The sequence below is a fragment of the Pinus tabuliformis genome, chromosome 9 (assembly GCF_031772625.1).
Source record: "Pinus tabuliformis cultivar Carrire ecotype Pingquan chromosome 9, CPIR1, whole genome shotgun sequence".
NCBI classification, from domain to species: Eukaryota; Viridiplantae; Streptophyta; class Pinopsida; order Pinales; family Pinaceae; genus Pinus; species Pinus tabuliformis.
Window position 1 is genome coordinate 262299281 of NC_142307.1, and position 72089 is coordinate 262371369.

General features: G+C 40.7%; 1 protein-coding gene across 1 annotated transcript; it reads right to left on the reverse strand.

The window, feature by feature from the left end:
• Positions 1–32268: 32268 nt before the first annotated feature.
• On the reverse strand, positions 32269–33936 carry LOC149148197 (putative phospholipid hydroperoxide glutathione peroxidase). Its single transcript, XM_089446053.1, has 6 exons — positions 33749–33936; positions 33559–33635; positions 33281–33342; positions 33048–33166; positions 32739–32906; positions 32269–32566 (listed from the first exon to the last, which is right to left on the reverse strand). Exons 1-6 carry the CDS (start codon positions 33800–33802, stop codon positions 32534–32536), a joined length of 513 nt encoding a protein of 170 aa, XP_089302179.1. The 5' UTR covers positions 33803–33936; the 3' UTR covers positions 32269–32533.
• Between the last annotated feature and the right edge of the window lie 38153 nt (positions 33937–72089).

Consider the following 72089-nt stretch of genomic DNA (forward strand, 5'->3'; position numbering starts at 1 on the left):
CTAGGGAACATTTATAACACTCCTTGTTGTTTTCCTCTTGCCTTCCAATCTGATGTGCTTGCTAACATCTTGGATGCTTGGTAGGCTTCCCAACAATCCATGTGGAATCCTCCAAGCAACTCTTAAGGCCTCCTCAAGTTACCCATCAATCTAATCCAAGCACTGGTCAAACTCTTTGACCCAACACACATCAAAATTTCGCTCCAAGACTGCTGCCAAATCACTGTGGAAACTATCAATGGTTTAGGGAATCTAACCATGAGACCTACCCCTCCTCTTTGAATTCCATAGGCTGCCCTATAAAAAATCCAAACACTAGTCAAACCTAACCCAACATAAGACAAGTTCCACTCCAATTCATTGTTGTTCTTCATTGTTCCAGGTTAGGGAAATTTGCATGTTGCAATCACCCTAAAAGAACCACACAAATTACTAGAATAAATTGAGGCTCCCCTTCATAAAACTCCCATGCCTATTTTACACTATCCTGGGTTCAAACCAACCCTCTATAGGCTGATGCTGCTACCTGTCTGAGGAAACAAGGCCTGCAACCTATTTCCTTCCAAAAAACATCCTCTCGACGTGTTGTCCTAGCCACAAATAGACCTGCAACCCTCTCCATAGAAGTCTCCAAGGCCACGATTTTCTTGTTGTAGGTAAACCACACCTTAAACCACCCTAATTTCCTTATGAATTGGCCAAGATCTTCTCCCCTTAGCCTTGGCCCTCTGGCCCACCTACTCGGCCCTCATAACAGCAGTGCGTTATTTTTAGAGATCTTGTGTTGCTTAGATGGATGATTATAAGTCCTCACAATCACCATCTATATATAATAATAAGAGGGGCTTCATAACATCACTTCTAGGGGCTTTCCAACTTTCATATCCTTAGGTTGACCTTAAACATAAGTCACAACCCTAACATATGACTTCAAAAATTCATAACTCCTCAACGATAATTGAGAATCTGATTATTCTCATCGCGTTAGAATTGTCTAGCTGAGAGCTATTGTCCTCATCCATCATAATGCAGGAGCATTCAGCTCAAAAATTCCATTACATTTTAGATAACTTAGGGGGTCTTGTGTTTTCAAGGAAGTTGGATTCCTATGTATGTAATTATTAATGTTCTGAGATTAGAATAGGAATTAATTAGATATTGTGAGGATATTTGTAAATGCTCTCAAATGTAGGAGAACATGAATGATGATGAGTGATGACAAGAGAGTTGGAAATCAATTATAAGTCCTAGACTAGAAAGTGGTGTCATGATTCATGGATAGAGACAGGATTCTTAGGGATAACTGGAGATAAAAGTGGACTTAGAGGATATTCAAGATTTAGTTCAATGGATTAAAGATCTGAACCAAAATTGGTTAAACATAACCTTTTGTATAAATGTAAGCCTAAAAGGCATAGTAGGGAGGTAGAGAGTCAATCAGTTAGTTAGAGTGAGATTAGATAGGTTTGATTGTAAGCCTACGAGCAGGAGAGAAAGGCCACTGATATTGAAAATCAGGCCAAGGAAGAAATTCTCGTGTAAATGTTTGTTTATTAATACAGATAACTCTATTATGAGTTTGTATGATGTGTATTGTGTATTTGAATTATAGATTGTGTGTGTGACTAGAGTAATTCTGCGTAACTTAGGTTGCAGGTGTGCAGAATCAGAGAAGGAGTAATAGAGAGGAGTGTTATGGATTTACACATAGACAGTACAGGAGGAAGCCTTTAATGTTACAACAAAGGTGAAGAAGGCATAAAGGCATGAGGAGAGATCGAGATTAGAACAAGTGAAGATCGTAAGGTGAAGGAAAATACACAGGCAGAAAGCCGAATGAGCGATTACATAGTAAGAGCCAAAAGAACGTATCAACGCACAAGAACCGTTATATCAGTCAGAAACGAATGAGAGAAAGGGAGATAGACGACTAAGATTAATTTGTGTAAATGAAGTCAAGAAGATGAATGGTGGAGATTAATAAATAACCCTTTGTTAAGCCGAGTTCTTTAAGTTTCGTATTGAGCACGTGGATGGTATTCACAAGGCGTAAGCATTTTCTTGCTCGCCCTAAAGGTGGTAAGCGGTATTTCAAAATTTCACGCAATTCCATTTAGCGGCCGACAGAGCACCCGGTGGAGAGAGAAAACCACTTTTCTCATGTTCCCTCATTCTGATATCGGTCGTGCAAATATTTGCGTGAGATTGCGCGATAACCATTGGATCAAGCAGGATAGATCAATGGTCGAGATTGTTCGGGCTTGTTGGTGAGCAGACAACGCGATAGTCATTGGATCAGATGAGACAGATCAATGGTAGGGATCATCCAAGACTAATTAGTGAGTGGGTGACGCGATAACCGTCGGATCAAGGAATGAGATCGACGACAGGGATTAAACAAGATAAAGAGAGCATCGATATATGTGCAAAGATTTGAAGAAAGGTGTAAAGGTAAAGATTTAAGTGTGTTTTATGAGTTATTTCTATTGTACGAGAATTATAATAGAAATAGGTGGAATTAATGTTTTATGGGTTAAATTTGGGTTTTAACCAAAGTTTGAAGACCATGCTATCGTTGACATGCGTGGGTAATAAAATTAACCGAAAGGTTGAGTTATAAGGGTTAAGAGAGAACCGAATATATTTCCGCTTAAAGACTTAGACTTTGATAAAGTGGGTTTTCATCAAATTTTGTATTTCCGCATAAAGTTTAATTAAGGAGCCTTAAACTTGATTAATTGAAGGTTTTAATAAGTATGGAATCTTTGGAATTCCTGGGACACACATAGTGTGACATGCAATTTTATTTCCAAACTGTGGGTATATGCGGCTTAGGCTGCATCATTATGGTGTTTGCAGCTTAGGCTGGCATCACATCACATGTTAAAATTTGTCATGGTTTTGGCCCAAACATCTATGGGTGTAAAACCCCAAGCTTGGGTTCTAAGCCCACAAACCTATTTGTGGTGCTTTGACCTCCAACACTCGAACACTAGGGCTTGGAGTACCTCCCAAGAAACATATATCAACGTAGACAAGAGCGGTGCCACTCAGTCAAAGATATTCTATTTATATCTTAGCCTCATCTTCATTGGTCTGTTCAATCTGGAAATAAATCGCGATCTGACTAATCAAATTACTTAACTTTTATGCATTACATTATCCATTATATCTGGGAAAATCAAAATTTACATCTAGCTTAAAAAATGGATTTTTAGATGCATTCCTATGATGCCTGTTAGACTAATGAGAAGAGGAAGAATAAGAACTTTCACTAGAAGTTTGTGAGGGTGGTTTAGGAGGCTCTCCTCCTTCTCCTCGATTTACCAAGGCATGATCATATAGCTCTTTCTTATCCAAATTTTCCATTGTCTTCTCATATTCTACAAATAGTATGTCCACTTTTTCTGCCATGTTGGAGAAGATCTTGTGATAATTTTGCTCTTCCTTCAACCTACCATCCTCATTTGCCATGTTTCATTTGCATGGTACATGCTCTACTTCAGTATCAAAGGATTTGAGTTTTCCTTCACCTATTTGGAGCTTGTTCTTGGTTAGCATTCACTCATGCAACTCGCATCAAGAAGACCCACTCTGAAAACAAACTTGATCCAAATCTTTTACTTCAGAGATGAATACATAATTGCATTTAAAAATCATGTAACCAAGTGAAGCATACATATAGAAAAAATAGAAATCAAATGCAAGCATGAGAACAAAGGCATACAAACAAGTTGATAATGAAGTTCACGCAGTGCGGGCTACATCTCTGGCCCCTACTCAATGTAGGGAGGCCTCTTTAATTAATTTGTAGCGAAATGAAATTACATGAAATTACAAATGAAATCTTATACCTCCACTTCCCAGGATGGCCTGGAAATGTAGACGGATGTTGAAGAAACAAATTGCACCATTGAGTTCCTAGCAAAAAATCATGAAGAATGACTATAAAGTCAACCCTGCTATGTGCTGGTGACCTCTGGGGTTCTAGGGAAACTTTTAGATTCTCTGTAGTATTCTTAACAGAATATTCCTGATTCCATAGAATATTGCTAGAATCTATCTTGAATTTCATGCCTGGACGGACCTCAGCGCACAGTACCAACCGCTAACAAAACATTGTTCTTTCTCTCTAGTTGGTTGACACGCGGCCTCCTCCCTTGACGCTTGATTTAAGGGTATTTATATAATATTGGGTAGGTGGACCAGCCAAAGCTTGTTGGGTGGCATAGTGGTGGGCACCTGGATTTGGCCTCGGGAGACTCGGGGTTGAACCCCACTTGGGCGTTGTGTGATTTGGTAAATAAATGTTTTTAGGGGAGTTTTACTGGTGTTGGTGGGCCTGTCAGGCGGGTTCAACGCCCATCGTCGATGTTCTCTCTCTCTCTCTCTCTCTCTCTCTCTCTCTCTCTCTCTCTCTCTATATATATATATATATATATATATATATATATTGTTTCATGACCAACTGTCAGGTCGAACAACAAGGTTGACCACCGACTGGCTGGCAAACCATTTTTTTAAAATTTTATTCAAATTAGTCGTAACGAGCCTTTTTCCTGCCATCAATTTTGGAGGTCACTAAACAAACTAAGTAGGCAGCAATTTGGTCTCCACTGGCAATTAGAATGGTGAAAAATGTCACCTCATTAAGGAAAATTGGTAGTTGTTGACTAGGAATCACATGGCACATTTTGATTCGTCTGTACTATCAACTCACAGGGGCTTCATTTAATTAACCTCTAACATATAAAATGCATTCTTGGCATACTAAAAAGTACCCTAATTTGTTTACATATTGGAAAATACCTCTAAAAATCACATAATTTAACCCCCTACTAATACGAACCCAATATACCTTCCTAATTTAAAAAACCACTACTTTCACTGAATATTGTAGGTATCCATTTTTTCATTAACATTTTTTATACCCCTTCATATTTTTTCATTAACTTTGAGCTCCATTTTTTATGTCTACCAAATATAAAAAATCTTTACCCCCTACTATATGCTTAATATATTATGTCATTTTTTCCTCAATAGATATCCCTGAACATGAATGCACATGGAATGATATTGCTCCCCCAGTGAAGCCCCTTTGTGTCGACTAAGCTACTATCTAGGTTGTTGACATCACCTTCCATGTGTCATCTTCTGATTGGCCCCCTGTTGTGATCTGGATTTAAACAGGAATGAAACAAATTATAGATATAACCATAAACACAGAGATGTAGCAGAAAGAATGCTTCATTTCATTAATGTAAAATACTGAAATATAGTTACAAACATAAATGAAAATAAACAATCTAGGGCAATGGTAGCTTATCTCTAAGAAGAGATGTGGCAGCTACATGCCTCTAAACTGTGTTACAATGAGGCTCGAAGGCCTATTTATTGTTGAGAAATAATGGAAAACCCTTAACATCCGAAAACCTAACCCTAGAAGATGAAACACCAAACTGTGGGCCCCGTTTGGGTAAATTAGTACATCAACTTCCCAGGGTCGTGACATTGGCATACGATCTCCATTTAACACATACAATAGCTCGTTAGAAAGATCTATCCAAGCACTACAACTTTGGGACGAGAAACATTGGCCCATGGAACCATGTTGCTCCCAGATTTCCCAAAAAACGTCATTTAGGGCCTCAAAATGACTTCGGAAGTTCAAAACCCGAAAAACTTCTAAAAATAATAAATTGTGCTACAATTACGGAAATTAAAAAACTAAAAGAGATAGTTGTGGGGTCCAAGTGGGATAGTTGGGTGGCCACCAACATCCACCTGGATCATTCCTCCCCATTTAGGAAGCAATGGTCCCCATTGCATTGAGTTCCTCCATCCGCTAAACTTGGTCCCTAGTGAGTTGTTCTGCAATCTCGAATATGTCCAGTAATGATGGGAAGCACGGTTGAGGGAAGTACACATTGAACACTTGGTGTAGGCGAAGGAATGAGGGAATGTTGTGCTCTAAAGCATTGTTTCCCACAACCTTGGTAACGGTGTAAGGACCATGTCAAAGTGGTCTGAGATTTTGATGGGTTCCGGTAAGGTGTTCTTTCTGTGAGGTGACCAGACTTTGTTGCCCACTTGAGACTTTTGTGGTACCCCTTTGGTGAGGAGAAGTTGTTCCTATTTGTTGTCATGACCATATCTCTTTGCTTCTCCTGCTGCGTGGAGGAACCCTTCGCAGGGGTCATGGATGTGGTGATGATCTTCCCCTTACTTTGGGAGTGAATCAGACAGAAAATAAATTTCCCAGTCTGTGAGATGAGCTTGCTGCCTTTCTTAGTAGCGATGAAAGAAGTAGCAGTAGGTGGGGCTACCTCCGGTATCGTGTATAATGAATTACCCAAAGAAATAATAACAGCGTGAGGCCTTGACTCATACACAACATGTTTCCTACACAAGTATGTCTCGCCTAATAATACATCAAAGACATCCAAAGGTGTAACATCACACAATACCTCATCTGTGAAGGGTTTGATGTTGTAGGGAAGGTGCCATTGATGGCGAACTCGAAGATCTCGTCCTTGGTTAAGCCACTCGATACTGTACAGCTGCGGGTGTGGTGTAGTCAGTAGGCCCAACCGCTTAACGACCTCTGCTGAAATGAGGTTTTTTTGGCTACCACTGTCGACAATGAATTGCAGCGGCGAACCCTTGACCCACATATGTGAGTGGAAAAGATGCTCCCCCTCCTCTGGATCTTCAGGCTCATTCTTCTGGATCTTGGCAGTGGCAACAGTGGCTGGGCTCTGCATCAATGATCTGCTTCCCTTTGTCATTCCCCTTGTCAGGTTTTGACTCAGGGTCAAAACATGTATCTGATTCTGAAGCCTTCAACTCGGCCACCATCGATAGCTTGGTCCAACACTCACATGTGTTGTGAGTGGGGCTCTTATGGAACTCACACCACTTTCCTGTGTCCTTCTTTGACTTTGTGGTGTTTTTCTTTTCCTGCAACTTCGACGGGTTGTCTTGGTTGCCTCGTCTTGGCTTTGTCCTTGGTTATGCGATTTGGGGAAGCCTTTCCCTTGTTTCAGATTTGCAGATCCAAAGTCTCGCTTCTTTTATTTAAACTTTTTCTCGATTTTGACAGAGTATCGGTACGTCGTGCCAAGTGAGGAGATGTTAAGGAACTCCATCTCTTCCTGGATGTATATGTGTAGGCAGATGCGGTATTTGAGTACCAAATGTAGCTCAAAGTCCTTGATACCCAACTATGTGCGAAGGGTATGAAAAAATTTTGTGAACTCTGGCACATCTTGGTCCCTTCCCTCTCACAGCGTGGTCCACTTTATGTATTTGTCATCATAGCTTTTGATCGGGGAGTATTGCTCCTTGATGGAATCCCAGAAGGAATTCCAAGTGGGTGTGGCTGAAAATAGTGAGTTGGTATTTTCATCCTTATGCTCACAGTAGGTTTCCCACCAGTCCTTGACGTGGGGGGTTGCTTTGAGAAGAGCAAAAATAATCTTTTCCCGACTTAAAAAATCATGAACAGAAAAATACCCTTCTAGCAGACTTAACCATTTATCTATGGCATCTACGTCTATCGACCCTCGAAGAGGGGATTTGAAAATTAACTTGTACCTTAAAGGGTGTGGCATTTCCGGAGTAGCTGTTGGAAGTTGATGCGTCGTCTCTTGGTAGCCGCTAAAGGATCTGGGGAAAGTTGTCCATCATCGCGTTCCTTTGTCGCTTGAGGGCTTCTTCGAGCAAGATTTTGATATGATCTCTTACCCGCTCATCCTTCTTCTCATCCACCATGATGGGCCGTCAAGATTTGTGAGGCTGGTCTTGCAAAGGTTTGACCAGTTCAAGCCCTAACTCCTTATATTCCGACCTCGTTGGGGACATGCAAAGAAAAATAGAGAAAATGCAGACCACTTTGATACCATTGATCCAGATTTAAACAGGAACGCAACAAATTAAAGAGATAACCATAAACACAGAGATGCAGTAGAAAGAATACTTCATTTCATTAATGTAAAATACTAAAATATGCTTACAAACAGAAATGGAAATAAACTAGCTAGGGCGATGGTAGCTTATCTCTGAGAAGAGATGTGGCGTCCACATGCCTCTAAATTGTGTTACAATGAGGCTCGAAGGCCTATTTATTGCTGAGAAACAACAGAAAACCCTTAACATCCAAAAACCTAACCCTAGAAGATTAAACGCCAAACTGTGGGCCCCGTTTGGGTAAATTGGTACATCAACTTCCCGGGGTCGTAACTTTGACATATGATCTCTGTTTGACGCGTACAATAGCTTGTTAGAAAGATCTATCTAAGCACTAGATCTTTGAGTAGAGGAACATCGGTCCATGGACCCATGTTGCTCCCATCTTTCCCAAAAAACATCGTTTAGGGCCTCAAAACAACTTCAAAAGTTCAGGACCCAAAAAACTATTAAAAATAGTAAATTGTGCTACAATTACGGAAATTGAAAAACTGAAAGAGACAGTTGTGGGGGTACAAGTGGGATACGTGGGTCACCACCAACATCCACTTGGATCATTCCTCCCCCCTTAGGAAGCAATGGTCCCAATTTTGTTGACTTCCTCCATCTGCTGAACTTGGTCCCTAGTGAGTTGTTTTGCAATCTCGTATCTGTCCAGTAATGGTGGGAAGCATGGTCGAGGGCGGTACACACTGAACACTTGGTGCAGGCGAAGGAATGATGGAATGTTGTGCTCCAAAGCATTGTTTTCCATAGCCTTGGTAATGGTGTAAGGACCATGTTAGAGTAGTTTGAGCTTCTAATGGGTTCTGGTAAGGTGTTCTTTCTGCTGAGGTGACCAGACTTTGTTTCCCACCTAAGACTTGTGTGGTACCCTTGTGGGTGAGGAGAAGCTATTCCCGTGTTTTGTCATGACCGTATATATTTGATGCTACTGCTACGTGGTGGAACCCTTCGAGGGGTTCATGAATGTGGCGATGATCTTCCCCTTACTTTGGGAGCGAACCAGACATAAAATAAATTTCCTAGTCTGTGAGATGAGCTTGTTTCCCTTCTTAGCAGCGATAAAAGAAGTGGCGGTAGGTGGGGCTACCTCTAGTATCGTGTATAATGAATTACCCAAAGAAATAATAATAGCGCGAGGTCTTAACTCATACACAGCATGATGCCTCCACAAGTATGGCTGCCCTAATAATATATCACAAACATTCAGAGGTGTAACATCACACAATACCTCATCTGTGAAGGGTGTGATGTTGTAGGGAAGGTGACACTACTGGCGAACTCAAAGATATCGTCCTTGGTGAAGCCACCGGATACTGTACGACTGCGGGTGTGGTGTAATCGGTAGGCCCAACCGCTTCATGACCTCTACTAAAATGAGGTTTTTTTGACTGCCATTGTTCACAATGAATTGTAGTGGTGAACCCTTCACCCACATCTGTGAGTGGAAAATACGCTCCCCCTCCTCTGGATATTTGGTCACATCCTTTTGGATCTTGGTGCTGGCAACAGTGGCATTGGGCTCCGAGTTAATGATCTACTTCCATTTGCCATTCCCCTTGTCGGGTTCTGACTCAGGGTTGGAACATGTATATGATTTTGAAGCCTTCAACTCGGCCACTAGCTACTGCTTGGTCCGACACTCACTTGTGTTGTGAGTGGGGCTCTTATGGAACTCACACCACCTTCCCGTGTCCTTCTTCGACTTTGTGGTGTTGTTCTTTTCTTGCAGCTTCGATGGGTTGTCTTGGGTTGCCCCGTCTTAGCTTTTTCCTTGGTTCTTCAATTTGGAGAAGCCTTTCCCTTGCTTGGGATTCACAGATTCTTTTGTTTGAACTTCTACTCGATTTTGACAACGTATCGGTACGTTGTGCCAAGCAAGGAGATGTTAAGGAACTCCATCTCTTTTGGGATGTATCTGTGTAGGATGCCACGGTATTTGAGTACCAAATGTAGCTCAGAGTCCTTGATACCCAATTGTGTGCGAAGGGTATGAAAAATGTTTGTGAACTGTGGCACATCTTCATCCCTTCCCTGTCACAGAGTGGTCCACTTTATGTATTTGTCCTCATAGCTTTTGACAGGGTAGTACTGCTCCTTTACGGCATCCCGGAAGGAATTCCAAGTGGGTGTGGCTAAAAATAGTGAGCCCATACTTTCATCCTTTTGCTTGCAGTAGGTTTCCCACCAGTCCTTGATGTGGGGGGCTGCTTTGAGAAGAGAGAAAATAATATCTTTTTGACTCAAAAATTCATGAACAGCAAAATACCCTTCTAGCAAATTTAACCATTTATCTATGACATATGCGTCTATTTGAACCTTGAAGATGGGGATTTCAAAATTAACTTGTACCTTAAAGGGTGTGGCGTTTCTGGAGTAGCTGTTGGAAGTCGATGCGTCGCCTCTTGGTAACCGCTGAAGGATCTAGGCAAAGTTGTCCATCATCGCGTTCCTTTGTCGCTCGAGGGCTTCTTTGAGAAAGATTTTGATAAGATCTCCTGCCCCCTCATCTTTCTTCTCATCCGCCATGAGAGGCCCTCCGAATTGGTGAGGCTGGTCTTGCAAAGTTTCGACCAGTTCAAGCCCTAACTCCTTATATCTTGACCTCATTGAGGACATGCAAAGAAAAACAAAGAAAATGTAGACCACTCCGATACCACTGATCCGGATTTAAACAAGAATGCAAGAAGTTATAGAGATAACCATAAACAAAGAGATGCAGTGGAAAGAATACTTCATATCATTAATGTAAAATACTGAAATATGCTTACAAACAGAAATGGAAATAAATCAACTAGGGCGATGGTAGCTTATCTCTAAGAAGAGATGTGGTGGCTACATGCCTCTAAACTGTGTTAAAATGAGGCTCGAAGGCCTATTTATTGTTGAGAAATAACAGCAAACCCTTAACATCCAAAAACCTAACCCTAGAGGATGAAACGCCAAACTGTGGGCCTCGTTTGGGTAAATTGGTGTATGAACTTCTCGGGGTCATAACTTTGGCATACGATCTCTGTTTGACATGTACAAGAACTCGTTAGAAAGATCTATCCAAGCTCTAAAACTTCGTAAAGAAAAGCATTGGTCAATGGACCCATGTTGCTCCCAAATTTCCCAAAAAACTTCATTTAGGGCCTCAAAACGGCTCCGGAAGTTAAGGACCCGCAAAACTGCTAAAAGTAGTAAATTGTGCCACAATTACGGAAACTAAAAAATGGAATTAGAAATTTGTGGGGGTCCAAGTGGGATAGGTGGGTGGCCACCAACATCCACCTAGATCATTCCTCCCCCCTTAGGAAGCAATGGTCCCCATTGCGTTGAGTTCCTCCATTTGCTAAACTTGGTCCCTGGTGAGTCGTTCTACAATCTTGGATGTGTCTAGTAATGGTGGGAAGCATGGTCGATGGTGGTACACATTGAACACTTGGTGTAGGCGAAGGAATGAGGGAATGCTGTGCTCCAAAGCATTGTTTCCCACAACCTTGGGAATGGTGTAAGGACCATGTCGGAGTGGTCTGAGCTTCTGATGGGTTCTGGTAAGGTGTTCTTTTTGCTAAGGCGACTAGACTTTGTTGCCCACTTGAGACTTATGTGGTACACCTATGGGTGAGGAGAAGTTGTTCCCGTGTTTTTTCATGACCGTATCTACTTGCTGCTGCTACTGCGTCGAGGAAACCTTCGCGGGGGTCATGGATGTGGCGATGAACTTCCCCTTACTTCAATGGGAGAAAACTAGATAGAAAATAAATTTCCTAGTCTATGAGATGAGCTTGCTGCCTTTCTTAGCAGCGATCAAAGAAGTGGCGGTAGGTGGGGATACCTGCAGTATCCTGTATAATTAATTACCCAAAGAAATAATGACAACGCGAGGCCTTGACTCATACACAACATGTTGCCTCCACAAGTAGGGCTGACCTAATAATACATCACAAACATCCAGAGCTGTAACATCACACAAAACCTCATTTGTGAAGGGTTTGATTTTGTAGGGAAGCCAGCACTGCTAGTGAACTCAAAGATCTCATCCTTGGTGAAGCCACCCGGTACTGTACATTTGTGGGTGTGTTGTAGTTGGTAGGCCCAACCTCTTCACGACCTCTACTGAATTGAGGTTCTTTTGGCTGCCATTGTTGACAATGAATTGCAGCAGTGAACCCTTCACCCACGTTCTTTAGGCTCATTCTTCTGGATCAAAACTGGGGTGTGATGTGATTACATTGATGACTAATCTGCCTCAACAAGATACTTTGACCATTTGTCTTATGAAGTAAACTCTCTCAGCTCTCCTAGGTCATACCCTGTACCTGCCTGGTCCTTCGACTCTCGATCTGTAGCTCCTGCCTCTATCAATTCTGTAATTCCATCTGGCCACTGAATCTCAGCTATCTAGTCTGCTCACTAGTTGATCGTTCATCCATCAATGCATCAACACATCGAGACTCCTGTTGAGTTGTTCACAGCTCCACTTGTGAACAACTCTCGATCTACCCATTGCTGCTCCTCAGCTACTCAAGGACTTCAACCCATTATGGTATTCTTGTGATACTCTGATGAAGAACAACATAGGGCACGGAGTGTTTCCACCTATCGCGGCAATATGTCCATCTCCCATAATGAACATAAGCTAGGAAGACTACCCATCATCTGTTGTAGAATTCCTTCTCCACACAAACATCTCGGGCTCCACAACTGATCCTCTAGTTCGTCAAATCTTGAGCTCAACAACTGCATCTCTTCCAACTATATTTGTCCATCAAGGTGTTTCTTGTAAGAATTTAACTTGGAAACTATCACGCTATCCTCCAATAGACCACAATCTCATCCACACTTGGTCCACTCTCACGCTGCCCTCCAATAGTCCACGAGAGACCAAGTCCACTTTGTAGCATCTTCTCCTCATTAGGGCATCCCCACACTTAGGAGAACCCTACACATGGCTGCCCATAGATACACCAATATTCCCTTTTCTCTACAATAAAGGATCTATTGCACAAATCTGGGCACCAACAACTTGTCCTCTCTTAGTACACCATCAACTCATCAACCTAGGGAACATTTATAACACTCCTTGTTGTTTTCCTCTTGCCTTCCAATCTGATGTGCTTGCTAACATCTTGGATGCTTGGTAGGCTTCCCAACAATCCATGTGGGCTCCTCCAAGCAACTCCTAAGTCCTCCTCAAGTTTCCCATCAATCTAATCCAAGCACTGGTCAAACTCTTTGACCCAACACACATCAAAATTTCGCTCCAAGTCTGCTGCCAAATCACTGTGGAAACTGTCAATGGTTTAGGGAATCTAACCATGAGACCTACCCCTCCTCTTTGAATTCCATAGGCTTCCCTATAAACAATCCAAACACTAGTCAAACCTAACCCAACATAAGACAAGTTCCACTCCAATTCATTGTTGTTCTTCATTGTTCCAGGTTAGGGAAATTTGCATGTTGCAATCACCCTAAAAGAACCACACACATTACTAGAATAAATTGAGGCTCCCCTTCATAAAACTCCCATGCCTATTTGACACTATCCTGGGCTCAAACCAACCCTCTATAGGTTGATGCTGCTACCTGTGTGAGGAAACAAGGCTTGCAGCCTATTTCCTTCCACAAAACATCCTCTCGACATGTTGTCCTAGCCACAAATAGACCTGCAACCCTCTCCATAGAAGTCTCCAAGGCCACGATTTTCTTGTTGTAGGTAAACTATACCTTAAACCACCCTAATTTCCTTATGAATTGGCCAAGATCTTCTCCCCTTAGCCTTGGCCCTCTGGCCCACCTACTCGGCCCTCATAACAGCAATTCGTTCTCCTCCAAACAAGCCTTGAACCTCCTCATTGTTAGTGCTCCTTTTTTGTGGCTATTTCAGAGGTCCTTCTCCCTTGACTGCATTATTTTTAGAGATCTTGTGTTGCTTAGATGGATGATCATAAGTCCTCACAATCACCATCTATATATAATAATAAGAGGGGCTTCATAACATCACTTCTAGGGGCTTTCCAACTTTCATATCCTTAGGTTGACCTTAAACATAAGTCACAACCCTAACATATGACTTCAAAAATTCATAACTCCTCAACGACAATTGAGAATCTAATTATTCTCATCGCGTTAGAATTGTCTAGCTGAGAGCTATTGCCCTCATCCATCATGATGCAGGAGCATTCAGCTCAAAAATTCCATTACATTTTAGTTAACTTAGGGGGTCTTGTGTTTTCAAGGAAGTTGGATTCCTATGTATGTAATTATTAATGTTCTGAGATTAGAATATGAATTAATTAGATATTGTGAGGATATTTGTAAATGCTCTCGAATGTAGGAGAACATGAATGATGATGAGTGATGACAAGAGAGTTGGAAATGAATTATAAGTCTTAAACTAGAAAGTGGTGTCATGATTCATGGATAGAGACACGATTCTTAGGGATAACTGGAGATAAAAGTGGACTTAGAGGATATTCAAGATTTAGTTCAATGGATTAAATATCTGAACCAGAATTGGTTAAACATAACCTTTTGTATAAATCTAAGCCTAAAAGGCATAGTAGGGAGGTAGAGAGTCAATCAGTTAGTTAGAGTGAGATTAGATAGGTTTGATTGTAAGCCTACGAGCAGGAGAGAAAGGCCACTGATATTGAAAATCAGGCCAGGGAAGAAATTATTGTGTAAATGTTTGTTTATTAATGCAGATAACTCTATTATGAGTTTGTATGATGTCTATTGTGTATTTGAATTATAGATTGTGTGTGTGACTAGAGTAACTCTGCGTTTAGGTTGCATGTGTGCAGAATCAGAGGAGTAATAGAGAGGATTGTTATGGATTTACACGTAGACAGTACAGGAGGAAGCCTTTAATGTTACAACAAAGGTGAAGAAGGCATAAAGGCGTGAGGAGAGATCGAGATTAGAACAAGTGAAGATCTTAAGGTGAAGGCAAATACACAGGCAGAAAGTCGAATGAGCGATTACATAGTAAGAGCCAAAAGAACATATCAACGCACAAGAACCGTTATATCAGTTAGAAACGAATGAGAGAAAGGGAGATAGACGACTAAGATTAAGTCGTGTAAATGAAGTCAAGAAGATGAATGGTAGAGATTAAGCAATAACCCTTTGTTAAGTCGAGTTCTTTAAGTTTTGTATTGAGCACGTGGATGGTATTCACAAGGCGTAAGCAGTTTCTTGCGCGCCCTAAAGGTGGTAAGCGATATTTCAAAATTTCACGCGATTCCATTTAGCGGCCGACACGTAGCACCCGGTGGAGAGAGAAAACCACTTTTCTCGTGTGCCCTCATTCTGATATCGGTCGTGCAAATATTTGCGTGAGATTGCGCGATAACCATTGGATCAAGCAGGATAGATCAACGGTCGAGATTGTTCGAGCTTGTTGGTGAGCAGACAACGCGATAGCCATTGGATCAGATGAGACAGATCAACAGTAGGGATCAGCCAATACTAATTAGTGAGTGGGTGACGTGATAACTGTCGGATCAAGGAATGAGATCGACAACAGGGATTAAACATGCTAAAGAGAGCATCGATATATGTGCAAATATTTGAAGAAAGGTGCAAAGGTAAAGATTTAAGTGTGTTTTATGAGTTATTTCTATTGTACGAGAATTATAATAGAAATAGGTGGAATTAATTTTTTATGGGCTAAATTTGGGTTTTAACCAAAGTTTGAAGACCATGGTATCGTTGACATGCGTGGGTAATAAAATTAATCGAAAGGTTGAGTTATAAGGGTTAAGAGAGAACCGAATATATTTCCGCTTAAAGACTTAGACTTTGATAAAGTGGGTTTTCATCAAATGTTGTATTTCCGCATAAAGTTTAATTAAGGAGCCTTAACCTTGATTAATTGAAGGTTTTAATAAGTATGGAATCTTTGGAATTCCTGGGACACACATAGTGTGACATGCAATTTTATTTGCAAACTGTGGGTATATGCGGCTTAGGCTGCATCATTATGGTGTTTGCAGCTTAGGCTAGCATCACATCACATGTTAAAATTTGTCATGGTTTTGGCCCAAACATCTCTGGGTGTAAAACCCCAAGCTTGGGTTCTAAGCCCACAAACCTATTTGTGGTGCTTTGACCTCCAACACTCGAACACTAGGGCTTGGAGTACCTCCCAAGAAACACAAATCAACATAGACAAGAGCGGTGCCACTCAGTCAAAGATATGTTATTTATATCTTAGCCTCATCTTCATTGGTCTGTTCAATCTGGAAATAGATCGCGATCTGACTAATCAAATTACTTAACTTTTATGCATTACATTATCCATTATATCTGGGAAAATCAAAATTTACATCTAGCTCAAAAAATGGCTTTTTAGATGCATTCCTATGATGCCTGTTAGACTAATGAGAAGAGGAAGAATAAGAACTTTCACTAGAAGTTGGTGAGGGTGGTTTAGGAGGCTCTCCTCCTTCTCCTCGATTTACCAAGGCATGATAATATAGCTCTTTCTTATCCAAATTTTCCATTGTCTTCTCATATTCTACAAATAGTATGTCCACTTTTTCTGCCATGTTGTAGAAGATCTTGTGATAATTTTGCTCTTCCTTCAACCTACCATCCTCATTTGCCATGTTTCATTTGCATGGTACATGCTCTACTTCAGTATCAAAGGATTTGAGTTTTCCTTCGCCTATTTGGAACTTGTCCTTGGTTAGCATTCACTCATGCAACTCGCATCAAGAAGACCCGCTCTGACAACAAACTTGATCCAAATCTTTTACTTCATAGATGAATACATAATTGCATATAAAAAGCATGTAACCAAGTGAAGCATACATATAGAAAAAATAGAAATCAAATGCAAGCATGAGAACAAAGGCACACAAACAAGTTGATAATGAAGTTCACCCAGTGCGGGCTACATCTCTGGCCCCTACTCAATGTAGGGAGGCCTCTTCAATTAATTTGTAGTGAAATGAAATTACATGAAATTACAAATGAAACCTTATACCTCCACTTCCTAGGATGGCCTGGAAATCTAGACGGATGTTGAAGAAAAAAATTGCACCGTTGAGTTCCTAGCAACAAATCATGAAGACTGACTATAAAGTCAACCCTACTATGTGCTGGTGACCTCTAGGGCTCTAGGGAAACTTTTAGATTCTCTGTAGTATTCTTAGCAGAATATTCCTGATTCCATAGAATATTGCTAGAATCTATCTCGAATTTCATGCCTGGACAGACCTCAGCGCACAGTACCAACCACTAATAAAACATTGTTCTTTCTCTCTCGTTGGTTGACACGCGGCCTCCTCCCTTGACGCTTGATTTAAGGGTATTTATATAATATTGGGTAGGTGGACCAGCCAAATCTTGTTGGGTGGCATAGTGGTGGGCACCTGGATTTGGCCTTGGGAGACTCGGGGTTGAACCCCACTTGGGCATTGTGTGATTTGGTCAATAAACGTTTTTAGGGGAGTTTTACTGGTGTTGGCGGGCCTGTCAGGCGGGTTCAGCGCCCGTCGTCGATGCTCTCTCTCTCTCTCTCTCTCTCTCTCTCTCTCTCTCTCTCTCTCTCTCTCTCTATATATATATATATATATATATATATATATATATATATATATATATATATATATATATATTGTTTCATGACCAACTGTCAGGTCGAACAACAAGGTTGACCACCGACTGGCTGGCAAACCATTTTTTTAAAATTTTATCAAATTAGTCGTAACGAGCCATTTTCCTGCCATCAATTTTGGAGGTCACTAAACAAACTAAGTAGGCAGCAATTTGGTCTCCACTGGCAATTAGAATGGTGAAAAATGTCACCTCATTAAGAAAAATTGGTAATTGTTGACAAGGAACCACATGGCACATTTTAATTCGTCTGTACTATCAACTCATAGGGGCTTCATTTAATTAACCTCTGACATATAAAATTCATTCTTGGCATACTAAAAAGTACCCTAATTTGTTTACATATTGGAAAATGCCTCTAAAAATCACATAATTTAACCCCCTACTAATACGAACCCAATATACCTTCCTAATTTAAAAAACCACTACTTTCACTGAATATTGTAGGTATCCATTTTTTCATTAACATTTTTTATACCCCTTTATATTTTTTCATTAAATTTGAGCTCCATTTTTTATGTCTACCAAATATAAAAAATCTTTACCCCCTACTATATGCTTAATATATTATGTCATTTTTTCCTCAATAGATATCCCTGAATATGAATGCACATGGAATGATATTGCTCCCCCGGTGAAGCCCCTTTGTGTCGACTAAGCTACTAACTAGGTTGTTGACGTCACCTTCCATGTGTCATCTTCTGATTGGCCCCCTGCTGTGATCTGGATTTAAACAGGAATGAAACAAATTATAGATATAACCATAAACACAGAGATGTAGCAGAAAGAATGCTTCATTTCATTAATGTAAAATACTGAAATATAGTTACAAACATAAATGAAAATAAACAATCTAGGGCAATGGTAGCTTATCTCTAAGAAGAGATGTGGAAGCTACATGCCTCTAAACTGTGTTACAATGAGGCTCGAAGGCCTATTTATTGTTGAGAAACAATGGAAAACCCTTAACATCCGAAAACCTAACCCTAGAAGATGAAACACCAAATTGTGGGCCTCGTTTGGGTAAATTGGTACATCAACTTCCCAGTGTCATGACATTGGCATACGATCTCCATTTAACACATACAATAGCTCATTAGAAAGATCTATCCAAGCACTACAACTTTGGGAAGAGAAACATTGGCCCATGGAACCATGTTGCTCCCAGATTTCTCAAAAAACGTCATTTAGGGCCTCAAAATGACTTCGGAAGTTCAAAACCCGAAAAACTGCTAAAAATAATAAATTGTGCTACAATTACGGAAATTAAAAAACTAAAAGAGATAGTTGTGGGGTCCAAGTGGGATATTTGGGTGGCCACCAACATCCACCTGGATCATTCCTCCCCATTTAGGAAGCAATGGTCCCCATTGCATTGAGTTCCTCCATCCGCTAAACTTGGTCCCTAGTGAGTTGTTCTGCAATCTCGAATATGTCCAGTAATGATGGGAAGCACGGTTGAGGGAAGTACACATTGAACCCTTGGTGTAGGCGAAGGAATGAGGGAATGTTGTGCTCTAAAGCATTGTTTCCCACAACCTTGGTAATGGTGTAAGGACCATGTCAAAGTGGTCTGAGCTTTTGATGGGTTCCAGTAAGGTGTTCTTTCTGTGAGGTGACCAAACTTTGTTTCCCACCTGAGACTTGTGTGGTACCCCTTTGGTGAGGAGAAGTTGTTCCTATTTGTTGTCATGACCATATCTCTTTGCTTCTCCTGCTGCATGGAGGAACCCTTCGCGGGGGTCATGGATGTGGTGATGATCTTCCCCTTACTTTGGGAGTGAATCAGACAGAGAATAAATTTCCTAGTCTGTGAGATGAGCTTGCTACCTTTCTTAGTAGCGATCAAAGAAGTGGCAGTAGGTGGGGCTACCTCCGGTATCGTGTATAATGAATTACCCAAAGAAATAATAATAGCGCGAGGCCTTGACTCATACACAGCATGTTTCCTACACAAGTATGTCTCGCCTAATAATACATCCAAAACATCCAAAGGTGTAACATCACACAATACCTCATCTGTGAAGGGTTTGATGTTGTAGGTAAGGTGACATTGATGGCGAACTCAAAGATCTCATCCTTGGTTAAGCCACCCGATACTGTACAGCTGCGGGTGTGGTGTAGTCAGTAGGCCCAACCGCTTAACGACCTCTACTGAAATGAGGTTTTTCTGGCTACCACTATCGACAATGAATTGCAGCGGCGAACCCTTGACCCACATATGTGAGTGGAAAAGATGCTCCCCCTCCTCTGGATCTTCAGGCTCATTCTTCTGGATCTTGGCAGTGGCAACAGTGGCTAGGCTCTGCATCAATGATCTGCTTCCCTTTGTCATTCCCCTTGTCAGGTTTTGACTCAGGGTCAAAACATGTATCTGATTCTGAAGCCTTCAACTCGGCCACCATCGACAGCTTGGTCCAACACTCACATGTGTTGTGAGTGGGGCTCTTATGGAACTCACACCACTTTCATGTGTCCTTCTTTGACTTTGTGGTGTTTTTCTTTTCCTGCAACTTCGATGAGTTGTCTTGGTTGCCTCATCTTGGCTTTGTCCTTGGTTCTGCGATTTTGGGAAGCCTTTCCCTGGATTCGGATTTGCAGATCCAAAGTCTCGCTTCTTTTATTTAAACTTTTTCTCGATTTTGACAGAGTATCGGTACGTCGTGCCAAGTGAGGAGATGTTAAGGAACTCCATCTCTTCCTGGATGTATATGTGTAGGTAGCTGCGGTATTTGAGTACCAAATGTAGCTCAAAGTCCTTGATACCCAACTATGTGCGAAGGGTATGAAAATTTTTTGTGAAATCTGGCACATCTTGGTCCCTTCCATGTCGCAGCATGGTCCACTTTATGTATTTGTCCTCATAGCTTTTGATCGGGGAGTATTGCTCCTTGATGGAATCCCAGAAGGAATTCCATGTGGGTGTGGCTGAAAATAGTGAGCTGGTATTTTCATCATTATGCTCACAGTAGGTTTCCCACCAGTCCTTGACGTGGGGGGTTGCTTTGAGAAGAGCAAAAATAATCTTTTCCCGACTTGAAAAATCATGAACAGAAAAATACCCTTCTAGCAGACTTAACCATTTATCTACGGCATCTGCATCTATTGACCCTCAAAGAGGGGATTTGAAAATTAACTTGTACCTTAAAGGGTGTGGCATTTCCGGAGTAGCTGTTAGAAGTCGATGCGTCGTCTCTTGGTAGCCACTAAAGGATCTAGGGAAATTTGTCCATCATCGCGTTCCTTTGTCGCTTGAGGGCTTCTTTGAGCAAGATTTTGATAGGATCTCTTACCCGCTCATCCTTCTTCTCATCCACCATGATGGGCCGTCAAGATTTGTGAGGCTGGTCTTGCAAAGGTTTGACCAGTTCAAGCCCTAACTCCTTATATCCCGACCTCGTTGGGGACATGCAAAGAAAAACAGAGAAAATGCAGACCACTTTGATACCACCGATCCAGATTTAAACAAGAATGCAACAAATTACAGAGATAACCATAAACATAGAGATGGAGTAGAAAGAATACTTCATTTCATTAATGTAAAATACTAAAATATGCTTACAAACAGAAATGGAAATAAACTAGCTAGGGCGATGGTAGCTTATCTCTGAGAAGAGATGTGGCGTCCACATGCCTCTAAACTGTGTTACAATGAGGCTCGAAGGCCTATTTATTGCTGAGAAACAACGGAAAACCCTTAACATCCAAAAACCTAAACCTAGAAGATGAAATGCCAAACTGTGGGCCCCGTTTGGGTAAATTGGTACATCAACTTCCCGGGGTCGTAAATTTGACATATGATCTATGTTTGACGCGTACAATAGCTCGTTAGAAAGATCTATCTAAGCACTAGATCTTTGAGCAGAGGAACATCGGTCCATGGACCCATGTTGCTCCCAACATTCCCAAAAAACATCGTTTAGGGCCTCAAAACAGCTTCAAAAGTTCAGGACCCGAAAAACTACTAAAAATAGTAAATTGTGCTACAATTACGGAAATTGAAAAACTGAAAGAGACAGTTGTGGGGGTACAAGTGGGATAGGTGGGTCACCACCAACATCCACTTGGATCATTCCTCCCCCCTTAGGAATCAATGGTCCCCATTTTTTTGACTTCCTCCATCTGCTGAACTTGGTCCCTAGTGAGTTGTTTTGCAATCTTGTATGTGTCCAGTAATGGTGGGAAGCATGGTCGAGGGCGGTACACATTGAACACTTGGTGCAGGCGAAGGAAAGATGGAATGTTGTGCTCCAAAGCATTGTTTCACATAGCCTTGGTAATGGTGTAAGGACCATGTGAGAGTAGTTTGAGCTTCTAATGGGTTCTGGTAAGGTGTTCTTTCTGCTGAGGTGACCAGACTTTGTTGCCCACCTGAGACTTGTGTGGTACCCTTGTGGGTGAGGAGAAGCTATTCTCGTGTTTTGTGATGACCATATCTATTTGATGCTACTGCTACGTGGTGGAACCCTTCGAGGGGTTCATGAATGTGATGATGATCTTCCCCTTACTTTGGGAGTGAACCAGACATAAAATAAATTTCCTAGTCTGTGAGATGAGCTTGTTGCCCTTCTTAGCAGCGATAAAAGAAGTGGCGGTAGGTGGGGCTACCTCCAGTATTGTGTATAATGAATTACCCAAAGAAATAATAATAGCGCGAGGTCTTAACTCATACATAGCATGATGCCTCCACAAGTACGGCTGGCCTAATAATATATCACAAACATTCAGAGGTGTAACATCACACAATACCTCATCTGTGAAGGGTTTGATGTTGTAGGGAAGGTGACACTACTGGCGAAATCAAAGATATCGTCCTTGGTGAAGCCACCTGATACTGTACGGCTGCGGATGTGGTGTAATCGGTAGGCCCAACCGCTTCATGACCTCTACTAAAATGAGGTTTTTTTGCCTGCCATTGTTGACAATGAATTGTAGTGGTGAACCCTTCATCCACATCTGTGAGTGGAAAATATGCTCCCCCTCCTCTGGATCTTTGGTCACATTCTTTTGGATCTTGGTGCTGGCAACAGTGGCATTGGGCTCTGAGTTAATGATCTACTTCCATTTTCCATTCCCCTTGTCGAGTTATAACTCAAGGTCGGAACATGTATATGATTTTGAAGCCTTCAACTCGGCCACTAGCTACTGCTTGGTCCGACACTCACTTGTGTTGTGAGTGGGGCTCTTATGGAACTCACACCACCTTCCCGTGTCCTTCTTCGACTTTGTGGTATTGTTCTTTTCTTGCAGCTTCGATGGGTTTCCTTGGGTTGCCCCATCTCGGCTTTGTCCTTGGTTCTTCGATTTGGGGAAGCCTTTCCCTTGCTTCGGATTCACAGATCCAAAGTACCGCTTCTTTTGTTTGAACTTCTACTCGATTTTGACAACGTATCGGTACGTTGTGCCAAGCAAGGAGATGTTAAGGAACTCCATCTCTTTTGGATGTATCTGTGTAGGCTGCCACGTATTTGAGTAACAAATGTAGCTCAGAGTCCTTGATACCCAACTGTGTGCGAAGGGTATGAAAAATGTTTGTGAACTGTGGCACATCTTCATCCCTTCCCTGTCACAGAGTGGTCCACTTTATGTATTTGTCCTCATAGCTTTTGACAGGGTAGTACTACTCCTTTATGGCATCCCGAAAGGAATTCCAAGTGGGTGTGGCTAAAAATAGTGAGCCCATACTTTCATCCTTTTGCTTGCAGTAGGTTTCCCACCAGTCCTTGATGTGGGGGGCTGCTTTGAGAAGAGAGAAAATAATATTTTTTTGACTCGAAACATCATGAACAAAAAAATACCCTTCTAGCAAATTTAACCATTTATCTACGACATCTGCGTCTATTTGAACCTTGAATATGGGGATTTCAAAATTAACTTATACCTTAAAGGGTGTGGCGTTTTTGGAGTAGCTGTTGGAAGTCGATGCGGCGCCTCTTGGTAACCGTTGAAGGATCTAGGAAAAGTTGTCCATCATCGCGTTCCTTTGTCGCTCGAGGGCTTCTTTGAGAAAGATTTTGATAAGATCTCCTGCCCCCTCATCTTTCTTCTCATCCGCCATGAGAGGCCCTCCGGATTGACGAGGCTGGTCTTGCAAAGTTTCGACCAGTTCAAGCCCTAACTCCTTATATCTTGACCTCATTGAGGACATGCAAAGAAAAACAAAGAAAATGTAGACCGCTCCGATACCACTGATCCGGATTTAAACAAGAATGCAAGAAGTTATAGAGATAACCATAAACAAAGAGATGCAGCGGAAAGAATACTTCATATCATTAATGTAAAATACTGAAATATGCTTACAAACAGAAATGGAAATAAATCAACTAGGGCAATGGTAGCTTATCTCTAAGAAGAGATGTGGTGGCTACATGCCTCTAAACTGTGTTAAAATGAGGCTTGAAGGCCTATTTATTGTTGAGAAATAACGGCAAACCCTTAACATCCAAAAACCTAACCCTAGAGGATGAAACGCCAAACTGTGGCCCTCGTTTGGGTAAATTGGTGTATGAACTTCCCGGGGTCATAACTTTGGCATACGATCTCTGTTTGACGTGTACAAGAACTCGTTAGAAAGATCTATCCAAGCTCTAAAACTTCATAAAGAAAAGCATTGGTCAATGGACCCATTTTGCTCCCAAATTTCCCAAAAAACTTCATTTAGGGCCTCAAAACGGCTCCGGAAGTTAAGGACCTGGAAAACTGCTAAAAGTAGTAAATTGTGCCACAATTACGGAAAATAAAAAATGGAATTAGAAATTTGTGGGGGTCCAAGTGGGATAGGTGGGTGGCCACCAACATCCACCTGGATCATTCCTCCCCCCTTGGGAAGCAATGGTCCCCATTGCGTTGAGTTCCTCCATTTTCTAAACTTAGTCCCTAGTGAGTCGTTCTACAACCTTGGATGTGTCTAGTAATGGTGGGAAGCATGGTCGATGGTGGTACACATTGAACACTTGGTGTAGGCGAAGGAATGAGGGAATGCTGTGCTCTAAAGCATTGTTTCCCACAACCTTGGGAATGGTGTAAGGACCATGTCGGAGTGGTCTGAGCTTCTGATGGGTTCTGGTAAGGTGTTCTTTTTGCTAAGGCGACTAGACTTTGTTGCCCACTTGAGACTTATGTGGTATACCTATGGGTGAGGAGAAGCTGTTCCCGTGTTTTTTCATGACCGTATCTCTTTGCTGCTACTACTGCGTCGAGGAAACCTTCGCGGGGGTCATGGATGTGGCGATGAACTTCCCCTTACTTCAATGGGAGCAAACTAGATAGAAAATAAATTTCCTAGTCTATGAGATGAGCTTGCTGCCTTTCTTAGCAGTGATCAAAGAAGTGGCGGTAGGTGGGGCTACCTCCGGTATCCTGTATAATTAATTACCCAAAGAAATAATAACAACGCGAGGCCTTGACTCATACACAACATGTTGCCTCCACAAGTATGGCTGACCTAACAATACATCACAAACATCCAGAGCTGTAACATCACACAAAACCTCATTTGTGAAGGGTTTGATGCTGTAGGGAAGCCAGCACTGTTGTTGAACTCAAAGATCTCATCCTTGGTGAAGCCACCCGATACAGTACATTTGCGGGTGTGTTGTAGTTGGTAGGCCCAACCGCTTCACGACCTCTACTGAAATGAGGTTCTTTTGGCTGCCATTGTTGACAATGAATAGCAGCGGTGAACCCTTCACCCACATATGTGAGTGGAAAAGACGCTCCCCCTCCTCTGGATCTTCGGGCTCATTCTTCTGGATCTTGGCGGTGGCAATAGTGGCTAGGATCTCCATCAATGATGTGCTTCCCTTTTTCATTCCCCTTATCGGGTTCTGACTCAGGGTCGGAACATGTATCTAATTCTGAAGCCTTCAACTCGGCCACCATCAACAACTTGGTCTGACACTCACTTGTGTTGTGAGTGGTGCTCTTATGGAACTCACACCACTTTCCTGTGTCCTTCTTCGACTTTGTGGTGTTTTTCTTTTCCTGCAACTTCAACGGTTGTCTTGGGTTGCCTCATCTTGGCTTTGTCCTTGGTTTTACAATTTGGGAAAGCCTTTCCCTTGCTTCAGATTCGTAGATCCAAAGTCTCGCTTCTTTTGTTTGAACTTCTGCTTGATTTTGACAGCTTATCGGTACGTCGTGCTAATTGAGGAGATGTTAAGGAACTCCATCTCTTCCTGGAGGTATCTGTGTAGATAACCGCAGTATTTGAGTACCAAATGTAGCTCAAATCCTTGATACCCAACTATGTGCGAAGGGAATGAAAAATGTTTGTGAACTCCGACACATCTTGGTCCCTTCCCTATCGCAACTTGGTCCATTTTATGTATTTGTCCTCATAGCTTTTGACAGGGTAGTACTACTCCTTGATGGAATACCAGAAGGAATTCGAAGTGGGTGTGACTGAAGAAAGTGAGCCCGTATTTTCATCCTTCTACTCATAGTAGGTTTCCCACCAGTCCTTTACATGGGGTCTTCTTTGAGAAGAGCGAAAATAATCTTTTCCCGACTCGAAAAATCATGAATAGAAAATACCATTCTGGTAGATTTAACAATTTATCTACGACATCTGCATCTATTCGACCCCCGAAGATGGGGATTTCAAAATTAACTTGTACCTTAAAGGGTGTGGCATTTTCGGAGTAGCTGTTGGAAGTCGATGCGCCAACCGCTGAAGGATCTGGGCAAAGCTATCCATCATCGCATTCCTTTTTCGCTCGAGGGCTTCTTTGAGAAATATTTTGATAGGTTCTCCTGCCCCCTCGTCTTTCTTCTCATCCGACATGAGAGGCCGTCGGGATTTGTGGGGCTGGTCTTGCAAAGGTTTGACCAGTTCAAGCCCTAACTCCTTATATCCTGACCTCATTGGGGACATACAAAGAAAAATAGAGAAAAAGAAGACCGCTCTGATACCACTGATATGGATTTAAATAGTTACGAAACAAATTATAGAGATAACAATAAACACAAAATTGAAACGGAAAGAATACTTCATTTCATTAATGTAAAATACTGAAATATGCTTACAAACAGAAATGGAAATAAACCAATTTGGGCGATGGTAGCTTATCTCTGAGAAGAGATGTGGCGGCTACATGCCTTTGAGTTGTGTTACAATGAGGCTCGAAGGCCTATTTATTGTTGAGAGACAATGGAAAACCCTTAACATCCAAAAACCTTATCCTAAAAGATGAAACTCCAAACTGTGGGCCCAATTTGGGTAAATTGGTACATCAACTTCACGGGGTCATAACTTTGGCATACGATCTTTGTTTGACACATACAATAGCTTGTTAGAAAGATGGACCGATGTTGCTCCTAGATTTCCCAAAACACGTCATTTAGGGCCTCAAAACGGCTCCAGAAGTTCAAGACCTGAAAAAATGCTAAAAATAGTAAATTGTGGTATAATTATAGAAATTGAAAAACTAAAAGAGATAGTTGTGGGGATCCAAGTGGGATAGGTGGGTGGCCACCAACATCCACTTGGATCATTCCTCCCCCCTTAGGAAGCAATGGTCCCCATTGCATTGAGTTCCTCCATCTACTGAACTTGGTCCCTCGTGAGCTGTTCTGCAATCTCGAATGTGTCCAATAATGGTGGGAAGCATGGTCAAGGGCGGTACACATTGAACACTTGGTGCAGGTGAAGGAATGAGGGAATTTTGTGCTCCAAATCATTGTTTCCCACAACCTTGGTAATGGTGTAAGGACCATGTCAGAGTGGTCTGAGCTTTTGATGGGTTCTGGTAAGGTGTTCTTTCTACTGAGGTGACTAGACTTTGTTTCCCACCTGAGAGTTGTGTGGTAACCCTGTGGATGAGGTGAAGCCGTTCCCGTGTTTTTTCATGACCGTATCTCTTTGTTGATACGGCTACGTGGAGGAACCCTTCGTGGTGGTCATGGATGTGGTGATGATCTTCCCCTTACTTTGGGAGCGAACTAGATAGAAAATAAACTTCCTAGTCTGTGAGATGAGCTTGTTGCCTTTCTTAGCAGCGATCAAAGAAGTGGCAGTAGGTGGGGCTACCTCTGGTATCGTGTATAATGAATTACCCAAAGAAATAATAACAGCGTGAGGCCTTGACTCATACACAACATGTCGCCTCCACAAGTATGGTTGGCCTAATAATACATCACAAACATCCAGAGGTGTAACATCACACAATACCTCGTCTGTGAAGGGTTTGATGTTGTAGGGAAGGCGACACTGCTGGTGAACTCGAAGATCTCGTCGTTGGTGAAGCCACCCAATACTGTATGGATGCAGGTGTGGTGTAGTCAGTAGGCCCAACCGCTTCACGACCTCTGCTGAAATTGGCTGCCACCGTCGACAATATATTGTAGCGACAAGCCCTTCACCCACATCTGTGAGTGGAAGAGATGCTCCCCCTCCTCTGGATCTTTGGGCTCATTCTTCTGGATCTTGGTAGTGGCAACAGTGGCACTGGGCTCCGTGTTAATGATCTGCTTCCCTTTTCCATTCCCCTTGTCGAGTTCTGACTCAGGTTCGGAACATGTATCTAATTCTGAAGCCTTCAAGTCGGCCACCAACGACTGCTTGGTCTGACACTTACTTGTGTTGTGAGTGGGGCTCTTATGGAACTCACACCACTTTCCTGTGTCCTTCTTCGACTTTGTGGTGTTGTTATTTTCCTGCGGCTTCAACGGGTTGTCTTGGGTACGTCGTGCCGAGCGAGGAGATGTTAAGGAACTCCATGTCTTCCTGGATGTATCTGTGTAGGCAACCGCAGTATTTGAGTGCCAAATGCAGCTCAGATTCCTTGATACCTAACTGTGTGCGAAGGGTATGAAAAATGTTTGTGAGCTTTGGCACATCTTGGTCCCTTCCCTCTCCTAGCGTGGTACACTTTATGTATTTGTCCTCATATCTTTTGACAGGGTAGTACTGCTCCTTGATGGAATCCTGAAAGGAATTCCAAGTGGGTGTGGCTAAAAATAGTGAGCCCGTAATTTCATCCTTCTGCTCGCAGTAGGTTTCCCACTAGTACTTGACGTGGGGGGCTGCTTTAAGAAGAGAAAAAATAATATTTTCCCGACTCAAAAAACCATCAACAGAAAAATACCCTTTTAGTAGATTTAACCATTTATCTATGTCATCTGTTTCTATTTGTCCCTCGAATATGGGGATTTCAAAATTAACTTGTACCTTAAAGGGTGTGGTGTTTCCGGAGTAGCTATTGAAAGTCGATGCGTCACCTCTGGGTAGCCACTGCAGGATATGGACAAAGATGTCCATCATCGCGTTCCTTTGTCGCTCGAGAGCTTCTTCGAGCAAGATTTTGATAGGATCTCCTGCCCCCCCGTCTTTCTTCTCATCTGCCATGAGAGGCCGTCGGGATTTGCGGGGCTGGTCTTGCAAAGGTTCGACCAGTTCAAGCCCTAACTCCTTATATGTCGACCTCGTTGTGGACATGCAAAGAAAAACAGAGAAAAAGCAAACCGCTTCGATACCACTGATCCTGATTTAGACAGGAACGCAACAAATTATAGAGATAACCATAAACACAGAGATGCAGTGGAAAGAATACTTCATTTCATTAGTGTAAAATATTGAAATATGCTTACAAATAGAAATGGAAATAAACCAGCTATGGCAATGGTAACTTATCTCTAAGAAGAGATGTGGCAACTACATGCCTCTGAACTGTGTTACAATAAGGTTTGAATGCCTATTTATTGTTGAGAAATATTGGGAAACCCTTAACATCCAAAAACCTAACCCTAGAAGATGAAATGCCAAACTGTGGGCCCTGTTTGCGTAAATTGGTACATCAACTTCTCGGGGTTGTAACTTTGGCATAGATCTCCATTTGACGTGTATAATAGCTCGTTAGAAATATCTATCCGAGCACTAAGACTTTGGGAATAGCAACATTGGTCGATGGGCTCATGTTTCACCCAGAGTTCCCAAAAAATGTTGTTTAGGGCCTCAAAATGGCTTCGGAAGTTCAGGACCTGAAAAAATGCTAAAAATAATAAGTTGTGCTACAATTATGGAAATTGGAAAATGTAAAGAGACAGTCGTGGCAGTCCAAGTGGGATAGGTGGGTGGCCACCAACATCAACCTAGATCATGCTGATTGTACTTCCAATTCATCATATTGCTGATGTCAGCACCACGTGTCCTCTTATGGGTCCTTCTTGTCAAAAAATTTAATTGTTTCAAAAAATCTTCAGTGCACCATAACTTTCTCATACGATGGTAGATTGAGGTGTCATTCATGCCATTGGATTCAGAATGATGATCTCTTTGATTTGAGATTAGTTTCACTGTGTTTTGAGGACTTTGAAAATTTGGCCTTTTAAGATCCTCCTGGATCACATACAAAGTGTTAGCGCCACTGATAACTGAACCAAGGATGAATAAAAAGTGTATCCTTGGTTCTTGCTTCTAGCAAAACTAACTCTACATCCTATAGGACATAATTGTAATGATCCTTAATAGCACTCAAACACTTAACATAAAATTACCAGTGTTGAAATATAGTCCCTTGCACAAAGGGATAGACCAAAACACCAACAAAACTATCCTTCTCCACAAGACTATTAACATAAACATTCGCTTTCAAACAACTATAAATAAATAACATAAATTTGGTCCCTTTTACAATGGAAAAGACCACAAATCCTACAAATTTTTCTTTCTCCATGATATTTTTAACAAAATCCTTCGCATTTAGATAAATATGATGAACATCATAGTCAAAAGGGTGGGGAAAGTTACAACCTTGAAGAGGACTCAATGTGTCATGAGATGATGGGTTTTTTCCTAGCAAATTGTTTGATAATTACCACCAGTAACCTTTCAACTTAGTTTCAGAACTTTCTCTGCTAATATCATTCCATATTTGATGTCACTATAAGCCAACTCACATTCTATTATAGGGATGTATCAATTATGTATGCACTTGCCTCTTTCTCAACTAGCTACCTCCCTATAACTAGGAGATACCGTGAGGCAGTGTTGAGGGAAGAAGAGGATTGGCAATCCACACATGATTTTTTTGAAAGGTTGAATAAAAGCTAGTTCCTTCTAAGGAAATTTCCACCATTATCGCATCTTTCAAATACCTAACAATCCCTCTGCATGGACATAGCAAAGCCATTTCCACACGAAAATAATCCACACCATCTCTCCCTCTATCATCCATCTTCTCAATGTCACCATAAATATAATACTAGGCATTGTTCTCGGCCTATGTAACATCTTAGTTGAGGGCCTCGGAACAATCCCATTTACATGAGTCGTCAATATGAAACCCAATTTATAGGTGAGCCGCCTGCACTCCTCTCCGTAAACATCGATTTTCATAGTGGGCATCTAAGGTTGGCTCATGGGAGTCGATACCATTTAAACCCCATCATAGATGGATTTTCACATTTCCATGTTCATCATCCAAGTGGGGTGATCCATTGTCCCCCAAATTTAACTCACACGTCACCCCATCTGGGGATATTGAAATATTTCACTGAAAATGGATATTATAATATATTATTTATGGCAACAATCAATTTTTCTCTTTTTAGTTATTAATATTTTTTTTTTATTCCATGTGTCAATTGTCTATGGGGTCTTCGATATATAGTGATCGAGTGTTCTATTAAGGCACTCCTAGATATTAAGTCATTGGTTCAATTCCCCACCCTATTCGATTGTTATTCGTGGACATGGCCATGATGTAGCCTCACCAATGCCAAACTTAAAAAAAAAAAAAAAAAAAAAAATCATATGTCAAAGAGAGAGAGAGAGCTTAACTCTAGATTCATCATAAGCGAAAACGAATAAAGTCCCTTGATGTGAAATTTTATTTTAGTGCAATCTCCTTCTAAAGTAAAAAAGTAGTGGCATTGAATAACTAGGGCCCTTCCAAGGCTTTATGAAGTCACAAAGATTGATGTTAAAGAAAGAAATTATTAATATTGATAGGAAAGAGGGATAGGATATAACCTTTATTAGAATATGTTAAAGTCTTTGATTTGAACCTCATTTGTTATATGATTGATATGAAAAGATATGATAAGGTACTTCTTACTATGATGTTCCTATTTACCTTATTCTTTATTTAACTTTTGAAGTGACCTACTTGATGGTACTCTCTAGATTATAGATTATGCTTACCAAAGTCAATGGATCAAATTTATCCAAAACACACACACACATGATCATTTAAATTTTTGATGTAGCCATCCACAATTAAAACAACCGTAGCTCCATGTAAGTCCATGGCAATCCCTCATCGATCAAGTAGCCACAAGGATCAAATCCTTTAAGATAATCTTTAATCAAATTTTTATTCTTTAAAAAAGATTTACACCTCAAACTACCAATCAATTTATTTTAATGCTTAATGAATCTAAACTTAAAATAAATCTCAACTAATACAACAAATTGAAAATCATATATTAAAAAATAAGATAATACAACAAATTGAAAATCATGTATTAAAAAATGAAGATTGATTTTTTAAGTATCTAATTATAAAATTATTCAAATAAAATTTTAGAAATTATAAATTTGGAAAATGACACATTACAGTCTCCGTTTAAAAAATTTAAACACAGGGTAGTTATGCATTAAGCTTACAGACAATATTGAGTTAAGCTTATAACTTTAACTTATTGGTAGAGAGAATCATATCCACATCGTTCAAATAGTTAAAATGACGAGGAAATTTAAGTATTCTCATTATGTAGATAAAAAAAACACACCAGAAATAATACATAACACACTGCGTATGCAATAAAATACGGACTTTGAACAACTGACAAACTCTTGAACAATGTTCCTCTAAATCTTGGGCAACTCCAATAAAAAAAAAGCACTTTAATAAACTGGCTAACAGAGCTCCCTTGAATCTCGTGGCGCAGATTGAACAGTCTCTTGTTAAACTGCTTTTATTTTACCAACCGAAATGGCATAATACAATCAAGCAATCCCTAACAACTTCTTCACATCATTCTGTACACATCAAATGGAAAATATCAGTAACTCTTATTACACAATTTTATACTATGAATTCCTTTAATATCGCTCTAAATGTCAAAGTTTGTATGAAAAGCGACCAAGCAGATAACGAGCAAATCTGCATTAGAGGATATATGGAACCAAGAAAGGGTGTTTTCCCAAATACCTCAATACTCAATGGTGACGTTGTTGGTGCATATCGTTCAACAACGTTTCCATCTTTGTCTGCCAAAAACTTAGTGAAGTTCCACTTTATGTCTTCGCCAAAAATCCCACCTTTGCTGGACTTCAAGAACTTGTACACAGGAGCTGCACTACTACCATTAACTTCCACCTACATTACAGAGCTGCCAAGTGAGCACTCAGGATATCAAGAATCAACCAGATGGATTGGGTGAGTTTAAATGAATCCTCTCATTGCAGAACAAGAAGAATTAATATGAAAAGGTATAAAAAACAGATATAAGATGCAGACCTTGTCAAATATTGGAAACTCTGCTTTAAAACGAGTGCAGGCCACTTCTGCAATTTGTTCATTGTCACCTGGCTCCTGTCCACCAAACTGATTGCATGGGAAAGCTAGTATTTCTAGTCCTGCAAAAAAAAAATTGTTTTTGGAATAAAACAAATCAGGAATACGCTAATGAAGTGTGACAACAGGAACGAGAAAACTGAACAGAACAAGTTGGTTTGAAATAACCATAATACCTTGATCCTTGTACTTTGCATAAACTTCATTAAGCTCGGTATAATTAGAGTTAGTCAATCCACTACAATAAAGGACACAAAGGCCACAATTCGTAAAGTTTATAAATGGGATTAATTTCAGTAACAAAACAAACAAATAGCCCTGACTAATCCATCAATATTATAAAAGGCCTGACTTGACAAAATTACATAGCCACAAACACTAAAAATTCTTTCCCTTTTCTTTCTAATTGCATAATTTATATCCCATATGAAACTGAAGCAAAAAGTAGAATTACCATTGGGAGGCAACATTGACAATGAGTAAAACCTTGCCTCTGTAGAGGCTGAGATCCACATCATTACCCCTAATGTCCTACATTCAATTTAACACTGTCCATTCAGGATCTCATATGCAGATGGGTGTACAGATGATAATATCAGAGAGAGAAATTCAAAGCCAAAAATTAACATGAAAGTATATGTTACCTTGACTGTGAGGTCGTGGACCGAGGAATACTGTTGTGATGAGGTCCCAGTCATGGCTGTGAAATTACAGGAAAACCAACACGAAAATGATCAAAATCTATATTGAGTTCTCTCGGTTTAACCCAAAAAGAAGAGCGTGGGAATGATTTAGTATTAGCAGAAGCTACAAAGTGAAGGACATGAGGGTTAGTGGAGAGTATAAGAGGTTTATATAGGAGTGCTCTGGGTATTGCAGAAAATGCACGTGGAAGAGTAAAGGCCGGAGGAACATAGTCGGTCAAGAAAATGGGGATTTTAGTGTGTGAATGGAGATATGGACATTCAAGCAAGAGTGGGTCCTTGTTTGAGTTTTTGAAAAAAGAGTGGTGGCATCAAACAAATGAAGGAAAACAAATTTGTGATAAGGTGTTCATAAATTGTGGTGTAGATTAGTTGTGGTTTCGTGGGAGTCTATTACCATCACGGTGCTTAAACATCGCCATCTTGACAAGGTGCAAAATGATGTCGTGTTTCCAAAAACGTGCTCTCTTTGATCTTCTAGATAAGCTTTTCTAGAAAACTAAAAAAGTTCCATGACATCCCAATATGTGTGAAAGAATATGATAATGTATTGAGATGAAAGCTGGAGATTTTCCACCATAGTTGAAATGGGTAATGTGTTGATGTTTAAATGAATAAGAATTGAAATTTTAATAGAATAGTATAGACATTGTTTATTGAGATCACAAATTTGTTTGGATTTAGATTTTTTTCCTTGAATTCTGTGAAAAAAAATAATCAAAATCAAAATGTGGGAGTGTTTGAATTTTTGAATTCAACACCATCAAGAACCCTTGGGGTACTCAAAATCTTGAAGTAATTCATATTTTCAAAAATTTATGCCAAATTTTATCATAATCTTTGCTAGAATTTCCATTATTTTCAAGACTAATTTGTGGGCTCTTTAGACTAGGCAGATCAGTATATAGGAATTTTTATTTCTGAATTTGTAATATATGCAACTTGTAAATGGTTAATGTTTACTAAAATTATAAAATATTAATATATAGTAAAATGTATTATTTAAATAGTATATTATTATAAGATAATTTAGATTTTTAAGTAATTTTAATAAAATATATATTATTTACACATAGATAATTGTAATTGAATATAATTTTGAGAAAATGAATTATGATAAAATATTTTGATATTTTAGTGTGGGGTTGATAAAGTATTAAAATTGTTTTATTTTATGCTTTAGGAATTAGAGAGTGACAATAATTATATTTTCTAGGTGGGTTTTAATGTCCAAAAATTCCAGTTCAATGGGTTAGTTTGAGTGGTTGAATATTGTGAATCACAAACTCTTACCAAAATTGAACCTTACTCAATAGTAAAAAGCTTCTTACTTTTTACTCTTAAATCTAACCTTTTTAAAGAGCTTTTTCTTAAAAAATATATATATACTTATTTTATTAACATTATAACTTCCTTATTTGTCCAAGGGCATAGATCAAGGTGTTTTGTTAAGACACTCTATGGTGTAAAGGTCAAAAATCAAACCATGGTTAAGGGTTGGTGTGACCCAAGCGGAGTCTCACCCCTAGGTAATGTCTCACATTACCTAACAAACAAATAAAATGTTAACTTCTTTATTTCTTAACTTTAAACTTTTTTATTTATTAACTTGATTATTTCTTTGTTTTATTAACTTCATAACTTTATTAATAATTTTATTTGTAATGTGATATATCATATGTGAATCCTTATGTATTCTTGAAGAAAACTTTTAAGTTTGATTTTTTAAATATTAAATTAAAATCATTTTCATTTCTAATATCAAATTATTTTTAATAACTTATTATTATGTTACTTATTATTTTTTTCCCATGGAAAAAGTCATAATTTCCATTAATAAAGATGAAAATTACATTCTGTATATGCATAGGCATTACTTTGATCTGGCACTACCTGTCCAACCAAAAATGAAAGAAAATTGTGCATTCCTCCTCGCAGGGAGTACATGTAATTCAAAAACACTTATAACTTAAAAGTTTTTGTCCTCTTGCCCACGGGGCTTTGGATTGACGGTGAATGGGTGCACTGTTAACGCATTCCTTGTGATAGGTCACCGGTTCAAATCCCCCGTGGGTACTTAGGTTAGTCTAATAGATAACAAATAAAAAAAAGTTTATGTCCTCTTCTCATAGGGATAAAGATTAACTGATGACTATTTACATATATAACAAAAAGATAACAAAAATATAATGTTTATCATCAAAACTGAGTTAAAATTGTTTCATTTCAGTGCTACTATTATAGTGCTTCAAGGCCTACAAATGGCCTGTGATATTGTTGATACACGACCCCGTCCAAATCTTCGCATATCATCCAAGAGTTTTCGTCCCTGATCGTTGCTTCTTTGGATAGGAAGTCAGCAGAGGTGTTCCGCTCCCTGTAAATGTGATCACAAGTGAATGAGTCAAAAAGCAAAACAAGTCTATGAATCTCATCCAGTATATGCCTCAAAGTGTAAGCAGAACATGTATATTTTTTGTTGATCCAGTTTATAACCAGCTTTGAGTCACCAAAAAGCTACAGGTTTGAGCAATGTTTTTGTAAAGCAAAAAGGATAATGTTTTTTGTAGTAATCAGCTCGGCATAGTTGTTGGTTCCCCGGCCTAAACCCATTTGAATTTTGAAAGAATGGGTTTCAGATAAATATAGGAATCCTCCCCCGCCACAGCCTGTCTCCTGAGCTGAACCATCGAAAAAAGCCCAAGGGATTGATTTGTTGATGACCTCTGTCTCAACATTCCTTGTCTGGTTTTTTTGGGACTCTTCGGGGATCATATGATAATCTGCTATGATTCTGTTATGAATGGAGGGCCAGTGTGGAACCTTCTGCATGAAAATAATCTCATTCCTAGCTATCCAAATCGCCCAACAGATTAGCAGAGGCAAGTTCCTTTCCTTTCCAGATGTATCCCTCCACCAAGAGGTCCACGCCTCCTTTACTGCTATCCTGTGCCAGTTGGGCCTAATGGAGAGTGTTGTCAAGATACCATTCCAAAGATCCTGTGCCAAAGGACACCCCAGGAAGAGGTGTTATGTGTCCTCGTTGCTGCTTCTGCAGAGGTGGCACCAGAATGGTCCAGCGAAAGATCGCTTCATAAGATTTGCCCCTGTAGGGACCTTATTATTCAAGATGGACCATAAGAGCAACTTTGTTCTGGTGGCAGCTTTGAGTTTCCAGAGAAGCTTCCATCTTATCTTAGAGTCTGGTGGCTTGAAATGTTCCATTAGTATTAGGTATCCAATCTTAGGAGCATAGTAACCATGTTTTGCAAAAGCCCATATGAGCTCATCTTCCCCTTCTATGATCCTGATGTGAGCCTCCGTTAGCGCTGTAATGTAGAGGCTCCAAACTTGTTGCCACTGAATGGGAATATTTAGGACTGCTCCCGATTTCCAGGCCTGTTGTGCTAATGAGGATCACTCATTGTCTGCAATTTGACTGAGATGAGAAATCCCCTGTTCTGCTAGATGGAGTCTCAGGTCCTCGGGGAGTTTGTGAGCGTTGCCACACCCCACCCATGGGTCCACTCCTAGACGCACATTTGAGCCTGAGCGAATTCTCCAAGTCAAACCGTTCCTTATCAGGTCCTTTGCTTTGTTCACTACTTTCCAGATGTTGGAGATGTTCCCGTATGTTCGATGATCATGTCGAATCCAATCCAGAGGGTTTATGGGGGTTATATATTTTGAAGTTACAACCTTTGTCCAAAGGTTGTCATTGTTGAGGAGCTGCCAGCCCAGTTTTGCTGCTAGCGCTTTTGAGAAAAAATCCAGTCGCTTAATCCCCCAACCTCCCCATCGTTTAGGCAGTGCCAAAGTCTCCCATCTTGTCCAAGCAAAGATTCTGCCTGTCTGGTTCCCCTTCCATAAAAATCTGCAACATATTTTCTGAAGCCTGTCCAGGATGCCTCTGGGGATCCATGCTAGGGTCATCCAGTAGACAGGGGTTGCTTCTAGAACTGCTTTGATCAGAATTAGTCTACCAGCTCTGGATAAGTATTTATGGTACCATATGTTCAGGCGTTTTTCCACCTTTGTGATAAGCCAGATCCAGTCTGCAATTTTGTAGCCAAATGGCTTCAGACGGTATCCCAAGTATCTCAGGCCTTCTTCAAATGGATAGGTGATAAAGGGGAATCTCCTGAGCACAAACAACAACTCGTTTTTTGCACAACCGAGCATAGACAAGGTTGATTTAGATTCATTTAAAACCATTCCAGTGGCCTTTTGAAAGACTCCCATGACTTGGTGGAGAGCTGTGAGGTCACTCAGACTGCCATCGAGAAAGATGAGGATGTCGTCCACAAAAAACAAATGAGTCAAAGAAAGGGAATCAATAACTTTGATACCCTTTAAGCACCCATTCCTATGCTCTTCATGGATAAATCTGCTGAGGCCCTCCATGACCAAGAGGAACAAAAGTAGATACAGGGGACATCCTTCTCTGAGTCCCCTTTCTGCATGAAAAAGAGGGGAAGCCGAGCCATTTATTAACACACAGAAGGGAACATCAGTTATGCAACTCATGATCCATTTGATAAAAGGATAGGGGAAGCCAATATGAGTGAGGAGCAGGTGGAGGTAGAGCCAATTGACTCTGTCAAAAGCTTTAGAGAGGTCAATCTTTAGGATCATGCCTTTCATTTTCCAGTACTGGACAAAATGGAGGATTTCTTGAGCTGTCCCAATGGCCTCATGGATTTGTCTATTGTGTAAGAAGGAAAATTGCTCTTAGGAGATGTGGAGTGAGAGGACAAGGTTTAAGCGATTTGCAATGATTTTGGATATAATTTTGTAAATGCAGTTGCAGAGGGATATGGGTTTGAAGCCATCAAAAGAGGAGGGTTTGTCAGATTTTGGTATGAGGGTGATGAAGGTGGCTTTCAGGCTACCCGAGATCCTCCCTCTCTTTTTTCTTTCCTCAATGATTTGCGGGAGGTCCGCCCCCAGTACCTCAAAAAAGGTCACATAGAATTCTACGGTCCAGCCATCCAGTCTCGGGCTCTTTTCTTTCTTTAACATTTTTAAAGTATCTTCTAGCTCTCTCATAGATACTTCTCCCTCTAGCTCCTGTTCCATTTCCTACTCAACAAACCTCGGGAAAAGTTGCACGATTTTCATCACTTCGGCTAGGGAGGCATGAGGAGGTGCCTTATAAATATTATGAAAATGTGAGCAAGCTAAGGTAGCCAACTCTCTGAAGGATTTAACCGACCTACCCTCTGAATCCTTAAGTTCCTAGATAGTATTTATGGCCTTTCTACCATTTGCATGTTTATGGAAGAATTTAGTATTATCGTCCCCTTCCTTCAACTAGATAGCCCTGCTACGAAGCCTCCAATTCGCTTCTCTATTTGCAAGAACTTGGGTTCTCTTTTGAAGCGCAGCAGTATAGGAGTCTTTTTTATCTTGGGTCCTCATGACACCTACTATGTCCTCCTCGAACGAAAGTATGGCCCTCTCCACCTCCTGGAGGGTTAAGTCGTGCGCCTCCTTTTTCTTCCAAGCCCAAGACTTAGATAGGCTCTTCAGTTCCTTCATATTGAGGAGGAAATTCTGAGTTATGTCCCCCGATGCACCAGGAGGGTGTGCCTTCTAGAAGTCCGTCACAAGCTTGATATATTCCAGATCTTGCAGCCAGGTAGAATTGAACTTATAAGGGGCCTTTAGCTTGCTAATGACATCCTGAATCTCTAGGTATATAGGGCTGTGGTTTGACAGCCCACCTGAGCTTACCCATTGTCTAATACAGTGTCCTCCATTGATTAGGCCTTCTTTAGTGAGAAAGCGATCAAGTCTTCTAGCCAAACTTGCTTCCCCCACTCTGTTATTCCTCCAGGTAGGCTGCTTTTTTGTTGAAGGGACATCGATGAGACTATGGGACTCCAAGAGGTTCTCAAAAAGACCCATCATAGCATCCACCTCGGCATGATTTCCCCAGGATTCTGATTATCCCAGAGAGAAATTGAGATCTCCCCCTATGATAACATTATCATGGAGTAGTAGAGATGAGTTGAGGAGAGGTCTCCAAAAAGCCATCATGTCTTGACAGGGTCCATACACATTGAGGATTCAAAATTCCGATTCTAGGGTTGTGGAGTATATGTCTGCACCCAGAAAGCCTCGGCCTCCCCATACACTCAAAGTTTTAATAAATCTGTTACAAATGCCTAGGGTTAAACCCCCTGATCTACCTGAGGCATCGAGAGAGTGAAAAGACCATCCTGGGAGCCAAGAAGCAAGAAGGGAGGATACAACAGAAGCAGAGCCAAGGGTTTCTTAAAGGAAAATGATGTTGACCAGCTCAAAGGCAAATAAGCGCTTGAGGGCTAGTTTCTTTTCGGGGCTAGCCATCCAACAACAATTAAATGAGAGGAGCTTCATGGGGATGGGGGGGGTTGGGCGGGGGAGAGGGGCTTGCTCTACTCTAAGAGCCCAGTTTAAAGTCTTCTGCTTGCCAGGGGAAACCTCCCCCCCATCCTGGTGCATGGCTTTGGAGAGGTGGGAGGGTCGCCCTTTGGACTTTGGGGGGGGGAGGCAATGACCTCAAAGCCTATAGAGTCTAACCCTTGAGAGCGCATCCGGGGGCAGAGGGGGTAACGGGGTTCGAGATTCTCAGAGTTCGGGAAAGGGGAAAGGGATGCCTCTGAGAGAGAAGGTTGAGGGAAGGAGAATACGGGGGGGGGGGGGGGGCAATAGTGCATTGTTGGACCATAGGGGTCAGATAGGAAGGTCGAGGGGGGGGGAAGAGGGGGTGCACACAAGGGAGGATCTGGGGGAACAATTGAAAAAAAATGCCTGGAATGAGAAGGCATAACAGAAGTAACAAAGGCAGAAATAACAGAGGAGAGGGGGAGAGAAGACATACCCGTGGTGTGAGCATCCCCTATGGCCGCCCGTGCTCTGGTTAGAGGCGGAGAGGGAGGCCGGAGAGGAGCCTTCCCACGCTTCTTCCTTTGGTCTTTCTCGTGATCCTTGTCCACATCAGTCAGTTTTGGAGGGCACAGAGCTTCCTTGTCGATAGCAGATGGAGGTTCCTCCCATGGAGGATGATTTTCTTGCATGTTCTCCACCGACAGTTGCACTCGCTTGTTGACCAGAGGGAAATCTTTGTACACATGCCCCACTTTATGGCAGTGTCGACATCTGTAAGGGATGCCCTCATAATCCAGAGGCTGCTTCCATGTGAAAGACCTCCATTGGATCATTAAATATTCTTGCAGACCTCCTCGAGTGTCCATATGAACCAGTATCCTCGCAAATGCCATCTTTCCTGTGGACAGATATGACTTGTTTGATTCCATATAAGTGCCAATGGAATTCCCTATTCGTCTGAAAATGTCCTCCAACCAAAAATGTAGGGGGAGGCCAGGTAGTCTTACCCAGATCGGCCCGACTCCGAGTTGCTCCGTGTCTGAGTCGAAAAGGGGGGACCATCTCTTTAGCGGCACCGCATGTTCAAAATGCCAATACGACGAGAGTACCCAATTCGTGAGGTCAGGCTTGGAGAATATGAGAGCAAACCAGCCCTTTACGAACGTTTGCACAGTAGGCAGCTCCGCCAGGTGGTTCCCCCAGACCTCCGAAACCCAAGATTTCAAACGGGCCATTATGTAGTTGCGTCCCTTAATTTTGCCGACCAGTACCCTATCAGCAAAATCCATGGTCCCTCCTAGCTGAATATCTTCCTCCAATCTGAGGAATGTGTCCACTTCCTTTGTTCTGAAACACTGCGTCATTTTTGCAGTCCTCTCCTCAACTGCAGGGTTCCCACGACCTTCAGTGGAGTGCTCCTCGATGGGGGGATTCACCAAGGGAGGGTATGAAGCAGCAGGGAGACTTTCCGCGGGGGGGGGATACCAGTGAAATTGCCATAGGAGGGAGGGGAAGTGCACAGCGGGGTCAGAGGAGTCGAGGATGTTGGAGGGGCACGAGGGGAGGGAGGGTTTACAAAAAAACCGGGGAGAGAAAACTATCCAGGGGCCGGGGAGGGAGGGTTAGGGTTAAGGCAACCCGAAGCAAACCCTAAGGTCACCGGGGACGGCGGGGGAGTTGAGAGCGACGACAGGCAAGAGGGTCATCTAGCAAGACGAGCTGGTGGTCTGGTGGTCCAGAGAGTGCAGGGAGTCCAGAGATGGTCTCATGCAAGTCCTCGCCAAATGAAATGGTCCCCAACTTAGCAGGTCTCGAGGTCATCCAGATGGTGTCCTCCACTATTTCCTCCTCCGAATAATCCACCATATCTAGGTCCATTGCTATCCGGGTAAAAAACAAACGCCAGCTACCTTGGGAACCGCTAGAGGGAGGAGTAGCAAAGCAACGAAAACCAGCAAGAAAGGCCAGAGGTCAAACTGTGATGCTGAAGAGCGAGAACGAGCGATCAAGTAAAAGAAAATAGAGTAAAAACCCCAAAACCACCCATAGTAAAAAGTAAGCGGTCTGCATGTGCGATGATGGGGACATGTGCAATGTTGGTACAAATAGTTGCACCCTTCCACTGCGTCCACGATGCAGCTAGCCATGATTGCCTGCTACGCTAGCCCAGACCTCCATTTCCCCTCCCAAAAGATTTCTGAAAGTTACATATTATTATTATTAAATTTTGCATTTTCTAAAATCTTTAATTTAACATTTTTTAATATTTTATTTTTATGTATTTTTTATGATGGATGAAATATCAACTTGAAACATTAAACATTTCAAAAATTCCTTCATAATTTAATTTTAAAAAGTTTAAACAATGTAACATGGAGTTCAGAAGTGACATTTAAAAAATATGAATAACAAAAAAGTCAATGTCATCCATAAACAAAATATTTCTATGTGTGCGTATAAAGTTGATATTGATTTTTGTTTGTAAGGTGAATATTCTATTAGCTGGAATAGCAGGTAATTACATCTTGAAGCAACTTTTCCCTGGTAGTCTCTTGCTAGGGGGACCTGATAATAACCAATAAAGAATCCTCCTAAGAGAGGATAAAGAAGTCCATAAACGGAGAAAAGACAATAAACAAACATTATATCTCGAGATATGAGATGAGATAAACTTCTTGTCAAGAGATACACCAAAAAGGACAAAATACATGGATATATAGGGTTAAAATGAAGGGTTTGGATCGGAAAAAACAATCTGGATAGGTGCTTTGCCTTTCTCTTGAGTAGAGTTTCCCATGGGAGGTAAGTAAATTTTTTGAGTGCTATAACATTCCACTAGTGTGTTTGCTCCTATGGATCATCCTCCACTGGAGCATGCTTCATTGGTGAACAACTATCCAATTGGTGATTTGTCAGGTTTTTTGCTATATATTCCCTCTTAATTTTCTCTTAAATGTGTGTGCTGGATGTTATTGACGTTGTTAATTTAGTGTCTAAATGTTTGCAGAGGTCAATTTATGTATTACTTTTCATGCCTACAATAGGTTTATGTTTCATGCAATTTCAAATTCTCATCTTGGGAGCATTGTTCCTAGTATAATATTGACATGCATATATTGAAAACTTGTGACGTGTCTCAAGAGTTCGTTATGTTGTGCAAGTCAATTTCCTATAGACAAACAACATGCCAATGAGAAAGGTTTGGAAATCCAAACATATGATTTGGAGGCAACTTGTACAAAAACATTCATGTATTCTGATTCCCAGTTCGAGAGCTCGGCATGGAATACACATAATTTTGTCAATAGGGATAGACTTTGTTTAGAAAATTGTATCATAAAAAGGTTGTAATATTTTATGGTTTCTTTCCCGGATATTATGGATCTTAAAGTTTTGTACATATTGATATATAATGTATGAAAAATAAGGACAAAGGCTTCAGAACTCTTTGGGAAAAAACCTTTGTGTAATGTGGTCTTTTCAAGATCAATATAGTTTCCTCTCTGCAAAATTTTGAAAGGTTTCAAAGATTCATGTGTTACTAGTTTTTTGTTTGTCCTCCTTCTACGTGCTTGTTCTCCTTTTTACTGCTCATATGTGCAAAGCTTCAGTATTGGAATATACTTGTAATGAACTAAAATTCATGTTTGATTTCTCACTCTCATAATATTCAAATGCTCTAAGCGTTTTTCCATCTAGAGGTTACAAAAATCACTGTGTGGTGCTCTGTGTTTTTTAGATCAATATGTTATTCTTCTATTACATCCTACTTTTGACAATCTGAACAAAGAAGCCAATACTTATCTTTCCTCTAGTAGAGTTTTGAAGGATTTGCAGCTCTTACTCATTTTTGTAAGTATAAACAAACATATGAGTATGGGCATGAATGGGAATGTTGCTTCCCCTATTTTCAAAATTGCTTCCTTTTATATGCTCATTAAAAAAATTAGAATATTTTTAATCCAAAGATTGTAATGTGTAAATATTGTAACAAAAGTTATAACGTTTAATGGAGAGCCTTATAATTTCCCCCTAAGTCATCCCCTACCCTTTTTCCCTTAAAACTTTGCTAAAAGGATGCTTGGTTATATTTGGTATTTTGTTTTCATGGTTCTAAAGATATTCATTGTGTTTCTATTAGGAATGTCATTTGCAAGCAATTCTTGCAAAAAAACCTTGATTTTTTACCAACCCTTATAGGAAATTGTATCTATCTTTCTTAACTACATGTTGTTTTAAGATGACATGTCCAAGTTCAAGCCATTCCCTGTACAAGAATGGTATGTAGGATCATCTTTAGATGGCCTCATCTTTATGCCTCTTAAAGGAGGGTTCATGTCTTTGAGAGGTTTTTTTCACGTCAAGAATCGTGTATATCAAGTCCAATCTGTTAAAGGATGTACCAATAGCCTTTGAATTTGTAACTTTCTATAAGAAAAGGCTACTGGACATGGAAATCTACATGTCAAAATTTTGGGATGTCTAAGTTGCTAAAATGGAACCCCATAATGTGAAATGTAAATATCAAACTAATTTAACTCAAAAGGGAATGAATCTATTCAAGAAACACAAAAGAGGGGATATACTTAAGAGTTTTTCATAACAGTCATCATGTTAAGAATTGATATGTATTACACTTGATTACCTTTATTGAAGTCAACCAAGGAAAGGAAAAGAATATCCCTGATATGGAACAAAATGATTTTTTGTTACATAACTACTTTTACAAAGGCCTTCATGTTCTCAAAAGATGGCCCAGAGTTTGCAAACATTCACCCATAAAAGTCAAGTTTTATCCTTAGGCATAGTAATATGCAGTTATGCCGAACAAAAGAGTCCCAGATATCAAGTCAACAAAGGGAATTCCAATAATAAACTAAGTGAAGCAAAATAGATACTATGGCCTTGAATGATACATATGGTGGTGTTATAGAAATTTTTGGGCATTGAAAACCCAATCATAAATGTCCATAAACCAAGGGCTCTTAAGTCCCTAAAAGTGTTGTTCCAACCTCTAAAAGAACAAGGTCAACTGATTACATCTTCTCCCAGAAGTTCTCCATGAAAAACTGCTCAGAACTGGTCAAAACTAGACCATCTCACCTGCTCCATGGTCAAATTGCGCTGCATCCCACCTAAATACACATAGTAGGTGCAATGTATCTTGAAAATCCCTTCTATGGGGTGCGATGGGCGAGAGTGGAAAAATGGTAGGGTCAATCTGCAAGGTGGAGGATCATGGAATCTTCTAGAAACTTCCCCTGTGACACTTGCATCTCTGCATTCGCCCAGGGATGAGTAAGAGATCATCAATCTCCAAGTGGAATCAATAACTATTAGAGAGAGGACACTAATCAACTCTCAAAAGCTGACTCACCCCCCTTGCAAACATCTACAAATGGATCCCTCATCCCAGAGATCCAGAGGCTGGAATTTTGTATCTTGTAAGGAAGTGCTGCTGGTTTCTTGGTGCAATATCATAGTGTTGGGTGATCTAAGCTTTTCATGAGGTGAAGAAGGGATTTCTTGCTGAGAGGATGATGATGGGTCAGAACAATTGGTTGTAATCCTCTTTGCTCTTTCTTGATTATCAATAAAGCTATTCAAGTTTTCCCCCACATTCTTGTATGATTGATGTTATGTGCATTTGTGTGGTCAATATATATCTAGTCCTATATTATTTATGATAATAAATCTATGTTCTTGGATAGTGTTATGCTACTTTGATTCTACAGGTGCTCTGTGAAGCTGGCTGGACAAGGAAGCGAGTAGCAAAGATCTATCAGAAGGGAGAGGAATCGAGCAAGGAACCAAGCGCAAGACAGAGGTTGGTCTCCTTATTCCCCTCTTATCTATTTCTCATAAAGGAAAACTAAAGTAGTTTTAGTTTGTTTGTTTCTAAGGTAGCTACCAGCCTTAGTGGGACTAGCAGCTCTACATAGACACTAGTTTTCCCGATAACAAAATGGCGACTCCGCTGGGGAGTGAATAGATTGTTTGTTTATCTGCATTTGTTTACTTTAGAAACTTACAGAAGGAGCCTGAAGTTAAGCCAACTAGCCTTCGAACTGCATTTTCTATGCAAGTGCAAAGTAGATCAATGTTGCTTCAGTCTATCTCCGGGTTTTGTTTATGAACTGAACAATTGATTTACGAGCTCTCTAATTTCCCTTGTGGTGGCTCTAGTAACCTCTTTAGATCTACCCCTGTGATTGATTTACTGATTACCACTTGCTTGGCCTAAATCCCTGAACTAAACTGCAAACTGTGACCCAGAACCCAGTTAAATTCTCGTCCCTGGTCCAGCACACTGTCTCTTCTGTGAATTATAGATGCATCACACTTCCCGAGTGTAGTAGGTGCGCTACATCTCCAGTTCACTGTGTTACAGGTGCGCTGATCAGACAAGGCCTTTCCTGCTCCTAGATTTGGTTTCTGTGTTCACTCTTTTCAGCTCTATTCAAGAGTTTTGCTGCATGTAGTCAGTACACCTCTGTTGAAACCCCCTTCCTTGCCATTATTCTACCTCTATTGTGCAAAGGACTGTAAATGTTTTTATGTATTTTGAGCCATTTTCAGTTCTCTTTTATGAAGAAGTAGCGTACTCGTACTATCGTCTCTTGATTTGAAAGTGTCGCAAGTGTCGTTTTCAGTCATAGAAGAGAATCTGATTGTTCTTGATAGTCGATTACACTGTTACTCTTGTATTTGATTTGAATTAGTAGTTTTTCAAGTGTCGAAAGCAAGTTTTCATTTCCAAATCGCAAAGTGTCGTCATTGTCCTCATTTTGTCTTGAAAAGAAACTTGTTAGTAACGTCGCTTTGAAAAATAATTCAGATTTGTGCTTAGCTTTCTTTTTATCATTCACACATTAAGAAGGCTAAAAACAAATACATGCACGTGCATTTGCATTTAGACTGTTTTTTGGTTTGATTTAGGACAGTGCATATAGTGTGTGCTCTCTACTCTATGTTGAAAGAATGCCATCTCTCTTTCCTTAGTAGCTAGGATTTTCATTGCAAAAAGAAGATTAAACGATTGTTTATCATCTTAGATTACATTTTAGGAATTGTACATCTACATCACGCGGTGAACCTGAAAGGCAAATTTCTTAAGCAAGATCAACTGTAAAATAAATTTAATGAATCTAAAAACGCTTTGGAACCTAACGCACAACATCTAGAAGTCTAGGCTAGAGACGTATTCCGGCGTCGTTAAGCCTGGTAACTATTGTTCTCATTGTTGGTTGGGTGATTCCTCCACCTTGAGACGATAAGTGCCCGTATGGACTTGTGCTCCCATGTACCGTCGAGTATATATTGGGAGACCACAATAGGATTTATCCTTTATCCATAGGAAGCCGTGTCTGCCACCCAATCGATCGCAATGCACTGAAGACAGCATTTGGGAAGATTGACTGTCGTACCGTAAAAAGTATTCTGCAGTTTTTCGATTGGTTTGGTAATCCCTCTATCTAGATTTCCAGAGCAGTCCCTTTCGTTCCTTTTCAGACTCCTTAAAGGAAAAGGTCCATCTGATCACTTGTCACTTCAGGCTCATTAAAAATCGAAGGCGACTAGAGTCATCTTTTGTTTTTTCTCGACTCTTAAAAATTGAAAAAACAAGTTGTGTCAAAGCGTCTAAAATTCATCTAATTCTAAAACATACTTCCCCTTGATTTTTAGTTGATCGAGTAATCCACAATCGTGGAAGAAAGTCAATTGAAACCCCGTCGTTCGCGGAGGCTTACGAGTCAACCGTCTTTATCCCCAGAATCGCAACTGTTACGGACAAAGCGAACTGATTTAATCGGTTCCATATCCCTTGGTAAAGTTAGAACAGGTGTTCCAACACCATCAGAGACTCCGGTTACTCCAAAAATTTCTAGTATCCCTGTCTTTACAGAAGAATTTCAGCAGCCACCAAAGGACAGTAGAACTAATCCTAGTGTGAAGGTAAACACTTGTATTACTGAACCAGCTCCATCTACAGCCGATTCAGAAGGTGTTATTCCCCAAACATCTGTCGTTGCAAATTCTATACCTTCTTTGGCACCAGAAATATTCTATGGACCTGACGGTCTACCTCTTCCACTTGGTCTTATTGCTATAGAAGAGATTGTGGAGGATCCTCCATCTAGTACTCCATCGCAGTTTGGAGTCGGGATCACCCTACATCCTTCTTCATCAAAAATTAGTCTACCGTTATCGGAAGCTCCTGTAGAATCGCTAGGTAATCTTTTGGATAGACTAGAAATGTCTGAACAACTGTCGACATCTAGGACCGTGTCATCCGACACAGTGACGGCAGAACTTCCTGTTGTCACTCCAACAATGTTCGCTGGCATACCATCTGTCCCAACTAGCTCTCAATCGCTAGAAGGGGCCCACTTAGGGGCTATTTCGACAGTATGGTCCGTTCATGTTTGTTCATCCGGAATAGTATCCGGGAACTCTTATGTTGAGTCTCAGCAAATTGATCCTCTAGGGTGTCAATTTGGGCAGTCCGGTTCTCAAGGACAAACAATTCCTTTGAGTACCGGATTACCGCCGTATGGGGGGCAGTATACCCTTTCATTGTCACCTCCGGGAGGACAACCATATGTGAGTTCACAACAAAATTCATTTCATGCTAGAATTACATCTAGCGGTTGGGTGCCAACACTGCCTCAACAACCAAGAGTTGTATATTCGATGCAACAATGTTTACCTATGTCAAATATACCAACTACACCGGCTATTGTGACGGTGTTGTAAGTACAAGCTTTGCCTGTTGTATGCCAACCTTAGGTTTCTCAGGTTGTAATTCAATAGCCTCTTGTCCTTGCGACTCAACCACAATCGCAAACTAGTGGCATGACACAGGCCCAAATGGGTACAATTACCCCTCATCTTGGTCAAATGGTCAGTATTGGACAATAGAACATGGCTTCGCAACCATGGCTGGTGCAATACCAACAACTGCAATTCCAACAAGTATACCAAGGATCTGAGCAACAAATATTTGCAAATAGTGGGCAACCGTATATTCAAAACGGTCAAAATCAACCATTCTATAATGGTTACACCCATCAACCTTACCAAAGTTACCAGCATCAAATGCATTATGCTGGTATGCAAAGACCAACTGCTCAGGCAATTCTGTCATATCCTGGGTATGCTTCGCCAAACCTGAATCAACAGTTACCCTTCGTGGCAACTTTAGAGTTATCAGATCTAAATCGGCCAACAAACGACCCAATTGCTTACGCGCCTTGGTGGCCAGTGATTCCGCATAAAATTCCGTAAGATATTCCTAAATTTAATGGAAATCCGGGTGAAGACTCGTCGAATCATGTGATGACGTTTCATCTGTGGTGTTCATCAAACACCCTAAACAATGATTCGATTAGACTTCGCCTTTTTCATAGGACGTTAACTGGTCTGGCAGCAACGTGGTATATCGAGTTACCCAGAGCTTCGTTTGACAACTTCAGTGCCCTAGCCACAACCTTTTTAACCCATTTTCAGTTACCGATAAGGTACGAAACGGGAACAGAACTTCTTACCAATTTCAAGCAAACAATGGCCACTCACATATCCGATCATATTCATGAGTGGCGACGTCATCGTAGAATGGTAAAAATGTATGTTCTTGATCAGCTTTTAGCTGAATGGTTTATTAAGTCATTATTACCTTCCATTACAGAAGATGTGGCAAAAGGAGGAGTCATCACTGAAGAGCAGGTTATTTCTCATGCGCAATATTTAGACTTGATTTATACTCAGTCCGGCACGCTCTATGATAAAATCCCTGACGCTCCCAGATCGGAATTTTCCGTCCCTCCTCCTCCTAAATCGAACAATGACTCTCATGCCGACGATGGCATGATTGGTGCGATAGACACGAAATCAACAAAGGCTACATCTAAAAAAGCCCGTAAGATTTCCAGTCAAAATGCAAAAGAAGAACTTCTCGCCTCGGAAGTAAATTTCATATCGACTGACAAAGGCAAAGAAACCAAGCAACAAGGAGGCAAGAAGAAAAACAAAGGGAAGAAGAAGAAACAAGAGGAATCATCACTTGAAAATTCTTCTACAAACCCTCCTGGAGATAGGAAACCAAAAATTCCATGCTTAATATGTGATGAGGATCATTGGACAAGAGATTGTCCACATAAAGTTGAGCTTAAAATATTCTTCAAGAATTCAAAAACCTCGGCGGTATTGACTGATCAGTTTCCAAATCCAGGGACAAATCTGGTTTCTAGTGAAAATGCTTCCCCGTCCCAAGTGCTGATGTTGTCGGTTTCGAAACAACAAAATGATGCTTTGATATCGACAAGGAATAAAGATTACGGGAATCCACAGCTGTCGAACAACAAGGATAAGGATCAACCTAGTAGTTCGACAACAACTTCGACAGAAGTTGCGCCGCCCATCATTCTAGAGCTAACAATAAAACCGCCAAAGGGAGTAGTACACAAATCGACATTTAATCCTCGTGCCAGAGTAGCACAACATTATAACATAGTGGAAGATCTGGCCCAATCGCCATCTACTATGTCGACACTTAAAGTACTACAGAATTGCCCATCCCAAAAGCAGGCTTTATTATCAGCTATAGGTGGGATAGACCCAAAGGATTCTAATCTGGTGTCCTTTAATCACAAAGGATACGATTCTCAATTACCAGCTCAACTAGCTTTCCTCATTCAGGTGAAAGCCCTCAACAAAACTATTCATCGAACAATTATTGATGAGGGGGCATCTACATGTATTATGTCAATGAGTTGCTGGAAAACTTTAGGATCTCCATCCTTGTCGCGATCTTCGACGACATTAAAATCATTCGACGGACGAACATATACCCCGTATGGTATTCTAAGTAACTTGCAAGTCGAACTAGGGGGGAAAAACAGTAGAAATAGATGTCGAAGTAATCGACAGAAACCTCGATTACAACATCTTACTAGGAAGACCATGGATATATGCTATGGCTGCAGTTGTGTCGACCTACTTTATAAAGATTGCATTTCCTTTTCAAGGAGGAATTACAATCGTCAACCAACAAACATTTCTCCCCAATAGTTCCCAAGTTACGGGAAGCATTATGATGATCCATGGAAGCCCCCATTCGCTTCAAAATATCGGAGTAGGCCTACCAAAAGACCCTATATTAATGGGGACTTTTTCCCTCCCACCTCCGATCAATCTGGCAGAAGTGGCGACGGTAGGAACCTACAATATGATATCTTCGACTCAAAAGATCTCAAAAAACGATATTAATATGGATCATCCGCAGGTATTGCCTCCAAGCCCAATAGAAATATTGTAGCAATCAATGTTCTTGGCATGGGAGGCAAACCCAAATCAACGCTCATCGCGCGTTTGGATAGATAGGTCTAAGGAATATGGCACCCCTTCAGATCATTGGTCGCAAGTGCATTACACCGACGAAGGAATTGATCAGTCAATGACAATTGAAGGGGCACCATGGGAAGATTACCACCATCGTTCCCATCTTCCAAATTGTCAAGAAGATACTCCTGATAACCTTCATCATCCTTCAGTTTTTGATTTCCTATCAAATATTGTAAACACGATGGATTTCGAGCGAAACTTGTCCAATATTGAAGAGACTATCGCCATAAATATCTCGACCAAAACGGATGTTGTAGAGAATATTTATGTTGGAAAATGTTGTTCTCCTTCAGAACTGGAAATATATAACGCTCTCTTTCGCGAATTCAGAGATGTCTTTGCTTGGTCATATGATGAAATGCCAGGAATTGACTCGAGTATAGTTGAACATGAAATCAAGATGTATCCAGATGTCAAACTGGTACGACAACGGCTACGATAGGTGCACCCCAAGAAAGTCGTTGCCATCAAGGCAAAAGTTGAGAAACTTCTCCATGCTGGTTTTATATACCCGGTTCCTCTAACTGATTGGGTATCGAACATTGTTCCTGTGATGAAAAAACAAGGAACGATTAGAGTGTGCATCGATTATAGGGATGTAAATCAAGCTTGTCTGAAAGACAACTACCCTACACCCTTTATTGACCAGATAATTGATGAATGCGCCGGATGTGAAATCTTTTCATTTATGGATGGATTCTCCGGGTATAATCAAATAAATATCCGCCCACAGGACCAGTCAAAGACTGCATTTATTTGTCCGTGGGGCACATTTGCATATCGCAAATTACCCTTTGGTTTAAAGAACACAGGGGAAACATTTCAGAGAGCAATGAATTATGCCTTCCATGACATCAAAAACATCGTTCAACCATATCTCAACGACCTTCCGGCTCATTCGCGAAAGCGGACCGATCATCCGCAGCATTTGAGAGCGATATTTCTACATTGCCGACACTACAAGATACGACTCAATCCACACAAATGTGTGTTCTGTGTCAGTTCTAGTCGTTTGCTTGGCTTTGTAGTCTCAAAAGACGAGATTCGTCTCGACCCATGTAAGGTTCAGGCAATCATAAATTTGCCTCCACCTTCAAATTTACTTTAGATTTAGAAACTCCAAGGGAAAGCAAACTTTCTGAGGAGGTTCATTCCAAATTATGCCGAACTTGCTAAAGGTTATACGTGTCTATTGAAAAAGGAAGTACCCTTCGTCTGGGATCAGGTCGCGCAAGCTTCCTTTGATGCTTTAAAAAAATCCCTAATAAAAGCATCATTAATGTATGCTCCTGATTATCAAAAATACTTTAACTTGTATCTGGCTGCAGCGGATACAACCATCGCAATGGTTTTAGTTCAAGAAGACAACGGAATTGAACATCCTATATATTATTTGAGTAGGAACTTAAATGATACAGAAAGAAAGTATTCCTATGTTGAAAAGCTAGCTCTCGCAGTTGTTCAAGCGATACAGAGATTTCGACACTATGTCCTCTTTCGAAAAACTACCATTTTGTCATATTGCAACCCCATGACTTATATATTGTCGCGATAGTTGCTGGGGGGCAAATATTCGAAATGGATGGAAATTCTCCAAGAGTTTGATCTGGAATTTGTAAAATCCAAATCAAAGAAATCCCTGGTTTTCGCAAAATTACTATGCGATCTCCCATCGTCGTCCAACGATGAAACATCTGAAGAAAACATCGTGGATGAATCATTGTTTCTAATATCTTCAAGCAATCTGTGGTATGGAGATATAATCATCTACCTCCAAACCCAAAAATATAGGTCTAATACCTCCCACTTGGAACAAAAACATATTCGATGCCAATCAAAAGACTAGATGATTGTCGGTGATACACTCTACCGTCGTGGTGTCGATACAGTTCTAAGGAGGTGCCTCACCCACGAGGAGGCCAAAAAAGTCCTGAATGATTGCCATTCAGGCGCGTGTGGGGGGCATCAATCTGGTTATGCTACAGTGCAAAAAACTTTAAGAGCAGGATATTTCTGGCCAACAATGTTCAAAGATTGCATAACCACAGTCAGAAGTTGCCATGCATGTCAAATTTTCGATAGCAAAACCAGAAAACCACCCGCTTCTTTGCAACCGATAGTTGCTGTTGGGCCATTCGCCAAATGGGGCATTGATTTCATGACATGTAACCCCACCTCGACCGGGGGGCATGGGTATATCATAGTCGTCGTAGACTATTTTACCAAATGGGCCGAGGCGATGCCTACATTAGATAACACTAGAGAAACAGCTGCACTTTTCTTTTTTAATCATGTAGTCGCCAGATTCGGCGTTCCACATGCTATAGTCACATATCATGGATCGCATTTTCGCAATCACATGATGGTTGAATTGGCTGCCAAATTAGGGTTGTCCCACGACAACTCTACTTCATATTACCCGCAGGCCAATGGACAAGTTGAAGCAATCAACAAAGTCCTGAAGCGGATGCTGCAAAGGATGATTGGAGTCCACAAAAGGACTTGGCATCTAGTCCTGTACTCAGCCTTGTGGGCATACCGAACATCGGTAAGAAATGAAACTGGGTTCACACCTTTTCAACTGGTGTATGGCCTAGAAGAAATCTTACCAGTTCAGTGTCAAATCTCGTCCCTCAAACTCGTAGTCGACCTTCTCCCCGGAACTTCAGAAGAGGAGGCTCGTTTCTTGGAACTAATCCAATTGGATGAAACCCATCGTGATGTCGCTTTGGCTAACGAAGCCCATAAGAAACGAGTCAAGGCGCAATTCGACAAGAATGTCAAACCCCGTGTCTTCTCATAAGGTGACTTGCTCTTACTTTATGACCAGGAATCCGATAAATTGGGAGCAGGTAAGTTCAAGTCTTTATGGATGGGCCCCTATATTGTTAAGCGAGTGTTAGTGAAAGGAGCCTACGAGTTAAGGGATTATGATGGGATTCCACTGGCGCAACCCTGTAACGGGTTGTACCTTAAGCATTACTACGCATGATTCAGTGTGGTAACCTCTATGCTTTTGTTACATTTTTGTAAGCTCATTAAAAAATGAACCATTCTCCAGTAAATAACCATTGTGAATGTATTACCATCAGCCTTTGAAGCCTTGGTCGTGTTCTCATCATCACCTCCACTTTGTTTTGGCCAATCATTCACCTCCATCTGATTGTTTACCCTTTTGAGGAATAGCTGCGAAGAGTGATCCTATTAACCATCCTTGTGACACTGCTATGATCAAAAAATTCCAAACCTTACCTGGAATCAGCTGCTACCCGAATTTATCACTCGTTCCTCAAAAAATGAGTCTCCTTTAAGCTCTTTTCAACTGACTCGTAAAATATGAAAAGATTGTCGAGCCATTGGCCTCTTCAGCTCGTTAAAGGGACCAGAAGTGCTATCCCTCCTTTAGATTTTAATATTTTTGTACTTGAGGGATTACTACACAAAAAGATCAAGCGCTTGCTTTGTTCGGCTCGTTAAAAATATCAAAAATCCATCCCTTTTGTATTGTTTTATACTTTTTCGGACTCAAGGGATTATATGACGAAAAATGATTATTGGAGTTTTCTTTACGTCCCTTTTCAGACTCTCTAAAATCGAAAAGGACCGAGTTATCCTTGTCGTTAAACTCGTTAAAATCGAATAGCGACAAACTTGTCCATACAGACAAGAACGAGTTTCACTATCGCTAGGCTCGTTAAAACATAGCGATGGGTTTGCCCAAAGGGCAAATTATAGAACACGCATATGTTATCCTCCTCAAGCTTGACAAAAATAAGGAGGTACTGGTCAGCAATGACTGGGAAAATTGGGAAGAAAACTTGAAGAAACTTTATCGGTAGCAAGTCGCTCTTGAACATGACACTTTCACTCCGCATCCGATTCGGGTTGGGTTATTCCATTCACTGGTCACATCACCATGGTTTCGTCACACCACCAATATTTGGGGTTAATGCTACCAATCCATCATGTCACTGTCACCGATATGTTCAAGAGAAGTTGCTCAGAGAATTCACCTGTGTCTCACCCATTGCAATACATTCACGCTCCATTCTTTCATGACCGCCACCGTGAACCTTATATCACCAAATCATTTTCACCTCCATTAAAATCATTTGCTCCGTTCCATGTCATTGATGTGGGATAGGTAGGTATTTCATGCACCACGATGCTAGGATCAATGCCGGGAATATCTTCGTAAGACCAGGCAAACACATCCCAAAATTCGTGAAAAAGACCTGTATAAAGTTGAATCTCCTCCAGAGTACAAGTTACTCCAATGTGGATGTGCTCGACAATCCCTGGTTTAACAGAGATGTCGGTTGGTTGAGTTTGCGTGATGTTCCCCATATTCCCTTCAGAAGACACTTGATGGATCTAGATAGGTGTCTGAAGAGGTTGAAATTCGAAACAAGAAGCAAATTGCTCAAGACAAGTAAGCATTTCCCGATGGGTGGGGAGAAATGAGGAACGATGGTGATGATCAGGCCAAGGGGGTTCCTCGAACTACATAGTCTCAATGATCGCTTGGTCAGAAGGAAAAAGTTCTTGTAATGGTTCTGAAGAAGTGATATCTCCAAGCCAAGGAGGTTGCATGTACGAGTCGAGAGCTCTGCTCGAAGGAGCAGATTCAAAGGATGGAGTCGATGCAGAAACAATTTCGACGTAGTTGAGCTTGGCAAGACTCAATGGCATCTCATCGCCCCAGGATTCTATCTAATTAACAGGAGGAAGAACCCATGGATCACAACGAACAGAAATCATATTAATGGGGGCGATGTTGGGAGGTGGGAGTGAAAAAACACCCATAAGGGCAAGATCTTTAAAGAGTCCAGCACCCACACTCTCAAAAGGAAGTGAGGTATGCTCCACGAAAGGCACATTGCCATTAGAGGAAGAGGTGGAGAAGGACAACTGGTCTACTGTGACGATCTTCCCCTGATGAGGGAAACAGATGACACAGAATAGAGATAAGGCCATGGCTCGCATGGCATATGTCTAGCTTCGTCCTAAAAGGAGGTTGTCAGTTAAATTTGCATCGAAAACTTCGACCTCTACTTCGACCATCTTGCCTTCCAATGTAATGGGCAAGCATTGGAGTATACCATAAGGAAGAGACTCTCTCCCATCAAAGGTTTCCAAGGTCATAGGAGACTGGCTCAGGGTCGGAGAACCAATAGCCTTCCAACAAGCAACATACATTATGCAAGTAGAAGCGCCTTCATCAATGACGATACGATGAATCATTTTGGAATTGATGATGACCTAAATAAGGAAGGCAATTTGGTGAGGCAGCCTCGGTATATGACTGTCCAGGTCAAAAGTAATCAAATCTGAGTCGACCGGGTTGATGCCACCGATGGCCGATAGCAAAGACTTCCTCTGAGAGGGGCAACTTTGGAGAACTTCTAATGTGGACATAGCTGACGAAGCCTGGGCCAACTCCTCAATGAAGCTATATTGCTGAGTAGCATGAGCATTGGGGTTTTACAAATATTTTCAGAGTATGCCTTTCGGAGGAGGTCAGATGACCATTTCAGTGCTAGGTCGCTCAATATGAAGGGGACCAGAACCGGATGGGGGAGCAGTAGAAGGGACCTCAGGCTCCTTCCCGACAGGTGACGAATACTCTTTTGCCTGAGTACTAATGTGGATGGGAATCGTCCCAGCCATAAATACTTGAGAATCGAAGGGAGAAGAGGATTTAGATGGATCAGCCACCATTTGAGTTTGTTGCGAGGGAAAAGGCTCTTTGAGCACAGCAGGAGTTCTAGGGGCATCTTTCAGCAAACGACTAACTTCAGACCACCTTGAGCAGTCTTTGGTATAGTGATCCTTGTCACAGATAAGGCAAGGATACTTAGGCTTGCATTTGGCACCTTCCTCAGGCAGAGGTTTAGGGGAATCCTGCTTCAGCTGTTTGCCTTTATTCTTTCCTTTTCCTTTCTTTTTCCCTTTTGAGGCTTTGTCTACCATGGTGGACTGGACGGCACTCACCTCGGAAGTATTACTAGCATTGGATGCAGCCTGAGAAGTATTTTCATTTGAGGCATTCGACTTTTGCTTCGTAGGGTTCGTGGAAGATTTCTTAGAGGGTGGATTTACAGAACCGATGACACCATCAATAGAGGGTGTTGGTAGAGCTTTGGAAGTTTCAGGCCTCAAATCATCAGGAAAATAATCATATAACGTACCAGACTGGGAGTAAACCAAGTCAAGGTATTGAGCACGCGAAATAGCTTTCTCTTCAGTTACACATGCCCCCATAGCAATATCCCGAGCTATTGGACCGACAAATGAAGTTGTAAACCAGTCAGTCAGAAGCTAATCGGGAATCCAGAACTTAATCAAATGGCGACATCGTCTCCATTCATGAATATGATTGGAGATATGTGTGGCCGTAGTCTGTTTTAAGGATGTCAGGAGATGTGTGCCCATTTCATAGCAAATTGGCAACTGAAAATGAGTTAAAAATGCCATAGCTAACGAGTTAAAGTCCTAAAAAGATCCGCGAGCTAACTCAATATACCACTTAGCAGCAGAGCCAGTGAGAGTCTGTTGAAAAAGGCGAAGTCAGATTGAATCATCAAGCCATGAGTTTGACGAGCACCATAGATGATACGTCATAACATGAGCCTGGGGATCTTCTCCAGCTTTACCATCAAACTTGGGACAATCACCTAGAATTTTAGTTGGAACCGGCGGCCAATACGGATTATGAAGAATGGGATCATTTGTCAGTTTGGACACATCTGGTAATTCCAACGTCAATAAAAAGGGTAACTAAGGATTAAAGGACATCTGAGGCCGTGGGTAGGAGGTAGCACCAGAGTTCCACCCAGCTGTTTGTTGCCCCCATTGGTTTTGTCTGGACGGATTTGGCCCATAAGGGTTTTGTCCGTAGGAATTTTTCCTATAAGGGTTATAGCTATAACTAGACAGTTGACCCTCGATTTGCCCCCTAGCACTCCACTGATTACCAACTTGGCCTGCAGGAGCAACATAAGGTTGCTGAAAATTCTGGTAAGGATTTACCTATAGTTGTTGATAATTTTGATATGGGGCAAATTGGGCTTGCCCTTGGGATTGCTGGGTACCATAAGGCGGCTGGGCTCCAAACTGGGCCTGGTAGCCAGGCTGGGTTTGATAAGCAGGTTGAGATTGGGATCCAACCTAAATTTGAGGACCGGATTGGGTCTGGAGCCCAGACTGGGGCTAAAAACTGGGTGGCGCTTGAGAAGAAACCATCATTTGAGTGCCCGGTTGAGTAGGCCCAGACGGATGTCCTTGAGAAAACTGAGGCTGAGCCATCTGGCTAGAAGGTTGACCTAGCTGAGATTGAGGTTGACCCACTTGCCCAGAAGGTTGAGCTTGCTGGGTAGTGGGTTGTCCTTGCACAACTGAGGGTTGTCCTGACTGGCTGGATGGCTGAGCAGACTAGATAGTTGGTTGGCCTGGTTGATTTTGAGGTTGACCACTTTGTCCAGACGGTTGATTAGGCTGGAAAGTGGGTTGGCCTTGCTGAACGTAAGGATAACCAACTTGCCCAGAAGAGTAACCTTGCTGGATATTGGGTTGACCTTGTTGATTGTAAGGTTGTCCCGGGTTACCAGAAGGCTGCCCGAAATAGGTAAAGGAAGAACCACCAAAGGTTGAAGGTTGTCCCTGGAAGGGTTGTCCTTGTGGGCCTCCTTGTTTTCTTGGATAAGGTTGTCCGTAAGATGGTTGACCTTGATATGGTGGCCCTTGAAAATTTGCGGGTGGTGCTTGGCCACCATGATAAGTGGTGGTACCCCAAGCAACAGACAATGGGACCATGACCTCAACCGCGAGTTGAGATGGCATAGGTCCAGGGTAATAAATATGAGCTCCGCGAGAATCATAATAATTAAACGGATTTTGAGGGTCCAGATTCCGAAGAGCTTGTACATATTGGTCATATGCCCCCCTACTGGAATGGAACCAAAAGAAGGTGGGCCACTTAGTGTGGGATCAACAACTCCTGCCATTAGGCCACTATAGGTAGGACAAGCAGAAGGTCTGGCAATAGTAGTGACCATTGAAGAAGCAATCGCGGCACTGACCACAGGGGTTGAAGAAGCCACACAAACAATTGGCATGGTCGGAACAGATGTGATGGACACATTGTGAATTTGAGGTGTGAATGACTCCGAAGTTGGAGGGATGGTACGAGACCATATGGAACTCGAAAGGGGAGACCTGGAACCAATGATGTCTGCCAAAGCATTATACCTTAAAGGCAATGTGACACCAAGGGAAGTAACACGGAAAGGTGAAGTTCCTATTGCATGGAAAGGTGAAGTTTCCATAGGAATAGGTATTTCACTTTCTGACACAAAGGATTCTTCACTAGAGATAGGAGTTGTCTCATCCATGTCGGAGGAAGACATCAGAACTGAAACACTAGGAGGAGTAGTGGGAAAATCTTCCTCAGAAGGCTCCCAAACGGGGTTCCAATTAATATTGTAAGACTCATCCTCTAGGGTGCGAGAGTTAAGCGGTTGGATAATTGGGATAACAGGGAGAGTATCACTAACAACTAGAACCTCGGGAGTGACAGAGGATGGAGACCCTTGGTCACTTGGAATGGGAGACGGGATCGATGATTCCTCCAGGATGATTCAATTCAAAATCCTAGGAAAACTAACGAGAAAGAACCCTACTCAAACTAAACGCAAACAAGATCTAACCGGGTAAATGTGAACGTGGCCAAATAAATTTTAAGACACAGGAACAGAACTTGACCTTTTCATCTTTAAAGAGTCGAGAAAAGGACCAAAAGATGACTCTAGTCACCTTCGAATATTTAATGAGCCTGAAGTGACAAGTGCTCAAATGGACCTTTTCTTTTAGGGAGTCTGAAAAGGAACGAAAGTGACTACTCTAGAGAACTAGGAAAAAGGTTTACCAAACAACCCATAAAACTGCATATACACCTTGGCAGTCATATGAAAACCAAGGACTTTCCGTACGGCAGTCAATCTTCCCGAATGCTGTGTTCGGTGCGTTACGGTTTGCAAGGCGGCAGACACGGCTTCCTAAGGATATAGGATGATAACCTAGTGGGGTCTCCCAACATATACTCGACGGTACATGGGAGCACAATTATGTACTAGACCGCTATTGAGTCACAGAAGGAGGAATCACCCAACCTTGAGTGAGAACAATAGTGACTAGGTTTAATGACGTCAGAGTACGTCTCTAGGCTAGACCTCTAAATAATGAGCGTTATGTTCCAATTCATTGTTAGATTTATTCAATTCATTTTAATGTTGATCTTGAATTATGTTTCAATTTTCAGGCCTTACCGTATGTATACAAAAAAACCTAGGATGCAGCTAGAATGAATGAAATATCCTTTTACTTCGATGAACACCTACCTATAGGAGGGTAGAGAGATCATTCCCAAACCAAGAAAACCAAGATGAGCAAATGCAATCACACAATTCATACAAACATCAATTCCTATAGTGCACGGATACTACTAATGAGAGATTTTATCATTCGCTTTCTGACATGCAACCTTGAAATGCAAATTCACTTTCACTTTCATATGCTAAATAAATGCAGTCTTTTGATTTGGATGTTTTAAATTAAAAAGAAGCGAACAAGAAAGTGTGAAAGAACTGGTTGATCCAAACAATCATGATCTATGTTCGGCAGTGAAAAGAGATCGAATCAATACCAAAGATTGGTTCAATAATTTTCACTAAAAATCAACCAGAAACAAAGAATGAGGAAGGCTCAATCAAACCAACAAGAAAGCTGTAAATGAATCTTGAGCAAACCAGCAACCAAGACAATTGATTCAAGAAACTTGAAATAATGAACTAGGTCACATGGGCAAAAACGCAAGATTCATTCAACAAAGCCAAAGAAAAAGTGCCTTAACCATAAATAGTGAAAAACAAATGATTGAGCAAGCGAAAAAGGCAAGGGATCAAGAGGATTGGCAAACTCAGGAGGCAGAATTGAGAAAATCAATTCTAGAGGTATCGTCGCGAGGACAACACTAGCAACTAGCTATAGCAACTTGGTGACGTCGTCGCAGAAGTACACGTCTTTCCCGCGATGAACCGATTTCAGGAGTTGTTGCGACTATGTGACATTATTCGGCGATGCACAGGAATTTACAAAAGAGTGAGCGTGACGTTAGCGCGACTGTTAAACGATGTTCCACGATGATGTAAAAAACAATGGCAAACGAGCCAAAAAATCCCAAACAAAACTAGCCAATCTAACAAACAATAGAGGGACCTCCCTGATCAATCTAGGTGACCCAAGAGACTGACAATTAATCCCCAAAAACCAAGAGAGACCAAATCGAAATCAAAACAAGAGCAAAGAGAAGAACATAGGACAAAAGATCCCCAGTGGAGTCACCAATTTGTGATGCAGGAAAGTGTTCCCTCTGCGGACAGAGACAACCCCTCTAGCCCTAGAGTGGGTCTAGTCACAAACAAGGACAAATCAACAATAGCTTTCCTTAAACAGTCATAGTTGGAGGCCTACCTCAACCGGTGGTCGATGGAGTTCTGTTGTGCTACTCCAGCTTTCGCTTCCTTCTCCTCAATGAGTGATCAACTTGAAACAATGCAAAGGAAATACAACAAAGCACGTAACCGGAAAAAAACAATGATCTATTTACTCACAAAGTCAAGAAGTCATGAGCTATCAAGTAAATTACATACAAGACATAGGAAAACATCATTGATTGTATTAATAATGAAATAAGAGCAAGCTTACAACCAAAGTCTTGACATCGCAAGCCTTCTCAGAGGAATCCAGCCAACATGTTCTTCAAGCATTCACTCTTTGAAGATGGATCTCCCAACATACAAAGTCTCTCTCTCACTCATAAGTTTTACATAAAGTCAAGGGCACTTCACAACCTTCCACAAGCTATCAACACTCTCACACTTGTCACACCCACACCAACTATCTATCAAACTCAAAAGCACTAACAGCACTGCTCAATCCAAGAATTTACCAACTAGTTGATCATAGCAAAGGTGAGTGTTTAAATAGGAGAAGGAGTCTCCATGAAAGGTGGAAGAGAGAGCTTATCTCCAAGGAAGGTAGCACAATTGACAGGACTGCCATACCAGAGAAGGAAGGGTAACACAACCTATGCCAACAACCAGGTTTGGAGTCATCCAGAAGGCCGACTATTGGAACGAATTCGCCCAATCTGGATCATCGCGAGTGTTTAACAGATCTTTAGTGCTGACAGTGCTAATAAGTAATGCAGCCAGTCAAACCATCGCTAGAGATAACAAATAGCCTTGCGACGGGGCACCATCGCAGGAAACAGATGTACTTCCGTGCTGGAAGCACGGCTGGACTGTTTACGACCGCCGTTTAGCACGTATATTAAGTCCATAGTCGTGATGAGCTAGATAACTTAGGAAAAGTGGGTCAATTGGCAGCATAAGAGAGCATTTGTTCAGTATAAGCATGTTTGACTTGGACACATGACACAGTAGAAGGACTGGGAGTGAAGGCAGGGACAAATTACTGTGTAACAATGACTTTAATAAGTTGGGAAGTGCAATTGTTTAGCTTGACAAATATTTTTTTAATGTGTGTTTTGCATGTGTGGGTCTTGGAATTGAAGTTTGTAAATTTCATTAAGCTCATAAACATTAAAAAATTTCATCTAGCCTATTATAGAATTCTCATATTCATTTTTAATAAGTTCACAAACATATCATGGAGGCTAAAGTCCACCTACTATTTAGAATGTTATAATTTACCAAAATTGACAAACCTTTGCATCAACATTATTTGCATTATATAGTTTTCAATGAAAGCTACTAATATATTTAAAAATAAAACATAAAAAACCAATAATTAATGGTGAACCTAAAGCCTAACTACCCAATGCATCCAAAGGGGAAAACTTTGTTAAAATCATTTGTTTCAATCCAAAATTAATCAAAATAACTTTACTGCTATGAAAATTCATATATACATACTTAGAATCACTTGATTCTACTCAAAACACATCATACTACATTAAGTGATTAGATAGTGTCCAATGTACAAATTGAAATACCAAAAATTGTGGGTGAATGTAAAGGATTTCACAAAAGGGAGGTCAAATAAGTGGTAGGATCAACATTCCAAATAACAATTATTATGTTAACATGTATTGATGATCTATGTTTATGACAAACTACATATTAATAAATGGAGAAATGACAAACCATTAAATCTCAAGACTCCATATATGACTAGGAAAATGCATCATTGACTAAAGTGGTTGGTCAGTGATTAAAAAATAATTAGAATTAAAGTGAAAGATTTTAGTTGCAACTATTTATAAGAGTATGGAAAGAAATAAAAAGTTGATCTAAATTATATTAGCACAATTATATTACTAAATGTAGTTGATATATCTTAATCAACATTATTCTTCTTAAACTAATAAATTTAATGAGTGTATATTAACCACTATTGACATAATGTGGTTGTATTAATTGAGAATCACTATATATGGGGAGGATTAGTAGACTTGTGAATTAAAATAATGGTTAACCATGGTTCACTAAGTACGATTATGATTGACCATGACCAAGTTTGACCATGGTTGACAATGATTAACCTTTATATGATTATTTTTTTTTTATATAATTTACCATAATTGACTTTGGTTTTTCTTCATCATTGTTGACTATATTTAATATTGATTAATTTTGCATGAATATGTAAAATGATAAATTATATATAAATACTAACATCTATTCTAAAACAAATCATATCAACTAAGATTAATATACCTTAAAGAGATTCTAGACAAGAAAATAGATTTCATATAGCACAATAAGATTAAGTAACAAATGAATAACTAAAATAATGCTATTAATGTGTTAACATAAGTGTTATTAATGTGTGGATTTACATGGGAAAGAGATTGATCTGAGTTGACTCAACTCCTGGATTTAATCAAGATCTTTTTCTTTTGTGATGTGATTAGAATTGCATTTAAAAGAGCATAAATGAACACATATGCATGTTGTAAAGAAGAAGGAACATGACAATAATCAGCAACATAAAACACAAGACGTTGATAACAGAGTTTGTCTAGGAGGGACTACGTCTCCGGGCCTCAGTGTTAAGATGGTGTAGGTCGCTACATTAAGTGCTGGAAAAAGTGATGATGTACATGAATGTGTTTTCTCTTTCATACAAGGAATATTCCCTCATGTAGGAGTGGCTCCAAGAGATGTTCCGCTACAGGAACTCTCATTCACAAAAGGACTCCTATCAGCATGACATAATTTCATGTATGATAATAATGAGCATCCTGCCAACATGGCATCAAAGGGATCTCAATTCAAACATACATGGTGACACATGAGTATCCTGTCAACATGATGACAAAGGGATCTCAATCAAAACATGACAATAAGTACATCTCACATCAAGAACAAAACAATTTCCCACATCAAACAAGGATCTATACAGCACAATGCATCTCAAGCAAAGAGACAAAGAAGTACATGATCACACTGCATATACCTCACATCAAGGAGTTATATGAAGAAGAGGATGATAAAATGTTGGATCTGGCTGCACCATCAGTGTCATGGCGTCGAATCTCATGGAAATGACTACTCACACATCGAATGTTGACACCTACACTCCAATTTGAAAATTGGCAAAAAAATGGAATGATCAAATGGAAAATCTAATTACACCATCAGATTTGTGGCATCGAATAGTGTAAAATCGACTATCAAATTTCTAAATTTTGACAAAGTGAAAATCTGGGGCTATAGGAATCTTTTAGATTCCCCCTAGATTCTTCAAATATTCCCTCCTCTAGGTCATCTAAAGATCTGCTTCTCAGATCAAAATTATGTCTGTACAATCAAGATCCTTGTGGAATTCTAAGAAGAATGAGTATGAAGTTGGATGCATTCTAAGTCTGGCAAATTTAAGCCTCCAAGGAATCTAGAAGATTCCCTCAAGATTCTTAAAGATTATCCTCCTCTGGGAATCTCCAATTCTGCTGCTCAAAAGGCGAATCCAACCTCACCATAGCGTTCCCTACGAAAATCTGAGAAATTTGACTGTAAACTTGATTACATTCTGATAAAAAGAATTTTTACCTCACAGGGAATCTTTTAGATTCCTCTCTGCATCAGGGAATATTCTGTCTCAAAATGCGTGTCATCATCTTGCCTCCTGGAACTGTGTCATGGTTCCACTCGTCAAAAATCTGCCACTCGTGGTTCTGCCACCCAATTTTGCATTCTGTCGCTTGACCACACGTGTGCCCCCCCGTCAAATGAGCAAAAGGCATGGTTTATATATTTTTTTTCGGTGGAGTTACCAAGGCACATGGCCATTGGTGCAACGGCTAACAATGGTGGTTTGTTAAAAAGGGGTCGGGGGATCAATCCCACCCCTTCCAAAAATGACACACAATTAATTTTTTTAACATACGGTTTGTTTTAAGTTTTGGGTTGGTGTAATAAACGGTGGAACCATTATGTAACAATGGCATTGATTATGGTGAGACCGCCCAGTGGGGGCCGACCACGTGGGCCGAGTGGGTTCGAACCTCGCCAGTGTCGGTTTTCATATATGACACATATATATATAGTCGAGGCGGGCGTGGGCCGGGTCCATTGGAGGTGGCCCACCCACCACCCATAAATAGTGTTTATAACATGTGGTGGTTGGGGGGCCGACCGGGGTTATGGCCTGGCGGCCATTCTAAAATAAAATTTGTTTTATATGGTTTTGGGTCCGATGGGGGTGGCGGTGGCAAGGGTCATGGCCTGCCACCTATATTAATAATTTTTTTGTTTTTTTTTTTATAACAATAATCACATTTTTGAATTTGTCTAATATAAGGGATATTAGACAAATTAAAGAGGCAACAATTTCACTCGCTCTCGGGAGCTAGGTTCCCATGTCGGTTGACTGTGAATTTGTAGGACACTTAAACTTGACCCACATGGCAACTTTGACTAGCTCTTTCTCCCTCATACAAGCTCGAATTTGAGTGTCGTTTGCACCATTGGAATCAGGGCGCCGAGCACTTCGACCTGGTGCTGGTTTGGGAGCGTTCTCACCACTTTGACTTTTGACCCTTTCTGAGTCCTCTTGGACTTATGCCTGTGTCTGGAGCCACCTAGATCAATCCTCCCTAGTTAGGAGCTTTTGGTCCTCTAAAAGCATGAAAATAATCTGTCACTTCTTTGTACCTTGTCTGCACTCACAAGTATCTGATAATTCACCCTTCGTTCTCCTTCACCTTTGTCCTTCGGAGCCATAAGCGATGAGCCGACACCTACAACCTCTGCAAACCTATAATATATTTCTGCAAATTACATTCTTAATTCACATGACCAACTAATGACCCAAGCATCCCATACTTGCCACGAGTTTATAACACATATTCTGTGGTCAGGTTTACATCAAAATGGAAACAATATCCCAGCTATGAAAACAAGGCCAAAATATCATTGTTGCTTCAACAAGTGATGGAAAACACATCATCACTATAACACATGATTTACAAAAATAATGCCAAACAATATTGTTGCTTTGAAAAGTGATGGAAACACAACATCACTTTCACAGTTTAAAATGCAACACAAAATAAGACCAGACATCATTGTTGCTTAACAAGTGATGGAAAACACATCATCACTTTTACATCTTAAAATGCAACAAATGATTTACAAAAGCACAACCATGACAAGTTAACATATCTAGAAACCATTTTTCACTTATCGATGTGAATGGGTCATCCCCCTGTGGTGGTTTTGCTTGTCGAACAACTGTTTCACCTAGTTCATGCACCGACGCTTTGTCTTTAAGGCGCTGCTCTGGATGGAGCCTCCAAAACGTGGCTCTTTGATGGCCACCTCTGTCGCAATGACTGAAATAGGTCTTCTTCATCCAAATCTTCTTAACATGTTTCTTCTTTGCCTGATGTTGATAGGGTCTTTCATGCCTCCTCCTTTTGTGTGCTGCTATTCTTTTCCAGCACTCAACAAATGTATGGTTATGTAATCCACAAAAGGTACATGTTTTTTGATGCCTTGATTTATGTCCATCATTAACAACATGATTGAAATAAACATTTGAATATCGAGACTGGTTATACCTTTCCTTGCTACCTATGGTGTCATTATGGTGATGAGATCTTGCCTCAGCTCTTTCCCTGTAATGGGCACTGCCATGGGATGATGGTGATGTGTTCTCATCATTCTCTTTCCTCGACGATTTCAAACATGTATTGGAAGCATCTAACACCTTCGAGCATTCTCCTTTGGTGTATCCCAAGCCTGCAAATCGAGGTCTCTGCACAACCTCTAATGGGTGAGTAATGACTTGGTTATTAACACCAAGTTCTTCTCCTTCCTTATACCTCATTCAAGTAAGCAACCTCATTTTTGTCCCTGTAATTGGTATCTCCACATTTCCAATAGAACTTATATGATGTGAAGATGAAACTAAAGGGAAATCATCCTTTGTTACCTCCTCTGTTGATTTGGAAAGAACTGATGAGGGTTTCTCATCATTTGTTGTTGGTGGTTCACTGGTTGTCTTAGCGCATTCCCCAACTTCCTTTCCAACAATACCCAAGTCCTGCCTGACGGGGTAATTCCTCTACTTTGAAGGGGTTGACAATACCTTGGCCATTAATGCCCAAGCCTTTTCCTTCATACCCCATTCTCTTCAACAATTTGGAGCCAATTCCTGTGGTATGATTTTAGAAAACAATGAAATCACCATTAGGAAACATACATGAAGATGGAGAATTACTTTTTACCTCACATGGGTCACGCTGTAGCTTTTCCAAGGCCTCATCCTTAGCTTTCAACTATTGTAGAAAACTATGTTTCTCCTCTTTCTCTTCTTGTAGATGCATCTTCAATTCAACATTATCTATTGGAAGATTCTGGTTGTTGTGCTTCAGTTCTTTCAGGGCCTCTTCCATGGCTCGCAACTGAAGCTACACTCGTTGCTTTTCCTCTGCCTCTTTTTGTAGAGCTTCATACATTATTTCCACCTTTTGGGAAATTCTAAGCATGGTCTCGTACATTGCTGTGTTATCCTCCATTGTTGTACATTCCATTGTTCACACTCATAATTCACATCCATGCAAAGACCGCTCCGATACCAAACTTGATCCGAGTTGACTCAACTCCCAGATTTAACCAAGATATTTTGCTTTCATGATGTGATTAAAATTGCATTTAAAAGAGAATAAATGAACACATATGCATGTTGTAAAGAAGAAGGAACATGACAATAATTAGCAACATAAAACACAAGACGTTGATAACGAAGTTCGTCTAGGAGGGACTACGTCTCTAGGCCACGATGTCAAGATGGTGTAGGTCGCTACATTAAGTGCTAGAAAGAGTAATGATGTACGTTTTCTCTATCATACAAGGAATATGCCCTCACGCAGGAGTGGCTCCAAGAGATGTTTCGCTACAAGAACTCTCATTCACAAAAGGACTCCTTATCAGCATGACATAATTTCATGTATGATAATAATGAGCATCTCGCCAACATGGCATCAAAGGGATCTCAATTAAACATACATGGCGACACATGAGTATCCCGTCAGCATGACGACAAAGGGATCTCAATCAAAACATGACAATAAGTACATCTCACATCAAGAACAAAACAAGATCCCACATTGAACATCAAACAAGGATCTATACAGCGCAATGCATCTCAAGCAAAGAGACGAAGAAGTACATGATCACACTGCATATACCTCACATCAAGGAGTTATCTGAAGAAGAGGATGATAAACTACTGGATTTAGCTGCACCATCAGTCTCGTGGCATCGAATCTCATGGAAATGACTGCTCACACATCAAATGCTGACACCTACACTCCCCTTTGAAAAGTGGCCAAAAAATGGAATGATCAAATGGAAAATATGATTACACCATCATATTCGTGGCGTCGAATAGTGTAAAATCGATTGTCAAATTTCTGAATTTTAACAAAGTGAAAATCTTGGGCTACAACAATATTTTAGATTCCCCCTAGATTCCTCAAAGATTCCCTCCTCCGAGTCATATGAAGATATGCTGCTTAGATCAAAATCCCTTCTACGCCATTAAGATCCTTGTGAAATTCTAAGAAGAATGAGTATGAAGTTGGACATATTCTAACTCTGGGGAATTTCAGCCTCCAAGGAATCTAGAAGATTCCCTCAAGATTCTTGAAGATTCTCCTCCCCCGGAAATCTACAGTTATTTTGCTCAAAACGCGAATCCAACCTTTCCATAACGTTACCTGTGAAAGTCTGAGAAATTTGACTATAAACTTGATTACATTTTGATAAAAATTGATTGCATTCTGATAAAAAGAAATTTTACCTCGCAAGGAATATTTTAGATTCGTCTCTGCATCAAGGAATATTCTATCTCGAAATGTGTTTCATCATCTTGCCTCCTGGAACTGTGTCATGGTTCTGCTTGTCAAAAATCCGCCACTCGTGGTTTTGCCACCTAGTTCTGTATTCCATCACTCAGCCTCACATGTCCCACCCCGTCGAATGAGCAAAAGGCATGGTTTATATATTTGTTTGCGATGAAGTTGCTAAGGCACATGGCCATTGGCGCAATGGATAACAATGGTGGTTTGTTAACAAGGGTCCAGGGGATCAAATCTTGCCCCTTCCAAAAATGACGCGCGTTTAATTTTTTTAACATATGGTTTGTTTTAAGTTTAGGGTTGGTGTAATAAATGGTGGAACTGTTATGTAACAATGGCATTGATTATGGCAAGACTGCCTAGTGGGGGCTGGCCACGTGGGCCGGGCAGGTTCAAGTCCCGCCGGTCTCGGTTGTCATATATGACACACACACACACACACACACATAGTGGAGGCGGGGCGTGGGTCGGGTCCACCAGAGGTGGCCCGCCCACCGCCCATAAATAGTGTTTATAACATGTGGTGGTTGGGGGGCCAACAGGGGTCATGGCCCATCGGCCATTTTAAAATAAAATTTGTTTTATATGGTTTTGGGTCCGATGGGGGTGGCGAAGGTGGGGGTCATGGCCCGCCACCTATATTAATATTTTTTTTGTTTTTTAATAACAATAATCACATTTTTGAATTTGTCTAATATAAGGGATATTAGAAGAATTAAAGAGGCAAGAATTTTGCCCGCTCTCAGGAGCTACGTTTCCATGCTGGTTGACGATGAATTTGTAGGACGCTTAAACCTGGCCCACGTGGCAACTTTGACTGGCTCTTTCTCCCTCATACGAGCTCGGATTTGAGTGTTGTTCACACCATTGGAATCAAGGTGCCAAACACTTCGATCTAATGCTTCTTTGGGAGCGTTCTGACCACTTTGAACTTTGACCCTTTCTGAGTCCTCTTGGACCTATGCTTGTGTCTGGAGCCACTTGGATCAGAGATTACTATGAGATTAGTAAATAATGTTATTAATACTTTACCATGCATTTATTGGTGGATTACACGAAAAGATTGATAATGCAAATATGAGTAATATGGTTTTTATGAAATTTCATTCCTAAGTAGAAAACTTTAGTTACCATCAATATTATAATATTAATATTATTGGATTTCTATTCGCTTTATCAATATAGTTGATATTGTGGAATCTTTTCATACAGGGATTATGAAATTTTAATATAATGTAATTATGTATATTAATATAATGTAATTATGAATAATATATATGAGAAAGAATTTCTTGGGATGAATAATAATACCTTCATGTCATTATGCCATGAATTTATATTAAAAGGTTTATATAATACAATATGAATATTATAACTGAGAGTATAAAACTTATTAAAATAATATAATAAGAGTATAAAATTTATATTAATAAATAATAGTATTTGAATTTTAAAATTATAGTTGAGATTATGGAATTTCTTCATAATATAGTTTATGCAATTCTTTCCCGTATAGTTTGGAGATGGTTGAATAGTGATTTAATGCATGTGTGGATTATATATATATATATATATATGAATATTATAAATAAGATTATACTAGTATAAATTAGAAATCCCATTTCTATAGGTGCAAATATTTTGTAAAGTTTTACATTCTTAAAAGTATGCATTTCAAGGAATTTGATCATTTTCATAGTTTAACAGATTTCGAGTTTTAAATTAATTTATATAAGTAACATTAAAGTTTGTAGCTAACAAAAAATTATTTATATCTTATAACTATACCATATCCAAGACTTATGGGCTAGATAAATACATTTACCCCTTATAGAGTATAAAGACCCCTTTTTAACATAATAAAATAGAAAAGTATATCATATAGTAAAGACTAAACACTCCTCATGCATTGCAATGTGCTTAAATTCTATTGTAAATGTGTTTGATGCAACTAAATTTATTAATGAAACCTAAGACAGGGAACTAGAACTTCACAAGATGCTTACCCTTTGTTATATTGTACTTAAGGTTACAACAACTCTTCTCATATTA

What these genes read in the sequence shown, in the direction of transcription:
- LOC149148197 (XM_089446053.1), bottom strand. Translation starts at nt 33,802, where the DNA reads ATGACTGGGACCTCATCACAACAGTATTCCTCGGTCCACGACCTCACA. An exon ending in TCCACGACCTCACAGTCAAG is followed by an intron (nt 33,636 to 33,748) that starts GTAACATATACT and finishes AATTGAATGTAG; the next exon opens with GACATTAGGGGTAATGATGT. An exon ending in CGTCACCATTGAGTATTGAG is followed by an intron (nt 32,567 to 32,738) that starts GTATTTGGGAAA and finishes TGATGTGTACAG; the next exon opens with AATGATGTGAAGAAGTTGTT.